The sequence below is a fragment of the Rattus norvegicus genome, chromosome 20 (genome assembly GCF_021556685.1).
Source record: "Rattus norvegicus strain SHRSP/BbbUtx chromosome 20, alternate assembly SHRSP_T2T, whole genome shotgun sequence".
In the NCBI taxonomy this organism is placed as follows: Eukaryota; Metazoa; Chordata; class Mammalia; order Rodentia; family Muridae; genus Rattus; species Rattus norvegicus.
The window spans coordinates 20707629-20768576 of NC_141553.1; the positions used below are offsets into that span (position 1 = coordinate 20707629).

At 41.1% G+C, this 60948-nt stretch overlaps 1 long non-coding RNA gene across 1 annotated transcript; it reads left to right on the forward strand.

The window, feature by feature from the left end:
* Positions 1-20250: 20250 nt before the first annotated feature.
* On the forward strand, positions 20251-60106 carry LOC102546397 (uncharacterized). The gene is made up of 7 exons (XR_015646005.1): positions 20251-20299; positions 35326-35413; positions 39487-39547; positions 39949-40020; positions 42208-42365; positions 44431-44512; positions 59529-60106. It is a non-coding gene; the product is annotated as an uncharacterized LOC102546397 (long non-coding RNA).
* The last annotated feature ends 842 nt before the right edge of the window (positions 60107-60948 follow it).

The following is a 60948-nucleotide window of genomic DNA, read 5'->3' on the forward strand; positions in this document are numbered from 1 at the left end:
GTTTTTTTGTTTGTTTGTTTTATTTGATACTGCATTTTTTAAAATATCATAATTCTGTTATTTTGGCATTTGTAGATAATTGATACGTGTTTCCCTCAAATCAGAATCATAAATCATAACACCGTGTTTTATAGTTCGTCATTTTTGATCACAGGGCACAGGAGAATATATAAGTCGATGCCTGTACATGGGTGTATGTAGCTCACATATTTTTCTATTCAAATTCAGAATAACAAATGGCTACCTGAGCCCAGACGATGGCTCAGTGGGCCAAGAACATACTACGTAAGCAAGAGAACATAGTTCCAAAGTTCCAGAGCCCACATAAAGCTAACACATGCCAGTGCACCTCAAATGTGAGCATCGGGTGTTCTTGGTTCAAGTTCAGACACACATTATGGAAAAGAAACAGGTTAGTTTCTCAGAGGACTTTGGTGAGGTTCATCATCATCTATCCACAGAATTTAGGAAAGATGTGTCTGTTAGCTCAAGTGACTCTGAAGTACCAAGTCACTTACAGCTTACATTAAGCCCAGGATTTATTAGGTTTTCCAAAACCCAGAGGTCTTTGCAAAGCTTCTTCACCTATAGGTGCTAGACATGCCCTTCTGAAATTCTGTGGATGGATGCCGAAGTCTTGGGAGCAACTAACTCATTTCTTTTCTGTTAAACTTTGAGTCTGAACTTGAACAAAGGTTTTTAATGAAGCCCACATGTTAGGCCACCATTTTGAATCTGGGGATTTTCACATTCAGGAAGGCTGGTAAGTTATTAGTCTTGTGCTGCCATAAATCACATCTGAAAGGGCATTTCCTCTTAGTTTTCTTGTTACTCCTACAGCTCTATGATAATCTGGTGGCCACAGTTAATACTCTGTTGTTTTACCTATAGCGCTTTGAAAGTCCTCTGACCCTGTGCCACCATCACCAGCCCAGGTGATTAATGCAGAACTTCCTCCACATATGCTTTGGGGACAGCCTGCTTATTCTTTGGTGAAGAATAAAATTAACTTCCATTGGAACCTTAAATATTAAATATTTTCCTCTGAACTCTTTCCAAAGGATTAATACCTGCATTTCTTTTTCTTTCTTTTTTTTTTTTTTTTTTTTTTTGCATGTGTGGATAACACTTCCCACGTGGATTCTTATGGCATGAAGACAATGCCGGTGATGAACGTGATACTCCTGCTGTTCTGAATCTCCATTTAGCGAATGTCACCTGTGCTGTGAAGGAAATGTCGGCAGAAGAGTGAGAAAGAGAATTGAGAGGCACCCCACGAGCAATAAATTGTTTAGACTCCAGAAATTCCTTCTAGCATAGGATCTTCCAGAAGGGAAAACATAAGCCAAGGGAAACATCTTTTCCTCTAACATATTTATATATCATGTCCTACTTTTGAGTTATTTTGTTTTCTACTTAGTCTTCAAGTGTTGGGCAGAAGTCATTATGTACCAATAACTCAAGAATTTAACAAAAAATGTCCCACTCAAACACGTCACAGACTTTAAAGATAAATTTTATCAACCTCTTGTTCTAGATGAAAGAGACACATTTATGGAATACAAGTGATGTACGGTGTCTTAGTTGGGGTTTCATTGCTGTCAACAGTCGCCGTGACCAAGGCAAGTCTTAATAACGGACAACATTTAATTGGGGCTGACTTACTGGTTCAGAGGTTCAGTCCATTATCATCAAGGCGGAAACATGGCAACAGCCAGGCAGGCATGGTGCAGGAGGAGCTGAGAGTTCAACATCTTCTTCTAAATGCAAACAGGAGTAGACTAGCTCACAAGTGGCTAGGAGGAGCTTCTTAAAGCCCTTCCCCACAGCGACACACTTCCTCTAGCAAGGTCACACCTACTCCAACAAGGCCACACCTCCTAATAGTGCCACTCCATGGGCCAAGTATATAAAAACCACCACATAGGGGAATCAAACTTCTACTGAAAAGCAAAAGGCAAGATTTAAAAAAAAATTAAAATAAAACAAATCTGCCTCTTGGAAGAATCCAGAGTTCTTGTTTGGTTTAAAAGACAGGTTCCACTACAATCAGTCAATCAATCTAGGTCCCGAATTGGTCATATTCAATACAAGATCTTGAGGCATACATTGTCTCAATCAAATCACATCTTGGTTACACAACGGCTTCTGTAGTGGGCAGTATACAGTTGTCATCATTAACATTCTAGCATGTGGTTATAAGGGAAAAAACAGGTAAAAAGGAAATTATCTAAGGTGGGATATAAGGTAGGGAAGACCCAGGGGCAGGACAGGGACCAGCTGGCACAAATGAAGTAAACATGACCACACGCTATAGACCAGCCAGAATCAGTGTTGTTTGAAATTCCATTTGTAGCAACTGCAAATGCGGCTGCCTTTGTGTTTTGGCCTGGCTCGTTTTGCATGGGCACACGTTGCTCCATTGCGGCTGTGTCGTAGGAGAGAGATGGGAAGAGTGGACAGGGTCCAGAGGTCTGAGGAGAAAATAAAGAGTGAGAGCAGAAATCCTTAAGGAAACATGTAGGGATTTAAGTTGTAATGTTTTCTGGGAAAGCAAAGACATGAGCAAGAAAGCCTTAATAACTCCTCGTGTGTGTGTGTGTGTGTGTGTGTGTGTGTGTGTGTGTGTGTGTGTGTGTGTGTGTGAGAGAGAGAGAGAGAGAGAGAGAGAGAGAGAGAGAGAGATCAAATAGTTGTCCCTCCCCCTTTATGGCTAAAGGAGATTAAAAGCATCCATGATCCCCAGAGTGTAATGCCTTAAATAAAATAAGGAGGCTATTATTTATACTGTCCATCAAGAAGCACCTATCTCTCTCTGTCCTTCCTCCCTCCCCCTTCCTTCCTCTCCCTCCCCCTTCCTCCCTTCCCTCCCCCTTCCTCCCACTCACTTCCTCCCCTCTTCATCCTCCTTGCTTCCTCCCCCTCTCTCCCCCTCACTTCCTCCCTCCCTCCTTCCTCACCCCCTCTCTCCCCCTTCATTGAGACAGGTTTGCTGGTCACCCACACAGGCCTTGCACCTCCTTACAGGCTATTTGAATAATGTATGGGCAGATCTTAAGATCATCCTTACCAAAAGGAAGAAGTTGTTCATTAGTTCTAATAACTCCAGCTAAGGACAACTTTGAACGTATCCGATCCTCTAGCCTCAACACCCTCAAGGGCAGGATAGAAACAGCTTCTAAATTTATCTCTTAGAATTTGGAAGTAAGTAGAAACAAAACTTATCTTTCCAAACTTTACCTGGCACACCAGTTATCAAAGGAAATCCATTTGCCAACCAGATCACTGCGCAACACAATTGATGCGCCCTCTACTGGAAAGTTTTATAGCGGTACTAAGGATGTGAGTGAACCTTGGCTCCTATGATGGACAGGTAACATTCGTGAAACTTCTCCTTCCGGCAAATATGTCTGAATTCTACATGCTATCGTGATATATTTGATTTCATAACCAGTTTGGAAAACTGAATTATTTAACAAAATGCAAATGCTCACTTTAGATAATTCATTGCTCTGCCTCTGATTTTAAAACAAAAAACCAGAACATATGACAACCTGAATCTGTTCTTCCTAGATTGGAGGGATAAATTGCCCCCTAGCTAAATGAGCTAACAAATACCCCCTCCAGAACCCCTACCCTCCAGTGCACCCACCCTCCAGTGTACCCACCCTCCAGTCCACCCACCCTCCCGTGCACCCACCCTCCAGTCCACCCACCCTCCAGTCCACCCACCCTCCAGTCCACCCACCCTCCAGTCCACCCACCCTCCAGTCCACCCACCCTCCAGTCCACTCACCCTCCAGTCCACCCACCCTCCAGTCCACCCACCCTCCAGTCCACCCACCCTCCCGTGCACCCACCCTCCAGTCCACCCACCCTCCAGTCCACCCACCCTCCAGTCCACCCACCCTCCAGTGCAGCCACCCTCCAGTCCACCCACCCTCCAGTCCACCCACCCTCCAGTCCACTCACCCTCCAGTCCACCCACCCTCCAGTCCACTCACCCTCCCGTGCACCCACCCTCCAGTGCACCCACCCTCCAGTCCACCCACCCTCCAGTCCACCCACCCTCCAGTGCACCCACTGTCCCATGCACCCACCCTCCAGTGCCCCTCCAGTGTGCATCTCTAGTCTAATTTCACTGATTTCTCATACACTTAAATATCCAACTATTGGCGTAAATTCAAAGGAACATGGAAAACGCTAACCATGGATATCTTAGCTTATAGGTTTCCTTATGAACTTTCATACCTATATTTATTTAATTAAAGGTATCTATCCAAATCTGGGTTACTGCAGTGTCTTTGAGCAGTAGTGTGTAAAGAGACAAAGGAGTCGTTCTCCCATTAGCACCCTAAAATGTTTTAGAGCACAGTTGGGGAACAAGGCTCCAGGAACCACTTCAAATCACAGGGTCTATGGCAGCTGCGTCGTCTTGGAAGGTAAGCTTTACTCAAAGATGATTTGTTCAACGTTTAATTTTCATAATCAAAGGGCACGATGACATAATGCCAGCATGTAGAACTCAGGAACATTTGTCGAAAAGAGACTTTTCGTAGACATTAGCTCTCTCTAAGGGGAGCCAACGTCTACACCCTTGGTACAACTACTGAGCATTTTACCAGAAAAACCTGTGGACTGTTCCCAGACTTTTACTAACTATCCTTGGACCTTCAACCTCTCTCAAATCTCTTCTCAGACTCCCTGGAAACACCAGGCTATTTGATAAGGCATGGGCACACCTTAAGATCATTCCTACCTAAAGGGAGTTGTTTATTAGTTTTAATAACTCCACTGAGTCCCCTCTTTTCGGGGTGTCCTGACCCAGAGCACACCTGTAATGCTCTATCGAGATCCCTTTCAGCATCGTGCCTTGACACACAATGCACCCCCAGATAGGCTGCCTAGATTCCCATGCTGAATAGGCATGCGACCTTGAGTGAGTAGCTTAACCTGTGTAATCTCCTATGTCATCACAAGCCTCTAACAGGATCGTTAAGCCATTTCACAGTGTCCAGCTCTGTAAGGCACCTGCAGTAGCATCGGGACGCTATGAGCCTACTGCGGACACCACCAGGGACCAACAGCTTTCTATCCAGATAGAAGGAATTGGAGTATTCTCATAAGAAACCTCCTATTCTCACCCCTAGTCAATAACCACACAGGACTCAGCTGCTGCCCACCCTCCAGTGATAAACGTTTTCTTTTAAATTATAAGCAAGAACAAAGTACCAGACCTGAGACCTCTGGTTCTGAGTCACCACGGTGTGAACTGACATCTCAGAAAGCAAGAGAGACTAGGATGAGCAGGAACCCTGCCAGACAGCATGTATTTCAGAAGGGAGCAGCCTCGTCTCTATGTTTTATTTGAAGAATACACATTAAATAACAAAACAGATACTTAATGGCCCACGGTATACACTAAATTTAGATTATCTTTCCCATAACCCAGGCAGGCTTCAAATTCACCATGTAGCCAAGGATGACTGTCAACTTTTGATCCCCTGAGCGCTGGCATAACGGGCCTGGGTCACCACACCTGTTTCCTATCGAGCAAGGACAGAATGTAAGGCTTCATTCATGTGAGGCCACTGGTCTTCAGCCTAGAATTTAAGGCAGATTAATTATACATACTTACAGCTGCTTTTTGTCTGAACAAGGCTAAAAGCACAGGTTCTGGTCTAAATAGCTTAACCAACTAGATGACAGAAATCTATTCGAAGAATAAAGAGCCATGATGTACTTTATAATTAAAACGCAGTAAGAAAGCCAGCAACCCTGTATTCATTTTTATCATCGCTAGTTGTTTGCTAAAGGTTTTTCCATTTAAAAGACTTCATTATTTTGTGGTCCTAAAATGGTCAATACTTCTATTAAGTAGAACACATGTTTCCTTGGGCGCTCTGATCTCGGGACTTCTTGACAATCTTGAAAACCATTAAGCACATCAAGGAGCTTTTGTTGCTGTAGATTCTGGTCCCATTTACATAATTAAAAACATTTTAAACCACGAGATTAAAAATACGTTCCCTTTGATGCTGTTAAGATAACATTAAGCCAAGTGCATGCTAAGATAAATCAGATACTTTTATGAAAAAGAATGATGATTTCAGTAAATTGAATCATCGGTGACACAGATGGCCTCGACCCACCGTCTGGAAAGTCCCTGTCATGTCTGAGGCTAAAGAATACAGATGGACTTTACCCTCCCACATTGCATTCCATGTACGACGTACATAGAAGCTGTGGTGTGAGGGCAAGTTGGTCATCCCAGAAACATATCTTGGAAGCATACAAGTTTTTTCCAAAGATTTATTTATTTATTACTTCTACACTGTTCTGCCCACAAGTATGCCTGCATGCCAGAAAAGGGCACCACCACATATCCTTATGGGTGCTTGTTGGGAATTGAATTCAGGACCTCAGGAAGAACAGCCAGTGCTCTTAACCTCTGAGCCATCTCTCCAGCCCACGTGTAAGTTTTTGGTGCATGTTCTTGTCTTTTAGAGACAAGGGCAATTTTACATAGTCTAGCCTGGACTTCAGCATTTTTGTGTGGAAGAAAGTGGTGCTCCATTTTTTATCTTAGTTCCTCCACTTCCCAAGTGCTAGACTGCAGGGACGCAGCACCATGCCCAATCTTTATGGCTCTGGGCATCAAACCCAGGGTTTCGTGTATGCTAAGCAAGCACTCTGAATTTAACTAGATCTCCAGCCTTTATCGAGAATTTTAGGCTAGCTCTGGTATCCTTTGGTCCAACACTCAAACACAACAAATGGCAGTGTTATTTGTTTTTTGGTTTTTTTTTTTTTTTTGGTTAAATTGTGTGTAGATCTAGACACACATTCGGAGAGCCATTTCAGCCATGGTGTTCAGCCATCTATGTGCCCTCTTCCACTTTCAATGGCTTGTCACCCATTAGCGGTCTGGAGTATCTCCAATCGGATATTTTGAAAACCTGATTAAACAATCCAAATAGCGACATGGAGATATCAAAAAGTACATCAATCAACACACCATCAAATTTTGTCAGAGAAGAACCTTTAAGCTGTATGTGGTGACACATGTCCATTATCTCAGCACATGATGGGCTGGTGAATTCTAGGCCAGCCTGGACCACAGACCCTGTCTCAGAAACAAACATAGCAAAACCAGAAAAGCCTTTAAGGATTGAGATGCTGAGCTTGAAAGCTCAGATGTCCTCACGGAGAACCATCACTTGCTTCCTCTGAATGAGATGCACTCGCTCATTTTGAAGAAAGTGTGTAAATACCCAGCTCGGAATAACCAGCCTGTCTGCCATTGTTTCAAGGAAGAAAAGTGTACTGTGGGAAAGAAGGCTACCGGGCCATCGACGGATTTGACTTGGATGCCTTTATGTGGTGTTAGTTGTTGAGGCAAAAATCATGTTTTGTGGGTAGACTTCTGTAAACTCTGGGCGCTCCTGCTGTAGACTCCCAAGTGCTGAGATCACAGCTCCAAACTACAGCTCTTGATTCTAGGGTATTTTATAAGTATTCAACATTTTCCTTCTCTTTTTTTCTCAATTTATCCCTTTCATTCTATTCTATTCTATTCTATTCTATTCTATTCTATTCTATTCTATCCCACCCCATCCCATCCATCCCACCCCATCCCATCCATCCCATCCCATCCCATCCATCCCATCCACCCCATCCCATCCACCCCATCCCATCCACCCCATCCCATCCACCCCATCCCATCAATCCCATCCCATCCATCCCATCCATCCCATCCACCCCATCCCATCAATCCCATCCCATCCATCCCATCCACCCCATCCCATCAATCCCATCCCATCCATCCCATCCCATCCATCCCATCCACCCCATCCCATCCACCCCATCCCATCAATCCCATCCCATCCATCCCATCCATCCCATCCCATCCATCCCATCCACCCCATCCCATCCATCCCATCCCATCCATTCCACTTCATCCATGTCTTTGCTTCCCTAAGTGTGTGGATGCATCATCCAGGGCTGCTTTCTCTACCGTATGATTTCATGGCCTTGCATTGATTCATGCCCAGATTTTCATGTGCATGTCCACACAGGGAAAACAGTACAAATCTTATGAAAACACTTGTCTCTTCCTGGTCCTACAAAAAAAAAAAGTTTCTGGTCAAACCACAGACCATATTCTTGATGATTTCTAAGTTTGCGTTGAAGAGCCCTCTCCCATCTTTATTGTGTGTTTGACATTTGTTCTCTCTACAAGACTTTGGGCTTTCACTTTCCTCAGCATTGACATCCTTCCTCATGCTTGATGTGGCTTCTCCATCGATGGCCTAATGCTTTGTTGATCAGAGCATGGTCTGTGGATGACAGCATCATCCAGGGACTGGTTAACAATACAGGATTTCAGGCTGGAGAGATGTCTGGGCAATTGAGAACACTGGATGTCCTTCCAGAGGACCCAGGTTTGGTTCCCAGAAACTACATGGTGGCTCACAACCATCTGTAACTCAAGCCTCAGGAAATCCAACATGTGTGGTGTGTTCAGGAAAAACACTTGTATACTTAAATTTTAGAATGAAAAAGGTATTTAAAAGTTAAGGATTTCATGCTGATGGGATGGCTGAGTGCATAGAATCATGTACTGTACAAGCCTAATAAAGTGAGTTTAGTTCCTGGACCATGTACAGATGGTAAAAGAGAGCCATTCTGCAGTGTTGTCCTCTGACCTCCACACGAGTACTGTGGTATGCCACATACTGCCACATGTTACAGCACACACACACACACACACACACACACACACACACACACACACACACAACAAGCCTGTAAATCAATCGATAAAAAACACAGGATTTGAGTCTCACCCCAGTATAGTGTACCCCACAGGCCTCTTTAACAAGATCCCCAGATGGTGTGGATGCTAGTGTCTTAGAGACCTGAAATAGTTCAGAAAATCTATTATGTCTCCATTTCAGAAAATGCCCCATGTCTAAAACATGAGGACTGATATGAGGGGTAGGGGGCAGTTGCAAAATGGGAGAGAGAGAGAGAGAGAGAGAGAGAGAGAGAGAGAGAGATCTGAAGATAAATGTAAAATTTGTATTTTATAAAGATCTATTTTTAAAATGTCTGTGTATGTATCTGTTTGGGGTTTGGTACAGAAATATGGTTGATTTCACAAATTATATTAAGATTAATTGCGCCATCATCTAACCTATGGCCTACTTTTCTTATTGCGGTGACACGGCATCTATCTGAAGCAACTTAAGCAGAGGAGGATTTCCTTTGGCTCACTGTTAGGAGGGATACAGACCATCACTGTGGGAAGCCATGCTGACAGGAGCATGAGGAAGCTAGTCAAGTTGCATCTCCAGGGAAGAAGCAGAGAGAGATGAATGTGGGTGTTCAGTTCACTGTTCCCTCTTTATTCAGACTAGGACCAGAGACAATGGGATGGCGTCGCACACATTTGAGATGGGTCCCGCCTCCTTGGAAATGCCCTCACAAGGCTATGCAAGGGTAGGGCTTCTAGTTGATTCAAAGTCCAGGTATCATAACAATGAAGATTACCCATTGTAGTTTTATAGTGGATTTAAAATATCTTTCATCCTCATGTGCCCAGATTAAATATTTTGCTATGCCTTCTTGGATGTCAGCTAAAGCTAACAATAGTAGAAACTCACATTTCCAGCCATTGGCCTTCTCATTACCAGTAATTGTTCAACTATTTACACTACAAAGACACTGCCCTCCTTCATCTATAAATGAGGATAGCTGAGGCCTGGGAGGTGGATCTATGATTAAGAGGCCTTGTCACCTTTCAGAAGATCGGAACTCAGCTCCCAGCCACCACAAGGGAACTCACAACCATCTATGACATTGAAGGATCCCATGCCCCTTTCTGACCTCCACGGGCTCTGCAGATTCATGGTGCATAGACATGTGTTGACTGATGCTTAGACACATAAAATGAAAGTGAACCTTTCAAGCTAACACAGGAACCCTTGATTAATGTATGTCCTAAGCTAAGAAAGCAGGAATAAAAGCACACTTGCCTGACTCAGAGTTGTGTGACGCTGACTCACTGCAAGCCATGTTGTGTTACATGGCAAGGGAACTTGAGGGCAGAATGGAGTTTTCAGATGTGGATATGATAAGATGGCGCTAGGTGACTGGGGTGAGCCTAATCTAATCAAGTGAGCCTTTGAGAGGAGGGATGAGCTAACACCTGAAAGGACTTGACCTTTCACGTCTAGCTTACAGATAGAGACAGAGGAGGTGGTTCGTCAACAGATGCAGGTACCCTGTACTCGTTGAGGAAAGACATCTATGTAATTCCCAGCAAGAAAGCAGAGAGCACAGCCCTACAGCCATGTGGAATGGGGCTCTGATAACCACGTAAAAGGGCTCAGAGTTGAACCCAGCCCCAGAGCCCCCTGAAAGCAATTACACCCTGTACAGCTTTGACTTCAGCGGCTAAGCTAGATCTGCAAGCCTGCTCAGCCGAGCTGAGCCCAGAACTGTAACACGAAAGATAGTTATGGTTTTTTTTAAACCACCGTGATTTTTTTTTTTTTGGTAATTAGCCTAGGAAAATGAATACATATGTAATGTAGCACTTATAAATGAAAAATGTCAGGTAAATATGCACTCCCGTAATTTGATACCGTGATCTAATGGAGACTTTGTGTCGTAGAATGGGCTGAGCTAATGTCGCATCTATTATAGGAATGATAAGACTGACAGGGGAAGGAAGCAAGGCTTAGCTCATGAATTTAGTTTGCTTTTCAAATGTTTAACGTTCGGGCTGTCTCCCGGTCCGGGGAGATTTGGCCTCCCTGAATACAGAAAGGTTTGATTAAAGCTCAAGTCCTTCTAAAAGCTTTTAATAGCTTTCTTTTTTATATATAAAAAAAATCCTGACTCTCTTTTCTGTACCATTTCTCCTAAATGCAAGAAAGCACAAAGATAGTAAAGAAACAAAGGAGATAAAATTGAATCAGGGCCCTCCAAGCTTCTCCATTAATCAAAGCACTTAGTGAGTTATAAATGATTTAAGGATGATCCAGCCAGGATCCTTTGAGGAAATAGTCTTCATCTTCATGATTACTAAGCAGAAGAGAGAAGAGCCCATGTTCCCATTAGCCAAGGCTTGGAATTATCTTTTGCCCAAAAATATGAGGACCTTTTTCTTTCTATCTAGTCTATATTTTTTTAATATGGAGGCAAATCAAGAGAATAATTCACAACTTTATCACCATTTTTATTGGACAGTTATGCGATGCAAGTAAGTGGCCAAGCTGTCCACAGAATACAGAAACAAGGTCCCGAGTACACGAACCATGACGGAAGTGAAGCTGGTCAGCGCCAGATACCAGGAGGTTCAAATCCAAGCCTTAGTGTTTGCTCTAAACTGCACTGCGCATGAGGGGAGTCCAGACCCACAATGAGCCTTATAAACATTTTGATCATGCTAGGTTGGAATTTGACTCCTCCAGTAAAGAGAACATGCATAAGTCAATGGGCGAGCCAGCCATAACCCAAGGCTCACTCCAGCTCAGGAAAAAGAGAATGAGATGATAATAATACACTGTAATAGTTGACCCTTGTCATCTTTGAGACAACATATAAGTGTTTATTAGTCAACCACCCCGCCATGCTGTGGGGAACACAGACACTGTTTTCCTCCAGAAGAGCCTAATATATTATGACTTCGAGTGCAATCATTTTGCCTGGAAAATTTCAACTGGAAAGTAGATAATTAGAGTCCTCTGAAGACTGAGAATGTTCCCAGCAAATCTGAGAGTGGGGAAAATACAAGAGGTTGGAGGGAGACATGATAATGAGGGCTCTCTGAGGAGATGGATAGAGGGTACAGTGGGTGGATCGGATCGAAATACAGTGCACACATGTATGAACTTCTCCCCCCCCCCAAAAAAAAACCCACGTTTGGACGAATGCAGAAAAGATGATTCAGTTAAGAGCACTTCCTGCCCCTGCAGAGGACCCAGGTTTGCTTCTCAGCGCTGACGTAGCAGATCACAACAGCTTGAAACCAGTTCTAGGGGATCCAGTACCCTCCTCTATAACCACCGGACACACATGTGGTACACACACACACACACACACACACACACACACACACACACACGCAAAACACTCATCCACATAAAATACCTAAATGAGTGATGAAAGGGGTTAACAGCACCCTAAGTGAGCTCGACCAGTCAGGAGTTTCCTTTAACCACTGTACGCATATTCTGTTATTCTGGAACATTCCTTCCTCAGATAGTCAACAAAACACCCGCAAAGAGCTCACAGATAACAGCATTCTGGTTATATTGGTCATATTTAGGATGCAGCTGGTCTACACTCGGTCAGATAGGATGCAAGGTGCCAGGCATCATTGGTTATTAAACATGAAGTCCATCATGAAGGGATTCTTTCTTACACCCAGAAGGAGCAATGCTGGGAGCACGACTCGGCCCATGAGAGGTGGGATGGGAAAGCATTGTGATATCTTGGCTTCCGGCTTCAGCAGCGCGCTCCTCCATTTTCCTTCTCAGCTATTCTGCTTCCTGCCCTGCCCGCCCACTTCCTGCCTTCATATCTGCCGTTCCCATTCAGAACGCCGAGCACTCAGGCTTGTTATCGGCTCTGGGAATGTTCTTGTCATTACCAGGACAAGGTGAGTCTTCACTTCCAGAGCCACGCGGGACACTAATGTCCCCCACAGAGGTATCCGAAGAAATGTCCCCGGCACCTCACACTGACCCCTCCATCTGCTTTACACTTCTTCAGGGCAATCATTGATCGTAAAATGACTTTTAGTGTTTATTTAGTTTTTAATTCGAGGGTCTGACTGCTAAAAGGTCGAATTCAGAACCCGATACCTAAGAAATATTTAGAAGATGAATTAAAAACTTGGAGTATATTTTCACGTATTTTATAAGCTACCTTACCTTAATAACTATAATATTCCACTAAGATCCGAATGTACTAAACACAATTTTTATTAGTTTGGGGAATTGAGGTTTCCATTTTTTTTCCTTTAAACTTGCATTACAGGTTGGTGAAAAGTATATAGAAAGGAAGAAATATTGGGGGTTTAAAAAAAATCATCCTGTATGCTCCTTACAGCGATGCTGGCTTCTGGTGACAGCACTTTGAAGCCTGGGTGTTTGTCACAGCCTTCCTGGACCTCCCTTTCACAATTTAGTTCCCAAGTATGGTTATCTGGGCTCTGGTCCTGCTTAGAGCTGGTGAGATGCAGAACCAACTTCAGGAAGCGTATTCTCTTTACATGTTAAGCCCTCCCCACCCCTACTGATGAAAAAAAAAGAAAGTTTGAGCTTCCTTCACCCTGGCCTCACCCCATGCTGTCCCTCTGGGAAGCTAATCATGGCTACAGTAATTGAATTACACTAATTTTGGACAACCGGTGTATCCATCGATTTTGAGCAACCACGTACATCTGCTGATCTCCGAGCCTTCGAGCCTTCGGGGGAGATTAAAGAACACTGAGATTTAAAAACAGCTCTCGGGGGAGGTGGAGAGGTTCAGGGGCAAAAGGAGGGTGTTCATGACTATTCTCAAATGAGTCAAATTATCTAGCAAATTTAAAGTGATGGGTTCTCCGAGCCATCCAGGGCTGTGCACCTCTACCCCCACCGCCGCCCCCTCCCTCTCACAAGATGAAGATTTCACCATGAGAATATGTCCAGCCTGTCCTAAATTCTGCCCTCCCGTTCCCTGATAGCAGCCCAGCATGGGAGCGAGTGATGGACAGATCGTGACCAGCCTGCTTGCAGACTTGGCTAAGAATAGATTCTGATTTTCCATTGCTAACAGTCCTGCCCGTTCCACAGTGCATACTAAAATATAGATTTTTTTCCCTTTATAATTATAACATGCAAGATAGCTAGGTCTACTTCTCAGAGACGGGCAGTGTTAATCTGCATACCTGAATGCTATTTCCATACCCATCCTTTAAAAGGAATCTATCATTTTTTCCCCATAAACACAGAACATTTAAGAGAACGAAATTAATTACATTGTGCCTTATTAGTGAAAACACACACAGCAAACTGTACCTGAATTGCACACTTTGTCTGTCTTGCTGAGGGCATAGACAGATGAAAGGAAAATGTATGGTTCAGTATCCATTTAATACTGTGGCAGGTGCGGGGGTAACCTGTGGGGATGAAAAATGAAGTCTATAGTCATATCTGTTTGAAATAAATGAAACAGGTTTTGTGTCTGAAACACAAGCAATATCTCAGGAACTGCCATAGCAAATATCAGCATTAATAATGTACTTCTGGAGGCTCACAAAAATATAATCAATTTTTCAGTTCATAAAATTTCAAAAAATTGAATTTACATTTGCTAAACCAATTAACAAATTCTAATTTACGCAGCGTTGATGCCTCTAATTGGCAGCCGTGCATTTTTTATGAGACTTCTTGTTAATCTCTTATGGTAATCAAACTCAGAAATTTAAAATTCACTGGTGTTCTTGATACACGGAACTAGTTAAAATTCTTAATTAAATTAGGGTGACTGAAAGAGAAGCCATTTTAAAAGTAAAATCATAAAGTGTTATGACTAACGTTGTACAAATTAGCATAAAGTAGTTTTGGGGAGAATCACTTGGAAGATTTTGTAATTTGGAACACCTGCCATTATGGCATTTGTTAAACTTTTATCAATTAATCATTACTCCCTCAAATAGCAGGAAAAAATTGAATATTGAGAATATGAAGAGGGTGTCTAATTGCAAGTGGCAAATTGCTGACTGGCTCCATTATTACCTGTGCTTTAAGAATTTTGAGAAATAAATGTCTATTATGCATTGTAGGAATACATAAATTACCCTAATGCACTCCATATTGGGTGGCTTTCCGTCTTACTCATCTTGTAATACATGTTTTCTTGAGGTAGGAAAGATGACTTGGGAAACACAGATTCTGTAATGGGATATGATTATGGCTTCATTAAAAACATATAATGATCACGTTATTTTATCTTATTCTCCAAATCCACGCCGGCCATATATGTTATATTTGAAAGGGCACGAGTAGAGGGAGCAGTTGTTTTTGCCATAGTGGAGAAATCAATCCCCATTTGAAGTACAATTTAGGATTAAGCAATACAGCACCATGGCTTCGAAATGTTAATTAATTCTCAATTTGGCCTGTGGTTCTCAAGCCTAAGCATTTAGATTGTAAAGGGCACTTCAGCCAAGACTCATTTTATTACAAGTTAAAATCTCGGGGAAAAAAATTGATTTAGAAATGTGTTTCTAAATCAATGCAGCAAGAGCAGAGTACCTAAAAAAAAAAATCTTTGCCGAAATGTACTTTTCATTATTCGAAGATTCACAGAGGGATCTCTAATGGTCCCTGAAAATTCAGAGATTATCAAGAAATGTGACTTTAAGTACCTTGAAATTGCTACAGCTATTTATCTTAGCCAACCCTAGACAAAGCTATATGCCTATTAGATAGAAAGTGCTTCAGATGTGAGAACCACTTCAGTGGTGTTTTATAGTTCAGAAAGCTAGAGGACATGGGGCTAAATTAGCAAGAAGTAGAGAGGGTTCCGGTGAGGAGATGACCTAACCAGTCAAACTCTACAAGTTCCAAATGTGATTAAAAGTATCCCAAAGAGGATACAACTCTTACTTTCTAGGGGAAAAAAATAAAAGAAGCTTTCTAAAATGCATCTTAAATGATAACGGTGGGACCACCACGGTTCAGTGGTGTTTCCTAAGCTTGCCTTAGGCTCTGTGTCATTCACTGTTTTCATAGTTATAATAAAATTATCAGACACAACTGAAGGACGTAAAAATGTCTTTTGGTTTAAGGGTTGTAAGGTGGTGCTGGTCACATAGCATCCCTGGGTGGGAAGCAAAGAGGGATGAAGGAGAGCTTTCTTTTACTTGTCCGCCCCGTGAGATATTGCAACTCACATCCCTGGTCTTCCCTCCTCAGTTAAACTTGCCTGAAAATACCCTCAAACACACATCAAAAAAGTGAGACTTGTGAATCCAGTCAACTGTACAGAAGATTAAACATGGCTACCTCTTAGGGTGTGTGTCTTCGTGACTACCCTAGCCACAAGGGGGACCTGATCTAAAACAGAACTGTCTTGGCATAGGAAGAGAGGTGCAGATTCTATGGTGATTCGAGTCTAGGTCATTCTGTTAGGGAAGGGACTTCTTTTTAATGGAGCCTCTTAAGCAGTAACCCCGAGGCTCTCTCCACCGGATCCCACTGCATTCCCACAGGTGTGACAACTGCAAATGTCCACAGAGAGTGTCAGGTATCACTGACATCAAAACCATGGACAACTACTACACAGGGTGGCTTTCAGTTTCAAGGTATCATCCATGCAGTAGATAACTAAGTTTGCTTCCTAGTCAAGACATCCCTTTCCTGTGGTGGCTGCTACACTGCCTACACTCAGTTACTAGTGTGTGATTTCCTGGCTACCTCTATGATTTCCATCTTCTCTAAAACTGTAGCCTACTCATCTGCGAGATGATACATTTTGTCATTATGTTATTGTTGGGGGGAATGAGAGAAATGATACCTTTATAAGTATCACACAGTGATAATTAGCAAATATCTATGCATTATTTATTGTTTTGCATTGGTGGTTGGGTCAGTATAGTTTCACTGGGTAAAATTAAGTACCTAAACACATTCTCAAATTGCAACAAAGACTTAAACAGAGGTGACAGTTTACCTGGAGAGGCTCTAAGCCAGTGGTTTCCAACCTTCCTAATGTTGTGACCCTTTAATACACCCTCGTGAGGTGATGACCCCACACACACACACACACCATAAAATTATTTTTGTTTCTACTTCAGAACTGTAATTTTGCTACTGTTGCGTATCATGATATAAACATCTGTGTTTTCCAATGGTCTAAAACGACCCCTGTGAAAAGGTCATTTGACCCCCAAATGAGTCACGCCCCACAGGTTGAGAAACGCCACTCTAAGCCTTATTGTAGAGATTATTTTCTGCTCTTCTGAAGTACAAAGAGGTAAAAGTCTAACTTAAAACTTCAAAGAACTTAGGACAAGAACTTCAGTAATGGTTCTCTACACAAATAGCCATTCTTGGACATAGATGGCCCCAGCTTTATACACATTTGCTAGATCATGCACTCACAGAGAATGGCATTACTGTCCTATAAGCTGCTACAATTCCCACCACACTGGTACTTTACATGTATCCGGGACTTCGCAAATATTGTTCCTACAGAGGAATGGGGAAAAGGAACTTCTTCCAGCTTGCCCCTAACACATTATGGAGGCTGCTGAAGTCAGTTCCCTGTAAATGAGTCCCTCAACAAACAGAGAAGGTAATAGTGATGTCCAATGCCTGGCATATATATGGCCCAAAACAGTTTGCAAAACATTTTCATTTACATTACCCTACCTCATGGAAATATATCATCAGTGCTCTTGTCCTCTGGGACCCCAGCAATTTAATTGTAGCAGCTATAGGGCTATATGGGTCTTAGCCCTGGAGTCTTCTCAGCCTAGGATGTGACCGTGTCACTAAATGAGCTTGACCTGACAAGAATCTGCTTTAATAACACCAGATTGCTTTTAGGATGTCTAAGATTAAGTTCTAAATATGAAACCCCTTAGACTCGGTGGCGTAGTTACAGACCTAGATAGTGCTCCAAGATTCTATTGAACGTTGGTCTTTCTTCCACAAAGGGGTACAGTCCAATGGGGTGAGAAATTTTTACCAGGTTCTTGTTAGATGAGTCACTGACCAAGTGAGAATTCGATGCTGATGACTTGGACTATCTCCTGGGAGTAATCCTCACAAAGATAGAACCAAAGCCTCACCTAGATTGGTCATGGTTTCTCCGAGTCTCTGTGAAAATACTGCATTTTTTTTTTAGCTTCTCATTAATTAACCCCATTCACAAATGAGCACATCATTTAGCTTATCCAACATGGAAAGAGGTAACACGACCCAGTAGACATGTCTACCCTGGCCATTTCTCTGCTTCTGAACTTCAAGTGGAACTTTCTTTCTTCAACTGTGACTTTAGCATCTAATGTATCCTGGGACACTCATTTCCTATAGAGAGATCCTGCCACTGTTATGAGTAAGAACAAATTGCATACTTTAGAGCAATATATGCATCTACCATAATCTTTTTATTTCTGGTTTATTTTCCCTTGATTGCATCAAAATGCAATGTATTAAAGCTGCCTGGGTGATATACCGCTTCACAGACATGCACAATGCGACCAATATTCTGTTTGCCCATGGGCACTTGAGAAGTGGTTGGCAAATATTGAGAATGGTGGCTGCCTGCTGGGACTTTCAAAAGCCACCAACTCTCCTCATTTGCACTGGATCTTATGATCCATATCTGTATAACCTGAGCACTTGCAGAGCCCTTCATACAGAGAAGCTTTAGTCATTGCTATCTATGTACAATGAACCATGCATAGGCCAATAGGTCCTGTGGTCCAGGAAGACTAAGGATCCAAGTTGATGATGTGATCAGGAGTGAGCTACAAGCCGAAAGAACACTTCCTCAAACCTGAGGTGCAAGTTTGAGAAACTCAGGATCAAGTTTTGATAGAAACAGATCGTGGCCATTTGTCAGCTACCAAAGGACAAAGATTATGCTTTCTCCATTTCTGTTCATCGTAGCATGCAGTAGGAAATCCACAAATGTTTCGTTAAGCTGAACCAACAGTCTTTAAGAAAATACCAACTCGGGGTTGGGGATTTAGCTCAGTGGTAGAGCGCTTGCCTAGGAAGCGCAAGGCCCTGGGTTCGGTCCCCAGCTCCGAAAAAAAGAACCAAAAAAAAAAAAAAAAGAAAAGAAAAGAAAGAAAGAAAATACCAACTCATCTGCTCAATGTGCATTAAAATCTAGGGAGGACTGGCTTCCAAGGGATCCTCTGTTGCCTTTCCCCACCCCAGGAGTAGCTTAGTTTAACCACTTAGGTTACATAGCCATGGGTGCTAACTGGTTGCGGAATTTACTTCCGAAGCTTCTGGATGTCACGTTTGCTAATTGTTGCATTGCCTTGGAGCCTCCCTACCATTAAGCCAAAGAAAGCACAGCCTTATATATAAGAGAGTAAATCCCACACCTTAAAACAGTGCTTACTCTAAGTAGTAAGGCTCAAATGCAGGGAAACCCTGTACTTAGCATTTCCTGGGCACTCAGTAAGAGTTAAGGAGAAGTTGGACGGAAGAAAAAGCTAGAAATTTTTCTTTCTCGTTTCTGCAATTGTATTAGTTGAGAATATTATTCACTGTCTTTTGAATGTATTCACCTGTCTAACAGCTCCCAGCTCCGTCCCTCTTTCTCTACCTACCTGAGATGGTGCCTCCTATTCCCCTTTTCTCCTCTTTAACTCGCTGAGTTCAACTAGTGCTGCCCGTATGTGTCTGGATGGGTTGCCTCCCACTGGAGTGTGGTCGATCCACCAGAAATCGTACTCTTAACGAAGACGGACTTTCAGTCTCCCAGCAGTTAGGAGTTGCCAGTAACTCCTAAGCTAGGAGCCCACCTTGTATCCTTGTAAATGAGATAACCTGTGGAGGTCTTCTTGGTCTGTCAGAGGCTCCAAAAGGTCACCATCATTATATAAGGAGAAGAGAATGGAGAGAAGGGAGCCCTAGGGACAAAAGGCTCACTTCTTTCAATAAAAGGAGATGGCCATGATCATGGTGAGAATTCTACAACCAGCTGCCCACATGCCTATGTGATAAGAAGTCAATGACCAGGGGTTGGGGATTTAGCTCAGTGGTAGAGCGCTTGCCTGGCAAGCGGAAGGCCCTGGGTTCGGTCCCCAGCTCTGAAAAAAAGAAAAAAGAAAAAAAAAGAAGTCAATGACCAACATAAATTGCATTCTCAAGAGGAGACCTAACATTTGAAGACTCTGCCACAACTATGGTCCTCATTTTAGACACTTTTATCCCTTGTTGCTTTAAGAGTCGCCTATAACAGCCTAGCCCTCTAAGAAACCCTTCCAGGTTCACTGACAACATTCCTGATGTTCTCTCTCTCAGACAGGCATACAGGTAAGTCGCTACTGTGCTCTAAAGCTTCACAAACACTCAACATGGAAATCCCCACTTAGAAATGTCCCCCCTAAACCAAATGAGACCAGACTGGAACGTGTCTAAGGTTCTAGATTGGAACCTCTCACCACAAACTGCTAGAAGGTTCTGAGTTCTCTATTCTCTACATGAGCTCCCAACAGTGTACTGCTTCACAGCCATTGACCTTACTGGTAGATATCCCTGGAAAGGTAGGGCTGTACATTCTGTCTCATGACCAAAGAACTTCATCAGTTGACCTCTGTGATCACTAACGTGTTCTGTACCACAGATGTGTATGTGAGAAAATGGGCAATCATTTTCTCTAGACTTGCGATACTCGATTCGTCATTTGTTGGGGGAGGAACTACTTCTAGAATGCTCTACATTCCTTCTCCTGATGTCAGAGGGTTTAGCAGTGGCAAGAAAGAGTCCCTGGCAAAATTGGGGACAGCAGTCTGAGAGAGAAAGGCCACCTCTGAGCTACATCTCATGCAGGCAGAGAATCCGCTTAGTCTGTGGATTTATCAGTGGTAGTCAGTGAAGCCTGTCCATTTTCGTAGGAGACTCATCTACCTGTGTGAATATTTCCAGGCTTAGCCATGTCTTTGAAGATGCACTGACAGCAGTGATTAGGCTCAACTGAAGATATTCTTATGTAAATGAACAGGAACAATATAAATCCATGATTATCGTCATTTTTCCCCTTATCCCAGGTGAGTCGAATAGGATCCCAGAATCATGAATTGGTGGTGAGATTTATCACTGCACTGATGATCTTTTGAATTTATTTATCTTTATAACCCTCTACAGAGGTAATCTTCCCTGGAGGGTTGAAAGGTAATATTGATGAGGAACCCAGTATTACCCTACCCAGAGCTATCTGGGAATGGATTGGCCATCACTTTGCACCAGGCCTCTATTTTAGGTATAGAAAAATTAATGTAAAAGGGACATTTATCATCAAGTGTGTTCGGAGTAAACCTGGTGCTGCCAAATGGTGGATATAAATCCAGAGAAAATACGCTTGTCCTTAGATCAAATATCCTCACTCACCATTCATCATCGGGAGACACTTTTAGAAGGTTGCCTCAGTGACTTAGGCAAAGGTTCTGCACCCTTCTTGCCTTCTCGTAACAGGGGAGTGAGGACTTCAACCTTGTCTGCTCCTGACCCATAGGTTTTGATTCCACAGGATAGGAGTGTCACCTGACTGAATCCCTGACTAGGTTAATATGAAAGATATAAAATAAAAAAATAAAGGCTGAATAGGATCTGCACAAATTTCACATCTTTCTACAATACAGAATGCTGGTTCTGCTAAGTTGGAGTAGGCACATCCCTTCATTCTTATTCTTATTCTTCCTCCTCTTCTTCCTCCTCTTCCTCCTCCTCCTCTTCCACCTCCTACTCCTTGTCCTCCCCTTCCTTCTCTTCTACCTCCTCCTCCTCTTCATTCTCCTCTTCCTCCCTTTTCTTTTACCCAATGAAATATATTGAACACCAGGGACAAGCAAGCATAAAAATGATCAGAAAAAAAGGAGTAACGAAAGCTGGCTACAACTTTTAACATGGGACTGCAGTCCGTGGGTCTCCTTCTTGCCACTGACAAATATCCAAGGTAGATCAATGAAGAGGCCTTCAAACCCAAAATGCCAACAAGCGCAGACCAAATATGATCCAGGAGAAGCCTGCTAATCCCAAACCGGAAGACCAGGAAATCTGAGCCTAACATTAGAAACCAGTCTTGACCTTGTTGGCCCCACTGTAGGCAGACACTGAAAGAAAAGAGACTCACTTTGGACCCACTGAAGAGGAATTGATTTTAAACTCTATCTGGTATCCAGATGAAGTAGACCAATAGTCCTTTGATTCCACTCCATGACCCTGATGTCAATAGGAGTGGAAAGAGATATGATAGTCCACTCCCAGCCTGGTAAATGTAGTGAGTACTCCAGATACTGTCAGAGTAAACTCACTGGATCACCATGATTGCCACATGAGAAATCCGGGAGGCAAGAGTGAGACTGGTGCACACTGGCTTGCTTCCCCTCTACCTAACTTCAGGATGCAATTGAGCTCTGAACTTCCACATCCACAGAGCATCGGGAGGTGAGGTGAAGTGAAGCTGTAAGAAATGAGGCATGCACATGTACACACACATGCATTTGCACATGCACACACACATGCACATGCATGTGCACACACACACACATATACACACATAATTAAAACAAATAAATATTTGTGAAGTGACAGAGTTTCCAAAGTTGGCAAGAAAAAAAAAAAACAAGCAACAATGTTACAAATTCAAGAAACTAAGTAAACTTTAAACTGAACAGACCTGAGGAAATCATGCCAAAATACATAAAAATTAAACTTCTGAAAATTAAGAACAAAAAAGAAAAATCCTTCAAAGCCGACAGAAAAAAAATAACACATTACTGATAAAAAAAAAATACCAACTTCACATCTAAAACCAGAGTCCAGAAAAGAAATAACACATTTATCAAGTGCTGGAAGAAAAAACTTAAACTGCAAATTCTATATGTGGTGAAAAATAGTCTTTAAGAATAAGGGAAAATGGGAGTATTCTCAGAGGAAAAGCAAAAAAATTAATTGTTGCAAATGAAGCTCTGGAAAATGGTTAAGGGAACCCAAACAGAACAGAAGAGAAAATAACAGCGGAAAGGGTAGGAGTGGACACTCCCAATTCTCAGGAGTTACTTGAAGCAATTGATGTATACGCAGAAACCATAACATCATCTAATGTTGGAAATAAACTATTTAACACAACTGCAGGGACCTGGGGCTATAGAGATGGCTCAGCAGCCGAGACCACTCATTGCTCTTGCAGAGGAGCAGAGGTGAGGTCCCAGCACCCACGTTAGGCAGTTCATAAGCGCCTGAAACTTCAGTTTCAGAGGATCTAGTGCCCTCTTCTGGCCTTCTCAGTACATACACCCACATGCACATACCCTCACGTAACATAAATGAATAGAAACTTTTTTCTACAAATGAAAGACCTAAATGCAGTCAAACATTTAAAACTTCACTTAAAATAGTCAGAATTAAAATTAGTATAAATAAATGTAGCATCTTATTTTTATCCATTTGACTCTGCCAAATCCCAAAGAGTGTTCACATCACCTAAAGAAATATAGAAAGAAAAAAGAACCCCAGGGACATGAAATAATCAAACTGGAAAGAAATATTTTATTTCATACACACACACACACACACACACACACACACACACACACACACACACACACACACACACACACACACATATATATACCTGAATTCAGCACAAAGCTCTAATTATGGGGAAGAACCTCAGATTTAGGGTGTGGATTCACACACAGCGAGCGAGTAAATTACTGTTTTGAAGCTGAAGTTAAATCAAGCTCTCCACAGGTTGCTTTCTGGCTGCAGCCTGAGGATATTTATTTTAGTCTACTTTCGATTGTTCATATAATTGATAGTACACTGTGATCATCTGTGCCGCTCAACAAAAATGAGATAGTTGCCAGTTTTAAAGAGCCACCCTTTGCTCTTTCAATATTATATAATTAGTAGCTATTAGAGTCTCTTATATGAAAGTATTTCATAATATTCTTAATACAAAGGAAAATCTGAATGCATTAACTCAAAAGCCAGCTCTCTCAGGCTGAGTCTCCTGAATACAGATGTTTAAGGCTCACTTATTTTTAATTTTTATTGTATGTTAATTATACATAATAATGGTTTAATTTAGACATTTTCATAATGCATACAATATATTTTAAGCATATCCACTCCACCCATTATCCTCTCTTGTCCTCATCTCGGTCCCCCTAATCCATTCTTGTTTCCAACTGGCCTTCCATGTCTTCTCATTTGTGTGTGAACGTGTGTGTGCTTGCGCGCACTTGTGTGTGCTCATGTGCATGTACATGTGCCCATGTATGCATGTGTGCATGAGTGCATGAGTGTATGCGTGCGTGCCTGTGTTTGTGTGCATGCATGTGTGGATACATGCATGCAAGTGATATGTGCATGTGTGTGTGCCTGTATATGTGTGAATCTGTGTGCGTGTGTATACCTGTATGTGTGCATGAGTATTGACACATGCATGTGCGTGTGCATGTGCATATGTGTCTGTTTATGCATGCACACATGTATGCACATGTGTGTGCAGTGATATGTGCACATGTATGTGCGAGTGTGTATGTGTGTAAAAGTGTGGCACACACACGTGTGTGTGTGTGTGTGTGTGTGTGTGTGTGTGTGAGCTTTTGTTCTCAGAAGCAGGGACTCCTTATATATCTACACCAATGACAAACTGTCTCCACCAACTTTGATGGATATAAATCCTCAGGGAAGCGGGTCGTGGTCATTTGTGGTCAAGCCCAATCTTTTTTTTTTAATTCTTTTTTTTCGGAGCTGGGGACCGAACCCAGGGCCTTGCCCTTGCTAGGCAAGTGCTCTACCACTGAGATAAATCCCCAACCCCAAGCCCAATCTTAACTTTATCTCTATGGTGTTATTTCTATGGTGTCAATCAATATTATATTTTGAGGATCCTATGGTGTGTGGATTATTTTTTACTGCCAACATTTTTTTAAAAAATAAAGTTTATAAATTAATTAATTAATTAATAGGTAACATCTATAAAATAGTGAGAGTCTGGGCTTTTTTATTTCCTACATTACTTAATTTTATTTTTTCTTTGCATTCATCTGACCCTCATAAGCATTCAGATGCTTCTGATCAGACAAAATTCCATGTTTTTGTCATATAATGCCTCTAGCAAATTCTAATTTTTACACACACACTTACTCAGGCTCAGATGATTAAAACCTTTACTGAGGACAGAAGAAAATCATGTGTATTGTTTTTATGAAGAGAGCATGACATTGGAACTAAAAAGTTATCATTTCAAATAATACTGTAGACAATTTAAGCTATGAATATAAACATAAAAAAATCAGATAAAATATTAGTAAGCAAAACCGAACATGTATCATAGTCAAATATTTATTGGAACCGTGAAAGACTAGTTCAATATTTTCTCAGAACTATTAATATAAATCAGACTATAATAGATTTATGGAAACAAAAGTTCATACATCTTTTGAGACATTTTAAAGGCATTGGAAAATTTGACAGCAAATTCTTATTTAAAAAAGAAAGCCCTGTGAAACAAAATTTAATGAATTAATCTTTAAAGGGAAATGTGTGTGCATGTACATTCATATATGTATATGTATGTATGCATGTGTGTATATATGGTGTATGTATGTTCCTGTGTGTACATGTATAAGAGAATGTGTGTTAAATTTGGGAGCATTTGTGTGTGTGTGTGTGTACATATGTATGGTCATGGGTGAGTTCATGTATGAGTGTGTGTATGTATGTCTGTGTACTTTGGATGTTCACATTCAACTCAATAGCATCCTTTTCTATGAATAGGAGAGGAATATGCACTCACGGACATTAAAATCAGGAATCTAACAACTGTGAAGTGTATCTGTATGTATCCATTGTGAGAGCGTACTAGAAAAAGGTATCAATGAAAATATAATTAGGGATGGTAAATAGAAGACATAAAAATAGAAGACAAGTTATTCCGTGCGTATATTTTTGTAGATGCGAAAGTGTGTTTCTAAGCATGTAAAACACACTAGAGATAGAGAAGGTAGCACTAGATACCTTTCATCTAAATACATTTTTTAAGATACAATTCATCTAAAAACGATGTGAGTTGGATTTGTCACGTCCCTTCATGTCAAGATACGAAGCCATCTTCTAACCCACTTATCTCGTTATTATAGAACGGAAACCCGAAATCAAGACACATAAATCTTCCAAACAGACCTTTCTGTTTGTAGATTCCTCACATTCCCATTGCATAAACAATTTTCACTTGCATTGATAATTTCTCCAATAGAGTCTACCAGTTTTTGATTAGATTACGTCAAGTGTATAAATAAATTCAGAGAGGATCAACATCCAAACTCTATCCCGTTTTCCAATTCATAGATACTATTTCGCCCAAATCATTTGTCTTTTTAACTTCATTCTGCATTCTTTTCTGGTTTGCAATGCGTAAGTATTTCTAAAGCTAATGAAATTATTCCTAAATGTATTGTGGTTCTTAATGTCACTATGACTTCCCATCGCATGTGTCTACTAGCGGTGTTTTATCATAGTGGAATTGTGAGTTATGGGGCATGTCCTCCGGTAATGATCAATGGTGTCTTGTGCTAGACTACTTAGGAGTCTCTGTGTATGGGCTAACAACATCTAAAGTGTAAAATTAGATCACAGGTAACAAAAAAAATTGTTTTATGCTTTCTTTGGCCTGTGTGTGTGTGTGTGTGTGTGTGTGTGTGTGTGTGTGTGTGTGTGTGTGTGTGTGTGTGGTGTGTGGTGTTGCTTTTTCCATGTTTTACCCCACAAGCTACGGCTTCAGTTGCAATGTGGAAAATATTAGCTGGGAGAAAAATGTTCTGGCCTTTTCCTCAGCATCTGTAGGAAATTTTCTGGTTTATCATTTTCCACAGGTTTCCTTCTCCTGCTTTAGTATTTACATTATGTTGAGCAGTTTTAAAGTAACTGACACAGTTTATAAACTGTTCATACTGTGACCATTGAGGTTATTATGTTATTTCCTACTTAAAAAAAAACCTACATACACTAAGATTGGGAGTGTACATCAAGCTGTAATCTGGAATATCGCTCCTTCATTCTCATGCACTATCTGGGTTTTTGATTGATATAATCTTTCAATGTCTACTTTTGAGTTTTTGTGCCCAGTTTCATGAGATAATACCCTTCAACTTTGCTTTCTTACAATGTCTGCTTCTGGAGCTGGAGAGATGGCTCAGTGGTTAAGAGCACTGTCTGCTCTTCCAGAGGTCCTGAGTTCAAATCCCAGGAACCACATGGTGGCTCACAACCATCTGTAATGGTATCCGATGCTCTCTTCTGGTGTGTCTGAAGACAGCAAAAGTGTACTTATAATAAATAAATCTTTAAAAAAAAACCAAAACAATGTCTGCTTCTGTATATGGTTGGATTAATGCTGAGCTCAAAATGCTTCTGTAAATCTCACTTCCTTCTACGTCCTCTGAAGTAGTTTATGTAATGTTGGCATTTCCTCTTCATCAATAAATTTTCTGTAAACCATCAAGGTCTAGAGTTTCCTTTGGGGCTAGTTTTTAATTAGTTATCCATTTCCTAACAGATACAGAGTTGTTCAAGTGTCCTTTCTACGACACAACTTCAGGATGTGGAATTTCGCCTTTCCCAGTCCATTCAGGGTCTCAAAGTTGTCAGACCACATTTGCTTACAGTGTTCTTTTATTCTCTTTAGAGCGGCTCGCTGATCACAAGTGGCATCGCTTATTGCACGCTTCATCGTGGTAACTTGGTGATGTCTTCTCCCTTATTTCTTGAGCCATTTCCTAGATGTTTTCAAGTGTTTGAGTCTCAACTTTTTAAAATCCGTTTTCTATTTTCCTAAAACTTGTTTTTGACTGACTTGAACTCACTGGGTTTCTATTATCTGCCTTGCTCTGCTTCTTGACTGAAAGCTTAGCTTATTAATAATTTACTTTTCTATTTTGCTACTCTGAGAATTAAAAGATAATAAATTTCTGTATATACATCAGTCCCTACCCCAAACACACATGTTGAAATGTTGTTTCCCTTACATGGAGTGCTTAATCTTTTTTGTTTTTTAATTCACATTTTTTTTATTAACTTGAGTATTTCTTATATACATTTTGAATGTTATTCCCTTTCCCAGTTTCCGGGCCAACATCCCCCTAACCCCTCCCCCTCCCCTTCTTTATGGATGTTCCCTCCCCATCCTCCCCCCATTACCACCCTCCCGCCAACAATCACATTCACTGGGGGTTCAGTCTTAGCAGGACCCAGGGCTTCCCCTTACACTGATGATCTTACTAGGGTATTCAATGCTACCTATGAGGTTGGAGCCCAGGGTCAGTCTATGTATAGTCTTTGGGTAGTGGCTTAGTCCCTGGAAGCTCTGGTTGGTTGGCATTGTTGTTCATATGGGGTCTCGAGCCCCTTCAAGCTCTTCCAGTCCTTTCTCTGATTCCTTCAATGGGGGTCCCGTTCTCAGTTCAGTGGTTTGCTGCTGTGCCTAATCTTTTTAAATTTTCTTTGTGATTTTTTTGGGCGGATATTATTTACAAATACATTGAATTTCCTAAGTACTTGAGACTTTTCTCTGATTTTCCTCTATGCTCTATGTTTCCTCTATGTTCACGTGATCAGAGAAAATACTTTCTGATTTCAGTCCACTCAAGTTCATTGCCAAGTGACAGATTCTTCTGTGGTCCTGAATGGGAGTCAGAAAGCATACTCCACCTTCAAGAGGTCTATAACCCATTCCTTACAACCAAAGGAACCTTGCCGATATGATTGAATTATTGATCTTGACATGAGGTGACCTGGGGTTATTTGTCAATCTGTCCAGAGAGTATTCATCTTGCTAATTACTGGATATCTTGCTCATAAAACATTAGATGGTTTGCACAGTCTCCAGTCAATGTCTTTATGCCACCCCACCCCCTGAGGCTTGCCGACAGAGTATGCTACCAAACATGGATCCCTATTACTGTGATAAGCCAAAGTGTGTCCATCAGTAAGCTTCAGTGCCCCTTTGAGCTGTGATTTACTGTAAACTGAACTATTTTCATGTGTTTAGGGCTATTTGTATTTCCCTACCAGCATCTTCTCTCCATCCATTTCTGTTAAATTTTATAGCCTAGGTTTTATTGCTGGACATCAGACCTCAATACTAACCCTCTGCCTATGATTAAGAACGAAAATCATCTTCCGATTCTCACTAGTCTTTTTTTTTTCTCCTGATTGTTTGGTTGCTCTGACTTTCTGGCCAGGAAAATATTTAAATGACTTTTAGCTCTATATGGTCATTGTGACTCTCTAGTAAAAATCACTCCAGAATGGGGAACAAAAAGAGTAGGAGCAGGGGTTGGGGATTTAGCTCAGTGGTAGAGCGCTTGCCTAGCAAACGCAAGGCCCTGAGTTCGGTCCCCAGCTCCGAAAAAAAAAAAAGAAAGAAAGAAAAAAAAGAAAAAGAAAAAGAAAAGAGTAGGAGCAAAAATTTTAAAGCCTCAGTGGAAGCTGAGAATCCCTTGGGGTCATTTTAATTTTGGAAACAGTTTACACATATCTTAACACAAAGCAAAAATGCCAGTTGACTGAAAAGTTTCAGGATGTAAAGCACACAATGGGAATGCAGAGTCAAAGGGAAAAAAACTGCAATGTTAAATGTGAAGTGGAAATACCAACATAAACACATTATCATAGCATAAAAATGTCAGTGTCAACTCAGCTCTCATGGGGAGCTGAGTACATCTACGATACACTGCTATACCTAAGGCCCAGGGAATATTGTAGGAAAAGCGAGCAGAAAGATTACAAACGCCCAATGACCTGGAATTCTGCTGTGAGCTTGTGTCTGCTCTAGGTGACAGGGAAGCGATGTCCAGGAAATCTCAACAGAATGGCTGTCTGAGCAAGACGTAAGCAGTGACAACAAACATGGCCATTCCAAGGTGGACAGAGGTCATCTGATGGAGACCCACTCCTAGTAGAAGCGATGCAGGCTGAGAGAGAGGAAATCAGACTTTCCCAGGGATGAGCCATATGAATGGTCAGCCAAAATCAAGATGTCGGCTCTTTAAACATATACACAGAAGCTACACCTAATGGACTCAGAAAGTTACATATATATATGCACATACCGACAATAACCAAGTGGAGGCCATGAATCTGAGAAGGAGGGGATATGGAAGGGGATGGAAGGCAGAGAGGGATAAAGAAAATGATGTAAATACAGTGCATATATATATATATAAATATATATATGAAATAAAATTAAATTTAATTTAAAAAAGTAAGTGTATTTATACTTAACTGTCTTCTACCCTAGTCCACTCAAAGGTCTAGAAACCACAATACACAGTAAAGCTGAGTGACATTTAGATTTCCTTTGTTAAACCACCCAAGGAAATCAATCAGAAAAAGTTGAGGGAATAGCACGGGACATTTCACACGACGCAATAACACCGTGCTAATCCTAAAGCAAAGACTTAGTCAAAGACCACCTCAGTCATTTGAGAAGTACACCAAGACATGAAACAAAATCGTTTATTGCATTTTACGTGTATGAGTGAGTGCCTGCATGTATGTGCGTAAAACACGTGTCTACCTCATGTCCACTTAGGCCGGAAGAGGACACTGAATCTTCTGGAAATGAAGTTACTAAGGGCACTGTGGGTCTCATGCATGCTGGGATGCAACCAGGTCCCCTGCAAAAGCAAGGGGACCTTAACTGTCCTCAACTGTGGAGGCAACTCTCCAGCCCCATAAACAAAGGAAGTGTTAAAGACTTACAATACCCAAGTTCAAGACCCGGGTATTGATGTTTGAATATTCAAAGAGGTTATTTCCTTAATGATCTGAATATAGAAATTTGATTCTCAGCAGCCATAAAGTCTTTACAAAAGACTCAGTGGGTAAGCTTAGGAGTCTATAGTGCTTCTCAAAATGAAGTGAAGGGAAGAGAGACCGGAAAATAATGTAAAAACATGATTCTGTAATATGTAGCCAGTCTGATCATTCGTGTGACAGAATGGAGGCAAAAAACACTAATGCTTGGGAAAAGTCATAACTGGGACTGCTGGGCCAACCATCCATCCTGGTATGACTCCATTCCTTTACCCTGACAGCTGGTAATTACAGAGAAGGAGTCTAGCCAAATTGCAAAGGAAACCCAATCTTCTCACAAAATACATTAGTTGATAAACTTGGAGGGAAACGTCCAAACAGTAACAGCATTACAACCTCGAGAATGTCTTATCTCCCTTCCGTCCCGTGAAATAAGCAGTTTGGACAAAGATCATTTGTAGAGGTTAAAAGAATGGGGCCAGACGTCATCACTGGGGTCCAAGAATCCACACCCGTACCCTAAGAAAACATGCCTTTCATTGCTAAGTTCTACAGCTCAACTGACCAAAAGTCATCAAGCGGCATCGGAAATTCTGGGGTTGCCCATTGGGCTGCATTTTGATTTGGGAAAAAAAATGAGTACCAAATACTATGAAATACTGACCTTAATGTTGACTGAGAAGCTAGATAATAAATCCTGAGGCCAATGCGCTAACAATGGAGAATAAAGAAAAACATGAATCTCAATATGCAATAATCAGATTCCAAATGGAATGCAGAACAATCAATGAGAAAACAGACTTAGAAGTTTTTGAAACTCAGTATATGAGATGAGGATACAGGTGAGTAGCTCCCAGTGTGTAGAGAACAAGAAGAGACAGGAAGTTATAAAGAGCATCCAAGGAAGGTCCTAATCGGGAGAACTGTTCTGTACTGGATTAGATCAAAGTCACCTTTCTAATTACTATACTGAACTATTAGGGAAAGCTTGCTCAAGTGCGCTAAGAATATTGACATGTCTTAACAAATCAAGCAGATGCAGAATTTTCACAGAATAAAGTGTTTGATTTAAAATTTAAGTGGAATAGAAGCCCATATGTAAATAGAAAGCTATGGAGGGGTTGAAGAAATCGCTTAGTAGTTAAGAGCATTTACTGCTCTGACAGAGTCCCAGCGTCCATATAGGGCAGCTCTCAGCCACCTCTAACTCTAGCTCCAGCAGAATCTGACTGGTTTCTGCATTCAGCTGCCCTCGTGTGAACATACCCGGACATGTACATGTAATTAAAATTAAAACAAGTCCTTGGTAAACCACTAGGGGGCCTCACTGCAGGGTCAATACTGGAGAGGAGAAAAGTGAACTTGGGCATGCCATTTTCACGTTGATGAATCTGAACCTTGGGGACTCATTTCTGCTCATTTTACTCTGAATGTTTGAAAAGTTTCATATTAAGATGATCCTAATGAGATACTTTTATTATTTTTTGTTCATGAGGGGGCGTGTGGGTAGATGCAGACCACACTCTGTGGCAAGCACGCGTGGAGCAGGGGACAGTGAAGCTAGGTACCACGGTTCTAACGCAGGTTGACAGACTTGGTAGCAAGCTCCGTGACCCACTGAACCATTTTGAAGTCTGTTTATTAGACACTTCCTTTTTTTAAAAAAAAATAAAAAGAGTGCTTTGACTGGGAATTGATCAAATCAGTAAAGACAGCCGAAAGGACAGTATGTCAGTTTTACCTGTGAATGTTTTCCCATTTGTGACCAGTTGATCCATTAACAGAACCCACAGCTTTCCGGGGTTGCCTTCATCATTCTGAGACATTCAGAAAGTACAGTCATGATCATAGTTGATAACAACGTTCCTCTTGACAGAAGTCCCTGCTTGGATTACTGCGCAGACAGTGGCCTGTTTTTATCTTTATCAGCGTTGAAAAGAAGGGCGAGCCGGGTAAGACTGTCAAGTCTCTTACTCGGTTTTGCGTGTGGCGTGCACCGTTTGAAAGCCAGCTGGCGTGCTGAACTCAGAACTAAAGGAGCGAAAGCGACCACACGGTAACGCCCCATTTGCCTTCGCAGCGAGCACTCTGCGTCTCTCCTGGAGCTTGTCTGTGGCTCTCAAGAAAAGACTGCTGAAGTGGATTCACTCTCTTTGCTCTCTAAAAATCCAAAATGGTGTCGTTTAACGTAGTTTTTGCATAATTTCCTGGTAACCAAGGTCCTTCATAATGTATTCTGAGATAGGGCCTTGTCAGGCAGATCACGCTGGTCTAGAACCTAGGCTCTTCCTGCCTCTGCCGTCTAAGTGTTGGATTTCCTTGAAGATTTCTTTTTACTCATCAAAACTTTCAGTGCTTTGCAGGGACGGAAATGGGGAGGAACCTGAGGAAAAGCTGGTCCAGCGACAGTCCCAAAGTGGGATCCAGCTTGAGGGGAGTCCCCAAGGTCTGACACCATTACTAAGGCTGTGGAGTGCTGACAAGAAAGGGACCTATCATGACTGCCCTCTGAAAGACCCAGCAAGAACTGAGAAATGCAGATATTTTCACTCAACCAATGGACAGAAGCTGCTGACCACTGTGGTTGAATTAGGGAAAAACTGGAGAAAGGTGAGGAGGAGGACCACCCCGTAGGAGGACCAGCAGTTCTGAACTCTCGAGAGACCCCTGAGATCGCTCATATACTGGACCACCAACCAGGCATCATATGCCAGCTGGTATGAGGCCCTCAACACATATACAGCAGAGGACTGCCAGGGTCTGTTTATGTGAGTCCATAGATGTGTAAGCCCTAGACTTAAAGGTGTTCTCATGTTCTTTGTACTCTTCTGAAGCCTTGAACATCTAGAAATGACTCATTCCTTTAATCAGTTGCTCATTGAATATGAATGTGACACAGACCTCATTATGAACTGTCTGACCTCACTGGGCCTCTGTGTGTGTGGTCATTGGCCAGTCACTGTCTCAACAAGAACTACAATATCTTTTTTTTTGAGACAGCTCTACATAGCTCCCTGGATGGCCTTGAACTCACTGTGTAGACCAGGCTGGCCTCAGACTCAGAGAGATCTGTATGAATCTGCCTCTCAAGTGCTAAGATTAAACGTATGCACCTCCATGCTGTGTAAGAACGAGAACATCATGAGTGGTCTTTCCTATGGCTGTATGTAAGTACATCTGAGTGCAGGACACTGTAGGAAATGCTCTAAACCCGTCTTGTTCTCATTACCAACCGCAAGCTCATCTTCCCCGCTAATGAAGCAACTTTAACGTTTGCGCGCATTAGCCCGGAGGCCAAACATGTCGCCTGCCGCTGAGTTTCACATTACTCAAAGGCTCTTTTCTATTTCAAACAATGCTGCAATCAAACTGTATCCGCTAAGTGTTTACAGCCCGCTAAGGCTCTGTTATTTTCAGGAACACATTGCTGGAGAAAAACAAGTTCTCTGTAAGGGTTCTGAAAACAACATGGGTCTTGAAGCTTCTGGGGTCTCTTGGGAGGGGCCGTGTGGTTTGTCCCTTGCAAAGGTGTGAAGGTAAGAATTGCCGAGGTCTCCTGTCTGCTCCACAAAACACTTGACCTTCGCTACCTCGGTAGTGGAGCCGCGTTTCATCCTCAAAATAATTTGTATTTATCTCATTGCTAGCGAATGTGTGGGAACTTTTTCTACGTGTTGGCTGATTTATTTGTACATTTGTTACCCGTCGCCTTGGTCATTTATTTCTCTTATAAAGGTCCGTCTCGCGTCCATACGTTTCATCAATGCACTGTCGTTAACCCTTAGTTATACATAGCTTACATATTTACCAGTTCGTTAAATGGAGTTTGGTTAACTCTCATGTATTCTCAAGTGCTGCCCTGAGAGCACAACCAAGTCCATTCTCAGCCTGGGTTATGGCTTCGGTTTGATTTTCCTCATTAAAATGCTTGGCAGGATATATAATCCCCAAAGATGTATGTTAAACTCAGAGAGAAACTGTGTTATTTAGAGATGGGACTTCAGGAAAGGCATTTAGATGCTGAAAGAGACCATAAGGGCAGGGAGCGGGCGGGGGACAGAGGGGGGAGCTAATCCAACAGGTGCTAAGGCTATAGAAAAACCATCTAAGATAGACCTGGGCTTGGAGATTTAATGCCTCTCTCAATCTGTTTTCATGCACTACTTGTCTTAGGATATCACACATTCCAATTAGTAAGAAAGCGCTCCTTGAAAATTTGCTTCTCCGACCTTGAACCCTCAAGCCTTCTTAATCACCAACCCAACATTTCCACTGTTGTCTGTTGGCATTCAAATACTGCAATAAAAATGGTCTAAGGCAGTTAGATGAACATTTATCAATAATTCATGTTGCTTTTATGATCTTACTATTAGTATTTAACTGAAAAGTCGATATGGGGTTAATTTTGATAAATATGAATAAGGACGCAATAAATCCGATCCTTTCCCAGATGGATTTTCAGTTTGAACGTTCCAAAGGCCATCCATCCTCAGGTCACTGTTATGGCCTTTCAATTCTGTTCTATGAAAAAATAAAGTTCTATTCAAGGCTGAGTACAAGAGAAAAGACACCTCGACGGGGAGCTGGGCGTAAGAGGAAGATCCCTCAGCAGGGTCTGCATGTGCAATGTTTCTAAAACTCTGAGCATTAGGCGATGCCGATATAATTACTAAAGGCTTAGATTAAAAAAATGAAATTAAACCATAAAATAAATTTACAGGCTTCCTTCTTATCTCCGCTCTAGTTTCCAGCTCTCAGTTTACTTGAAATGACTTTCATGAAGCAGAGAAAATTGATTGGGAAGAAAATTTGCCAGCGTTCAGCTTGAACAGGTAATTGAGTTTCTGACTTAAATCATATCTTATTAACTTCCTTGAAATATTAATCAAGAAAAGTTGAACATCAAAAAAAATCTTCTGGGATAAAGGAATTCCCATTGTCACTATTAGTAGCTACACAAATTTGAATTAATGGAAACATTTTAACTTTTTATTACAGAAAATGTTCACCATAATCACAAGTGTAAAGAATAACACAGTGTACCTACCAACCCGTTTCCGCGGTCCCGGTTAAACATCGAGCATAAAACATCACCATCAAAAAGAATGTCCTAAATTCTTCAACCTTTTCTCTACTGATGCCCATAAATCTTCAAGCTGTTTTATTTTCTCTCTAAAATGCTGATTAGGGAGGTTCCATAGGTCCCCAAAATAATACAGACCATTGTCATAGCCCCCCATTCCTAGGTTGTAATGAAAGACCTGTTGCTCAAGTCTCCACTCACTTTCTGTGAAGGACATAGAGAATTCAAGCTGGAGGTGACCTGAAAAACCTCCTTCCTGCTAGCTAGCTGTCAAGGTATCACGTTATTTTTTATGCCGCTGCGGCGGGCGGGGGGGAGGGAATCCATCAATGATGTTACCCAGTGATTAGCACTGAATGTTACAATATAGATCTCTGGGCAAGATGTCCCCATTGTTGCAATAGTGGTATGAAGGTTATAGGGCCAACCAAGCATTTTATGATTGGATATAAGGCCTGCTCCATAGAAGGAAATTCATTCCTGGTAAAGTAGACTTAGTAAGAGAGCCAATAGCTTAGGAGGTCCAAGGCTCTGGGGTTGGAGAAATATTACTGTTGTTCTGCTAAGCTGACATGCTGTCAAACTGCCTTCTAAACATTTATGGTCACATCCACAGAGTCATTTTTAAAATGCGTACATGGCTTGTGATTCAAAGAAAGTGCATGCACTAGATTCATTAACATTTTGTTTTTCAATTTCCTGAAAATACATCTTTGTTTATGATCAGTTTGCTGTGTTGAATTCTCTCAAAGAACTCTGTTATTTGTCACTTTATGAGATAAAGTAGACTGACGAGATTAAGGTTACTCTGTGTGTGTGTGTGCGTGTGTGTGTCTGTGTCTGTGTATGTCTATGTGTCTATGTCTGTGTATGTGTCTGTGTCTGTGTGCGTATGTGTATATGTGCGCCTGTGTCTGTGTCTCTCTGTGTGTAGATGTGTGTGTGTGCTTGTGTTTGTCTGTATGTGTATATGTGTATGTGTGTCTATATGTGTCTTTGTGTGTATGTGTCTGTGAGTGTGCCTGTCTGTATGTGTGTATGTGTATGTATGTCTATGTGTGTCTTTGTGTGTATATGTCTCTGTGTGTGTGTGTCTATGTGTATGTCTTAGTGTATGTGTCTGTGTGTCTGTGTGTTTATGTCTGTGTGTGCCTTTGTGTGTCTGTGTATATGTGTGTATATGTGTTTATGTATGTGTGGGTATGTGTCTCTGTCTGTGTCTGTGTGTATGTGTGAATGTGTGAGTATATGTATGTCTGTGTGTATGTCTGTGTGTGTCTCCATGTGTATGTGTTCTGTGTGTGTATATGTATCTATGTATGTGTGTATGTCTGTGTATGTGTGTATGTGTGTGTATATATGTGTGTTATATGTGTATGTATCTGTGTATCTCTTTGTGTGTATATGTGTATGTATGTATGTGTGTATGTGTGTATGTATATGTGTGTTATATGTGTATGTATCTGTGTATCTCTTTGTGTGTATATGTATATGTTTGTGTGTATAAACTGATCCTTGGTGGCTTTCTGTGTTTCCAAAATGAGAAGAATACTTCCACCGTCTACACTAGATAGTAATGGACACCACGAAGCACTAATTCAATGCTGGCAATTTCTAATTGCATCGTTTATTTTATATCCATGAGCTGAGGTACATAAAGAAGAGTGTGGCCCTATCAATTGCTTGGATTTGTAACATGCAGCTCACACAAGACTCCAGGAGAAATCTAAGCTCTTTCACATTTTTCATTCTTCTGATAAAAAAAAATACTTCCTTGTGTTCAAAAATTATCATGAATTCTGATTTATGGATATTTGGTATTTTAGGTGTGACAATTCCAATGTGCTCATCCTCTGCAATGGGATAACAGGAAACTCATGGTACCCTTTGGGACAGAACCTTTCTATCTGGTAAAAGATAAACAAGCTCCTTCTTGCACATTTCTTTTGGCAAGATCCAGGATTCGCTTCTTTCTCTAACATTCTGTTTTTCTTTGTTGAAAATGCCAACTCAAGGGCCTAATGAAATGACTCCATGGGCAAGGTGATTGCTGCCAGAAAACACAAGCCTGAAGACCTGAGTTCAACTCCCAGAAATCACACAGAGGCAGAGGACTAGCTTCCCAGAATTGTGCATTAACTTCCACATATGCCCTGCTATACCTGACTGAATTTCTATGTACCTGTCTGGGCACACATGTTAATGAACACTAAACCACACTTCAAAATGTTTTAAAGAAAATGGTGTTTTCGTTGAGAATTTATTAATAATTTATTGAGAATTACAGTGTGCTTTAATAAAATCCCCCCTCATTTTCTTCTCTACCCCAATCATTTCTCCCTCCCAAGTTCATGTTCTCTGTCCCTCTGTCTTTCTGTCTCTCTCTGTCCTGTGTGTGTCTTTATCTGGGTCCATTTAATGCTGCATGTTTGCGCAAGAGTATAGCATCATTGTGAATAGAGCCCCTACGAAGTGGGGGAAAGATGTTTACCAATTACACACCTAGCAGAAGGTTAATATCCAGTGCAAATTTCCAGTATGTATCTGTTTTCTCCCATGCTGAGACACTTCCCTTTCAGTGAGACTTTGTATTTATTTGCTTGTTCTAATCCCACACAGAGCACTGTCTAGTTACATAACTAACGAGTATATAGTTTTTATATATTATAGTTGTTAACAACAGCATTATGGTTATCTAGGAGTCTGTGGCTCTTTTATGAGGGTACAGCATACTAACAACGTGGATTCAAAACACTGAGTTTGATTAGAGCTACCTGGCATCTTTGATCTACAAGATTGACTCCAGAGACTGCGGAATGAGTTTCCTGTGCTCCTCTTCACGGGGTTGCTTTTTAAATTTTATTCTATAATGATGCAAAAACCAACCTCTAAGATCCCCAAAATACAATCTTCCAAAGAAAATAAATGTCAAAAGATTTCAAAAGTAGGGTGTCCCCTCCCTACCGCTCCCTGGCTGGTCATTCTCATGTCATTGCTTGGCTACTAAATGTCCTCGTCCCCATGACTAGACTGGCATTGGCATCCATTCACACCTTCGTCTTTTCTTCGAAAACTTTCATAGAAGTCTCTCATTGTATCCTACTGCAGGCATTGTCTGCTTCCTTGTGACTAAGGTCACCTATAGTTGCTATTCCTTTTAATGATAAAATTCAGTCTTATCCATAATAGATTCCCAGGAATGGTAATTCCTGGATCAAAGGATAAATGCTTTTGTAATTTTGCTAAATATTGGAGATTCTCTCTCCCTAGATTCATGCGATTTAGTTCTTAACATCACCATATAAATGTGTCTATTTACCCATAGCCTTTTAAGCCAAGTATGCTGTCAGACTGGATTTTTGCCCATCCGATGGAGAGAGCACTTCTAGCAGAACATTTAATTTGCATTTATCCTGTTATAAATGAGGCTAGGCATCATTTCAGATAGTTAGCAGCCATCTTTATTTCTATTTTTGTGGACTGTTCATATTGCTAGCATATTTTTTCACAGGTCGTTTTTTTTTCTATCTGTTTGTAGAAGCTTCTTAATATTTTGGGCAGTATTACACCCCATGTGTTATAAAATGCAAATATATTTTTTCAAGCTTTAAGTTAATGCTTTAATGAGTTTAACTGGCTAATAGAACTTCTTCAACTTATAGAACTAAATGTATTGTCTTAATTGATCATCTAGATATTTAGATAAATTAGGAAATTTTGCATTTTATGTCAGAGATTCATCCGTTTTCTTCTAATAGTAAATGTTATTAAAATATAACTCTTTCCTTCCATATTTTATTAATGTACATTTCTAATTTGTAGGAAAACTGCTGTGGTGTATGACAAAGGTACTGGAGAAATAGCATATAAGGGAAGGATGAAAGTAAGATTTTAATTTTCATTTTTTAAAATTCTCTCTCTCTCTCTCTCTCTCTTTCTGTGTGTGTGTGTGTGTGTGTGTGTGTGTGTGTGTGTGTGTGTGTGTGTAAGGTATCCAGGAATTTAAGGAGAAGAACTTGGACCTCTTGGAGTTGGTATGACAGGCAGTTGGGAGCCGCCCAATGAGGGCATTGGGAACAGAACAGGATCCTTTGCAAGAACAGTATGTGCTCTGAATGGCCAAATCATCTCTCCAGCACCCACGTCCAGATCCACAATTTTAAAGCTCTCTTGACTTTATCCACTTATGCCTTATGTTTTCCTATAGGAAGATGAAAATTCCTTGTTTTAATAATATCATAGTATGAGTTTGCATCATCGCTAATTTCACTATAAACTTTACAGCTAAACCAGGAATGGATGAACTTCTGTGGCTACAGGGCTACAGGGAATGGAAAAACAAGATACCCTACATAGGTAAGAATGTCTCATTATTTTTAAACGAAGTCCCACACTCTGTGCCAAATATCAGCACACTCTCGTTTTAGCTTTTGCCTGGAATTCTCTAATAGCACAATGACAAACTTAAGTCAAATTCTAACCACCGAAATGTCCTGGAGCAAACCTGATGGGAACATCACTAACTGTCCTTTTAGATGGGAGGTGGGTAGGATGGCCTCGATCCTGCAAGTTGGTGAAAGGCATGCACAGCAAAGCCAAAACTGATTTAGATGGAGAATCTTAGAGTTGTCACTATGTAAGCAGAGAAAGAACTTCTGTATGCAAGCTGAGAAAGTGACATCACTGAATGAAGGAAAATATTCACATATGTAGCAAGAAGTCAATGATATCATCTTATCAAGTCAGTATCAAGCTACTTTCTTTACAGTGACTTTCATATGTTTTACAGTCTGAGAGAGGCCAACCAAGTGCACAAGACATGTTTGTCCTCAATTGCACCTGGGCAGATATAAATCTTCACGGCAGAAGAGTTTAAGATTCACTATGGTGAAAGGCTAGAAGAATAGCTCAGTGGTTAAGAGCATTGGCTGTTTCTGTTGTAGACCCAGGCTTGATTCTCTGCATTCACAATCATCTGTAACTCCAGTTCTGGGGCATCCAATGATCTTTTACGGCCCCTACAAACAGCGAAAACATGTTGTGTGCTAATATGTGCACGTGAGACGCTCAAACAAACAATTGTTTTAATTCAACAGAATTTATAGAAGCCGAGATTTTATTATGCTGTTCTGTGTTCGTAATTTCGAAGACTGTTGAAAGGAGGGCGTGATTATGCACCTTAGACAAAAATAATGCACTCCCTTCTCCAAGCTGTCCTCTAATTCCCTGCGATGTGTGAATAGGTCGTGATGCATCGCAAAGAGTAATTACAGTTTCAGCCATGACTGTGGCTATTATAATTGTTAATTGGCTGATTTAGGACGGGGAGAAATAATCTTACATTATCCATGGGGCCTCATGTCAACACATGATCCTCACCGGTAAAGGGTGGAGACAGGAGAGTTCCTGCTAGTGTGGCTTTGAAGGCAGAAAGGAACCCAAATTGAGGGAATGTGGAAATTTCCTAAGAACTGAGAAAAAGCAAGGACATTCTTTACAGCCTTGGGAAAGATGATTGAACTGCTGGCAGCCCAGCAAGCACCACATTCAGAACTGTAAACCAATAAAGGTGTGTTGTTTAAGCCAGTACATTTGTGATTTGTTGCTATGGCAACCTAATACACCCTGGAACTCTTTTCATTATTTTTAAACATCCCACAGATACAGTGGGAAATAATTGTGTTAGATCAAGTTTTGAATTTGCATTGAGTCGAGCTGCTTTCTCTTTTATTAAAAGAGGTCCTAGAATCAAGGCAAGATGCTAGATTGACCAAGGCAAAATTAAGTGGCAGCTGGATATTTAAAAGCTCTTTCCTATTTAACAATTTCTGTAAAAAGCCTACCCTGTGAAGAACACGATTATCTCGTGTAGGCATGTGTGTGAGCATGTGCACACATACACATAAATGTTAGGTTTTATAGATTCCCAGTAATCCTTCTTTATCTCTTATTGTAGATGTTGGTGCACTGATTCTATCTTTAACCACGTTGGGCTACCAAGTTTACCTTTATTAAACCATGTGTTCACTCAATGGAGTCTCATCCAGTCTTAAATAGAGATGAAGTTATGTCATATACAGAAAAGTGGGTACAGCTCACAGTCACCTTATTGGTAGGGTTCAGCTAGCACAAATATACTGTTTTCTATCATTTGTGAATTGTAGGTTTTAAGTAAAAATCATGTTCATGTATATGATCTGAAAGGAAAAGTGAAACTCTCCAGATAAATGAAAAAGACTGATATGGGAAGACAGATTCAATGTCTATTTTATAAGTTCTATGCACATATCCTTATGGAACCCAGGACTATGTATTACACAATGAATGCATGGCAGCATTTTTATGTAAAGGTAAAACAGCATATCACTCATGATGTCCTTCATTGGTCCCTCAGATGTTGACTGAAACCTATGGTGTTCCAGGAATGTCTTCCTGGTTTAGGAAAGGCAGTCGTCTCCCACTTTCTCCTTAGACAGAGGATGAGATCATAAAATCGACTGTCTCCCTTGCTATTATTAATGGATATGCATCATGATTCTTCAGTAGCAGGGAGAAGCATTTGCAAGCCACTTCAAGGGCAACTGTGTGGAAGAGTTTCAGCACAATATTGATGTGGTCAAGACACTTGAGGTCATGTGCAGAGAATGGATCAGAGGATGGCAAGTCTGAATGTTTGGAGACTGGTTCTTAAGCCATGAGATGTAAGTAAATGAAAGATGCCTAGAATTGAGGCATCAGGGCTGAGCACAAACCAACTTAAGTGTCCAACAAAGGAGGAATGAATAAAGAAAAGGATACATTAATATATAGACATACACAATGGGAGGGCACTGCTTAGGGGTAGAACATTGAACTGCACACATATACACACGTTCACACACACACATTCACACATACACACACATGCACACACATACACATGCATGCACACACATGCACATACACATAGATGCATACACATACATATACATACACACTCATACACATACGGACACATGCACACATAAACACGCACATACACACACATGCACATGTACACACACATACACAGACATGCACACACATCCATGCACACATGGATATGTAACACACACTCAGACACATAAACACACAGACACAAACACACATACATATGTATGTGCACATGCTTGCATACACAGTGGGATTTTTCTCAGGCACAAAAGAACGTTACATTGTTTGCAAGAAAGAAAATACAACTGGAGGTAATCCTATACAAGGAAACAGACCAGCCTCAGAAAGACGACTACATTTTATCTCTCATTTGCAACTCCTAGATTTTATATAATGCATACAATCATGAATGTATATGAGACACCATACAGATATGACGGCTAGTAATGGTAAGTATTAAAAAAAGAAGAAAAGATGTGGTGAACTGGGCTCTGAATGAGTCAAGAGCACCAAGTTCTGAGAAAACAGTGAGCTGCAATAGTGGACTAAAGAACTCTGGCCAAAAGCATCAGAGAAAGAAAAAGGCAGGAAGCATAGGGGGAATAAAACTTGTGCAGATGAAAAACACAGACAAAAACATACGGACAGTGGAAGGATCCCATGGAGATTTATAAAGATGCAATGAGACAGACAGTAAGGCTAAGGCAGTGAGATTGCCCAGTGCTGGGAGAGCTGAAAGGGGAGGATGGTGTCACACAGAAACCCACAGAAAAGACTTTACATCTAGACACCTTGTGATGAAATTTAATAAGGACAAAAACAGAGAAGAGTCCTGAAGCTTCCAAAACAAGAACACACATATTAAAAAGAAACAAGAATCATGCTGTAAAGAATGAAACCATGGGGCAACAAGGTATTAGTTCTAATTGTCAGAAGGACAGTAGGACATTAACACTGTTTAACTACTAAATAAATAAGACTGAATCACATTAATCACTAATTTTAATGCCTTGAATCAAATCGGATGCTAAATGATGTCCTCGGTCTTAGAAAATTTTGACAAAAAGATCCCAGCGTTTTGAGGAGCCTCTCCTTCAAATCTGTATCAACCACTTGCTGCTCTTTACTCATCCCTGGTCTTGTCTGATAGAGTCACTGGATGCTGCTCTACGAGTCCTCAAAGGAAGCCACCACCCAGTTCCTCTATTGATAAACACCTACAGAGTTAACAATGCAAGAAGATGAATCCAAGCATAGATTAGAAAATGCTATCTTCTTTAAAAACGGTGATATGCAATTTTCATAAGGAACTAACTGTGGGGCATTAGAGGGATCAGAAGAAATGAGCAAGAATAAAAGCCACACACAGGGATATATCTACATGGAGCAAAGGCAGAGCAGTGGATTGATAGACCTTCTAGCTAATGCTGTAGGAATCTGAAGATGCCCGTGAAGGATAAATCTGGGGACAATATTCACCTTTCATGTAAACTAAATACAATCTTACCACAAAACTCAGCAATCACATTCTGACATTTACTTAAATGAGTTAAAAACTTGTATCTATACAAAAATCCAACACGTCAATGTTTATAACAATCTTATTCATTGCCCCAAATGGAAGCAACCATGAGGATACTTCTCTAGGTTTATGAGCAAATAAATTACATGCATCCATGAAATGATATATTATTCAATGATTAAAAAATAAATTAACAAGCCACAAAAGAAATCAATAATGTGTCTTGCTGAATGAAAGATCATAAGAAGAATTCAAATTCCCACAATCCCAAATATGACATTCTGTAAAAGCCAAAATTATGAACTGAGTTTTTGTTTTTTTTTAATTATCAGTTTCTACGTCTTGGTGGAGAGAGTAAGAAATGATGTGAGCAGGAAGTCTATAAATCTTTGGGTGGTGATTCTAAAACTGTAGGTAAGTGGCTATAGTATTTTATTTCTACAATGAGTATATGTGTGGTGCTTCTCCCACAAGCTCATATATCCAAATGTTTGGTCCCCAGTTGATGGAGCTGTTTGGGAAGGATTTGGAGGTGTGGACTTGTTGGCGGAGGTGTGTCACTGGGGCTGCGTTTTGGGATTTCAAAAGTACAAGCCAAGCCAAGTTTCTTTCACTGCTGCCTACTTGCAACATAGATGTAAGCTCTCAGATACTGTTCCAGTGTTTGTCTGCTGCTCTGCTCCCTGTCATGATGTCATGCATTAACCCATTAAAATTATAAGCAAGCCCTCAATTAAATGCTTTAGTTTTATTGGGTGCCCTGGTCATGGTGTCCCTTCACAGAACTATGAAAATATCTAAGACAGCATGTCATTTCACATGTATCAAAACCCACAAAATACACAGCACACAGAATAAATACCAATGCATGGCCATGATATAGTTAAAAGCAGTATCGATACTGGCTCATTAGTTTATGTTATGTTATATGTATGAGATATGTGATGGCTTGTGCGATAAAAATACACATGCACATCTGCAAATTGATTTGTGAAAAGCAGACATCATTTTCCATCTAGTCTCTTTTTTTCTAAGTGTATTTATTTTGGCGTGTGTGTGTGTGTGTGTGTGTGTGTGTGTGTGTGTGTTTGTGTGTGTGTTTGTGTGTGTACAGGCATTTGCATACCACAATACATTGAAATGTCAGAGAACAACTCTGTGGAGTTGATTCTCATGTTGTACCTTCGTATGGGTTCTGGGAGTTGAACTTGGGTTTCCAACCTTCCCTAGCAAGCATCTTTACAAACTGATCAACTTTGAATGACTATGTACATTTGGTGTTTTTTAGACAGATTCTCTCAATGAACCCAAAATGTGTTGATTTGGTTAGAATGCCCGGTCAAAGAACTTTAAGGATCCTTCTGTCTCTCCCCCTGGTGCAAGGATTATAGCCACTTACCTTAGTGCTGAGATTTTTTTACCTGGGTTCTGGTGATCTAAACTCAAGTCCTCAAGCTTGAATAGCAGGCACTTTACCCACTGAGCCTTCTGCCCGGCCCCTGGTTCATAACTGTTAATGACATGCGTTAACACAATTCGCTAGTGCAAGATACCAATGATAGAACGTGCTGGAGGAGGTATAGAGAGTTGGGCATATGGGACACCGTTGTCTGCTAAGGTTTTCTATAAATCTGAGGCTGTGCTTAAAAATAAATCTGCTGGTTGATTTTTGACTAAATTAAATAAGGAAGAGGTGAGAGGGCAAGACTTCAAAATATAATCTGACTGCATATTACAGCTGAATGAATGGTGATGGAGAAAGAAGAGAGCACAACCGTGAGCTACTTGATCACGCTAGTGGTGGCCATAGCCACCACTTTCACAATGGGGAATCCAAAAAACGAGTGATAAGTCTCTCTGGACCTTGCTACCCAGGATTCTCATAAAGAAAGAAAGAGCATAAATGCCCATTTTTGTTTTTGTAAAGAAGTTTAGTTAAAAAAAGATAATCTCGGGGCTGGGGATTTAGCTCAGTGGTAGAGCGCTTACCTAGGAAGCGCAAGGCCCTGGGTTCGGTCCCCAGCTCCGAAAAAAAGAACCAAAAAAAAAAAAAAAAAGATAATCTCACCATCATCCTGATTTCAAGTAATTAGAATTAACTTCACATTTTAAACTTTATTTCCTAAGAACAACTAGAAATTGCCATCAACCTAACAGCTAATAATCTGCACCCCTGGTACCTAAATTATGGCTTGGATATAATTGCGTTTTGCTCTAAAAAGAATCAGGGATCCTTGGAGAAATGACTGATTCAAATTTAGGGCAAGAAATGTACAAGCTGAGCATGAAATATTACATCAAAAGGAAAGAAGTTATCAAAATTTACTATAATTGTGTCAAAATGATTTAGGAGCCAAATAGACATGTCTAAAGATGGAGAGAAAAATCTGAGCTGTAACAATGAAGCTAATTCCAGTGGCTGGAGCCCCATCCAGTGCATGCAAATGCAGACATTCCGGCGGGTTTTTAGAAAGAGAAAGGAGAACAGCAACAAGAAAGGATAACCTGTTGTTTGAAGATGCCAAGGAACCACCTGTGTGTTTGAAAAACCCTGAGTGTCTTCACATTAACCAAGCACGGGTGCTGTCTTTGCCCTAAAAGCAAACAGCAGATGACAGGCTTGTATTTGTGGAAGAATTTCAGCTAGAATGAAAACAAGCTTCCATCGAATCAAAATGTCATCATCCTGAAAGCCACTATTGAGTTACTGGACCTAGGAACCGACCCTTGAAGGGGATGAGGGCAGAAACATACAGTACATCTCACGGTAGGGGGGAAAATCACTTCTGAGTAAACTTAACCCAAATAACACTTTAAAGTGGATACACAGGGAATTGCCTTTAATAACGTCCAAGGCAGAGAGTCTATAAAACGCAAGCCATGAAAATATCTGAGAATAGCCAAATGGCTCAATCAGCAAATCCAAATAAAAACACATAGGTACGAAACAGAAACTAGGGGTTACAAATAGGATGTTTTAAGAGAGTGGTAATATGACAATCATGGGGTTAATGGTGAGAATTATAAGTGGGGCGCCAGCTACATTTTTTTTTTCTGTGTGCTTTGAAATTGTTTCAAAGTTTGCATGGTTTTGGATCTGTGTTCACGTTACTAATACATAATGAAATCTCTGAGTGATTTATTAAAGTAAATCAATAACATTTCCCAATGGCTTTTTAAATATCTGCCTTCAGAGAGGGTGATGGGAAGATTAGAAAAGACAAGAATAGGAGCCAAACTTTTTAGGTTTATAGGCTTAATATTAGAACCATAAAAATATTTTACATGGTTATTAAGTAACATTCAATTGAAAAGCAATCATTAAAAACTCTACAAGTGAAACACACAAAACTAATTCTGCTTTCATTTGATGCATTATAAGTGAGGATATATACTCCAGATGGCTTTAAGACATAGTAATTTGATTTAATACTCTCAGGGGTATAGAATCTAAAACATCAATGTTTCTTATGAGCAGATATTTGATGATTATTAGGGTATTATCCTTCCAGTGCTTGTGGATGATAGAATAAGAAAGGAAAATTTGTCTTGTCACCAAGGACTGCGAATTTCAGGATAGGAGAAGTAAAAGAAGACTATAATTGTAGACATAATGAAAGTAAATAATTGTGAACTTGACCTAGAAATAATGGCACAAGTACACACTGTGGCTTTAAACATACAACATACACATCATGCATGTGCACATTCGCATATGCATATACACGTACACAGCATATATGCACTTGTATTCTAGCCCGAAAAATGCTCAAACTGAAGCACACATGTGCTTCCTGGTGATCGATCTCCTTTAGAAATGTTGGGTTCTAAATGGTACAGATCTGATCTTTTCATCTTAAGATCAGAAATCCAAAACCAGCTTTCCTGGGCTAGGCCCACAGAGTTGGCACGGCTAGCTGCTTCTAGGTAGAAAGAGAAACTCTCTCTGGTCTTTCTGTCTCTAGAACCAGCATAAACGGGACTATGCTCCAACCTTTCAGCTCCACAACATACTTGCAATTCACTTTGTATAAAAGTCCTCTTGACGATAGCCCAGCTGTATAGTGCACATGAATTTGGCTATCTCAGTTCTCTTTCCTGAGCCGCATCTGTGAAGTCTCCCTTGTATCACACTGGCACACAGATATGTCTAAGGGAAAAAAATCATTCAACAATTAGACCTGCCCTTTAGACCTGGTGGTGGTCAGTGTTCCATCACTTAGACAAAATACCTGAAACAAAGAATATTTTAAAAGGAGAGGTTGTGTAGGGGGTGGTTCTAATGTTTTGATCACAAATCTTATTGTGAACACCTAAGACTCTCTTCCCCAGTTGGTTCTTTATCGATCAATAAAGAAGCTAGCAGCCAATGAGCTGGGCAGAATAGGCAGGACTTCCAGTTTCCCCTGCAGGCAGGCTAGCAGACACAGGGGAGGAGAAGCGTATTTGCCATATTTGGGGTAAGGGGAGAGGAGTAGAAGCCATCAGCCATTTGAGATCTTGAGCGGAGTAGCCAACAGTCGCTTCCCTGATTGGACCTGGGATAGCAAGTGGGGTATTAGAAACATAATTGAGCTGAGGACAGATTTAAGATGCTGAACAAGGAGAAGATAGCTGAACAAGTAAGTCAAAGGCAGATTTAGGGTGCTGAGTTCGGAGTGAAAAGAAAGGCGAGAGCTAACCGAGGAAGGCTTAGAAGAGCCTGACCATTGAGCTAAAGTATATCAAAAATAGACTATTGTGTGTGAATGCAAACCTGGATGGGGCTAGCAGTGCCATCCACCTGGAGCTTAAAGCGGGGTAGCAAAAACTACACTCTACGAGATTGGTCTTGGATCATGGTTTCAGAAGCTTTCAACTCACGTTTGTCTGAGTCTACTGCTTCGGTGTGAAGTGGAGAGAGCATAACTTGGTGTGGAACACCGTGGTTGAGGCTGCTCTTATCACATTAGCTAGAGAGGAGAAAGATGTGAGAGCTGAGGGGCTGACAGATACCCCCTGAAAGGACTTACAGACACAAAAGTACCTTGGCCACTGGGAGTCAGAGAATATCATGAGGTCATTCCACACAACCAATTGGTGAGAACCATAGAACGTGGCTGCCACTGGGCAGGCGCAGAGAGACAGCAGTGGACTGAGTGGAAGGGTGGGCTTTTCTAGGGTCTTTGGAACATGTGCAGCGAGATAGTAGTAAAGAACAGCTTGGCCAGAAGTATTGCTTGGCCTATAACCCTGAGCTATGGGAGTTGGGATTCTCAAGGCCTAATATGGGGACGAGTCAGAAGCAGGGTGATTTTCCACTGGCCTATTACCAACCAAGCATCGCGTCCTATGGGCAGATTCAGGTGGAGCAACCTTAATGGCTGAAACTCTTGATGAAGTTAGCATTCATACGGTAAAATCATCTCTCAAGAATTCCACTATCTGGGACCCAAGTTTTGAATATATATTGTTCATATGTCTAAAGGGACCCTTTCCATCCAAACTGTAACCAACTCCAATAATTCACCAGTGCTAATATACTCAGCCCATCCCAAATTCACATCCATAACACTAACTCCAGACTATGCATTGCATCAGCTCAAAAGCAAAATACATCACCTGTGTCTCCTGGGTCTAGACATGATCTATCCCGTGGAAAGCATCTGTCCATCTGTGAACCTGAGAAACTTAAAACAGAAGCACTCCTCTCCCCAAATCTAATTGGGGTACACACATTGGAAAACAGTTTCAGGTCTTGTCACTCAGAAATGTAAGGAATTAAAGGCCATAAAAGGGTGCCACTTGTTCCAAGCAGTTTTGAAATTCAGCTAGGCATCCATCAGGAGGTCACAGGCACTAAGAACAATCCCCTGGGGCTCACAGATGAGCCTTAGAGCCCCACCTCCTCCTGTGCTCACACACAATGCTTCCTGTGTGTATTATGCTTGTGCAGTTTGGGTTGGGTAGTTCAGCTTTCCTTTGATGTGTTTTCTTTTCTTTCCTCTTCTTTTTCTATCCAAATTGGCCTCTAGAGGTGTCTTATTCTTCTAAGCTGTGTGACATTGTCTTGTGCTTCCTAGAAACCCACTGATTAGGTAATAACAATGTAAGGGAATCTCTCTAATGCTCAAACTATGGTCTTGAAAAATGGGCGGTACAGAGAGAACCAACTTCTCCTATAGGCGGATGATTGACATAAATGAGTGCAGTGGTCTGAATTAAAATGGCCCCCATAGATCCATAGGGATTGACAATACCAGGAGGGGTGTCCTTGTTGGAGGAAGTGTGTACTAGCAATGTTGCTCTCTCTTCCCGACACCTGTGGATCAAATCCAGATGTACAACTCTTGGCTCCTCCAATACCATGTCTGCCTGGACGCTGCCATGCTTCCTACCCTGACGATAATGGACTCAACCTATGAGCTGTATGCCGGCCCCAACTTGAATGGTTTCCTATGTAAGAGTTGCTGTGGTGGTCATGGTCTCTTCACAGCAACAGAAGACACCGAGACATTATTATATAGGAAAATGGAGAATTAATGCTGCATTGATGCTAAAAAAAAAAAAAAAAAAAAAAAAAAGTTTAGGATTTGGGAAACACTTTGGGGATTTTAGATTTTCCAATTAGGAAAACTTAACCTGTGATAGCAATGTGTCGTTGACAGTTAAGGTAGGAAGATTTTTATTATGTGATTCATTAAATTGTTTTCTATAATAATAAATTACATTGTTGTCTATGTTTTAATGTGATAGAAAATGGACAAGATGGAAATACTCTTCCAGCATCCCTAGAGAAACCATTCTCAGGTTAAACACACTCATAAATGATCAGACACAAGCATATTTAAATTTTAAGCCCATAAGACAGTTTATTCTGGGGTTGGGGATTTAGCTCAGTGGTAGAGCGCTTGCCTAGCAAGCGCAAGGCCCTGGGTTCAGTCCCCAGCTCCGAAAAAAAAAAAGACAGTTTATTCTAATCCATTCTCTGTAACATAGTTTGATGGAAATAAGATGCTCAGCAGGAGGGACGGGGGGAGCAGCAAAATGTAAGGATGGAAATGTGTCAAAGGGCATAGTCAGTGTAAAGAAACACCACAGTGACAGCTCCTGGTTTGGATAATGAATGTATGCAAATGAAAGGTTTTAAGAAAAGACCATAAAAAATCTAACTTGCAAATTAAGCAGGGGAGTAGAAAATAATACCAAAATGAGAACAAATGGAAATGATTCATAATTAAGCTGAAACAAATCTTAATATAACAATAATTAGAGTAATCTAATCAAAATCATCAATTTGAAGTCACTGAGAGTGGGGGGAAATGATCATTTAACTCCTATAGCAGATGCATTTAAAGAAGAAGGCTGATCCTCATGGTACTTTCTCCAAAATTGACCATATAATCGGTCAAAAAACGGGCCTCAACAGGTACAGAAAGATAGAAATAATCCCATGCGTGCTATCGGACCACCACGGCCTAAAACTGGTCTTCAATAACAATAAGGGAAGAATGCCCACATATACGTGGAAATTAAACAATGCTCTACTCAATGATAACCTGGTCAAGGAAGAAATAAAGAAAGAAATTAAAAACTTTTTAGAATTTAATGAAAATGAAGATACAACATACTCAAACTTATGGGACACAATGAAAGCTGTGCTAAGAGGAAAACTCATAGCGCTGAGTGCCTGCAGAAAGAAACAGGAAAGAGCATATGTCAGCAGCTTGACAGCACACCTAAAAGCTCTAGAACAAAAAGAAGCAAATACACCCAGGAGGAGTAGAAGGCAGGAAATAATCAAACTCAGAGCTGAAATCAACCAAGTAGAAACAAAAAGGACCATAGAAAGAATCAACAGGACCAAAAGTTGGTTCTTTGAGAAAATCAACAAGATAGATAAACCCTTAGCCAGACTAACGAGAGGACACAGAGAGTGCGTCCAAATTAACAAAATCAGAAATGAAAAGGGAGACATAACTACAGATTCAGAGGAAATTCAAAAAATCATCAGATCTTACTATAAAAACCTATATTCAACAAAATTTGAAAATCTTCAGGAAATGGACAATTTCCTAGACAGATACCAGGTATCAAAGTTAAATCAGGAACAGATAAACCAGTTAAACAACCCCATAACTCCTAAGGAAATAGAAGCAGTCATTAAAGGTCTCCCAACCAAAAAGAGCCCAGGTCCAGATGGGTTTAGTGCAGAATTCTATCAAACCTTCATAGAAGACCTCATACCAATATTATCCAAACTATTCCACAAAATTGAAACAGATGGAGCCCTACCGAATTCCTTCTACGAATCTACAATTACTCTTATACCTAAACCACACAAAGACACAACAAAGAAAGAGAACTTCAGACCAATTTCCCTTATGAATATCGACGCAAAAATACTCAATAAAATTCTGGCAAACCGAATTCAAGAGCACATCAAAACAATCATCCACCATGATCAAGTAGGCTTCATCCCAGGCATGCAGGGATGGTTTAATATACGGAAAACCATCAACGTGATCCATTATATAAACAAACTGAAAGAACAGAACCACATGATCATTTCATTAGATGCTGAGAAAGCATTTGACAAAATTCAACACCCCTTCATGATAAAAGTCCTGGAAAGAATAGGAATTCAAGGCCCATACCTAAACATAGTAAAAGCCATATACAGCAAACCAGTTGCTAACATTAAACTAAATGGAGAGAAACTTGAAGCAATCCCACTAAAATCAGGGACTAGACAAGGCTGCCCACTCTCTCCCTACTTATTCAATATAGTTCTTGAAGTTCTAGCCAGAGCAATCAGACAACAAAAGGAGATCAAAGGGATACAGATCGGAAAAGAAGAGGTCAAAATATCACTATTTGCAGATGATATGATAGTATATTTAAGTGATCCCAAAAGTTCCACCAGAGAACTACTAAAGCTGATAAACAACTTCAGCAAAGTGGCTGGGTATAAAATTAACTCAAATAAATCAGTTGCCTTCCTCTATACAAAAGAGAAACAAGCCGAGAAAGAAATTAGGGAAACGACACCCTTCATAATAGACCCAAATAATATAAAGTACCTCGGTGTGACTTTAACCAAGCAAGTAAAAGATCTGTACAATAAGAACTTCAAGACACTGAAGAAAGAAATTGAAGAAGACCTCAGAAGATGGAAAGATCTCCCATGCTCATGGATTGGCAGGATTAATATAGTAAAAATGGCCATTTTACCAAAAGCAATCTACAGATTCAATGCAATCCCCATCAAAATACCAATCCAATTCTTCAAAGAGTTAGACAGAACAATTTGCAAATTCATCTGGAATAACAAAAAACCCAGGATAGCTAAAGCTATCCTCAACAATAAAAGGACTTCAGGGGGAATCACTATCCCTGAACTCAAGCAGTATTACAGAGCAATAGTGATAAAAACTGCATGGTATTGGTACAGAGACAGACAGATAGACCAATGGAATAGAATTGAAGACCCAGAAATGAACCCACACACCTATGGTCACTTGATTTTTGACAAAGGAGCCAAAACCATCCAATGGAAAAAAGATAGCATTTTCAGCAAATGGTGCTGGTTCAACTGGAGGGCAACATGTAGAAGAATGCAGATCGATCCATGCTTATCACCCTGTACAAAGCTTAAGTCGAAGTGGATCAAGGACCTCCACATCAAACCAGACACACTCAAACTAATAGAAGAAAAACTAGGGAAGCATCTGGAACACATGGGCACTGGAAAAAATTTCCTGAACAAAACACCAATGGCTTATGCTCTAAGATCAAGAATTGACAAATGGGATCTCATAAAACTGCAAAGCTTCTGTAAGGCAAAGGACACTGTGGTTAGGACAAAACGGCAACCAACAGATTGGGAAAAGATCTTTACCAACCCTACAACAGATAGAGGCCTTATATCCAAAATATACAAAGAACTCAAGAAGTTAGACCGCAGGGAAACAAATAACCCTATTAAAAAATGGGGCTCAGAGCTAAACAAAGAATTCACAGCTGAGGAATGCCGAATGGCTGAGAAACACCTAAAGAAATGTTCAACATCTTTAGTCATAAGGGAAATGCAAATCAAAACAACCCTGAGATTTCACCTCACACCAGTGCGATTGGCTAAGATCAAAAACTCAGGTGACAGCAGATGCTGGCGAGGTTGTGGAGAAAGAGGAACACTCCTCCATTGTTGGTGGGATTGCAGACTGGTAAAACCATTCTGGAAATCAGTCTGGAGGTTCCTCAGAAAATTGGACATTGAACTGCCTGATGATCCAGCTATACCTCTCTTGGGCATATACCCAAAAGATGCCTCAACATATAAAAGAGACACGTGCTCCACTATGTTCATCGCAGCCTTATTTATAATAGCCAGAAAATGGAAAGAACCCAGATGCCCTTCAACAGAGGAATGGATACAGAAAATGTGGTACATCTACACAATGGAATACTACTCAGCTATCAAAAACAACGAGTTTATGAAATTCGTAGGCAAATGGTTGGAACTGGAAAATATCATCCTGAGTGAACTAACCCAATCACAGAAAGACATACATGGTATGCACTCATTGATAAGTGGCTATTAGCCCAAATGCTTGAATTACCCTAGATCCCTAGAACAAACGAAACTCAAGACGGATGATCAAAATGTGAATGCTTCACTCCTTCTTTAAATGAGGAAAAAGAATACCCTTGGCAGGGAAGGGAGACGCAAAGATTAAAACAGAGACTGAAGGAACACCCATTCAGAGCCTGCCCCACATTTGGCCCATACATATACAGCCACCCAATTGGACTAGATGGATGAAGCAAAGAAGTGCAGACCGACAGGAGCCGGATGTAGATCGCTCCTGAGAGACACAGCCAGAATACAGCAAATACAGAGGCGAATGCCAGCAGCAAACCACTGAACTGAGAATAGGTCCCCTATTGAAGGAATCAGAGAAAGAACTGGAAGAGCTTGAAGGGGCTCGAGACCCCAAAAGTACAACAATGCCAAGCAACCAGAGCTTCCAGGGAATAAGCCACTACCTAAAGACTATACGTGGACTGACCCTGGACTCTGACCCCATAGGTAGCAATGAATATCCTAGTAAGAGCACCAGTGGAAGGGGAAGCCCTGGGTCCTGCTAAGACTGAACCCCCAGTGAACTAGTCTATGGGGGGAGGGCGGCAATGGTGGGAGGGTTGGGAGGGGAACACCCATAGGGAAGGGGAGGGGGGAGGGGGATGTTTGCCCGGAAACCGGGAAAGGGAATAACACTCGAAATGTATATAAGAAATACTCAAGTTAATAAAAAAAAAAAAAAAAAAAAAAAAAAAAGAAGAAGGCTGAAAACGAATTAAAATCTAAAGAGTTGCAAAGTTACATACAAGATGGACGATCCCAAAGTTGTGATAACTTCTTAACTTTTGTCAAAATAAGACTGAAGGCAGAGATTGGGATAACCCAGGCTAGCGCAGTGATTTGGTGTTGTGTTGTTTTGAGAATGAAGAGTCGTGGATATCCTCCTCACATGTGGGGCTGGAGTCTTAGGAAGTAAAACCTGAGGGAACTGGGGATTATGTTTTTTAAAAGCACATCTCTTTCAGAAATTAAACAGATGAAAATAGAGAATGGTGAAGAGCTCTTGATACTCCTGTGAATTCTCTGAGAGAATAAGGCAGACTAGTGCTTGAATGGTTTCTTAGTCAAAAGAATCTATTGTTAGACGATTGGGAGGGAATTCTAGTCCCCGGGAGGGAGTCTGAACGCTGACGTATAATGTCTCAAAAAACTCAGTATTACCCATACTACTGATTATGATCACAACATGATAACAGACCATATTAAGATGTGCTTCCAAAAGAATCAAGTTTCTGAAAGCAATCCACTGAGTCCAACCCATAGGATGATTATCGATATTACAGAATCGCAAAGTGAATTTGTGGTATGTCTGGCCCAGAGAGGGACATCCACACATATGTACGTGGAGAGGCTAGAACTGCGTTTCTGACATGGAATAGAAATGTGTTTCTGACATCTACATAAGTCTGAGAGTAAAGAAAGACGGTTCAAGGTCTTACTAGTGACTTTTTATAGTGCTCTAACAAAACATCGTGACCTAAGCGATTTATAGAAATGATGGTTTATTGGGGCTTACAGTTCTAGGGGGTAGAGTCCGTCATGGAGGGAAGCACGGTAACAGGCAGGCATGGAGGCTGGAGCCGAGAACTCTCATCTTCAACAGCAAAGAGGAGGTTAAGAGGCAGAACTGGGGGTGGTAGGAGGTGTGGAACCTCAAAGCCTGCCCCCAGTTGACACACTTTCTCGATCAAGGACACACGTCCGAAGCCTCCTCCGAGTGTTCAAATACTGGAGACTATGAAAAACATCTTTCTTATTCAAACCATCCCAAAGACAAAACGTGTCGGCATCCCTTTAATAAATGAGGAGAGGAATGGATTTTACACACAAGAAGGGAACCATCCTAATAGTGGCAGACTCGCCCTCTGTTAAGAGACAGAGAGGAGGTCAGAAAGAATGGGAACGCAATTACACAATGAGAAATAAAATACGATTTTCTTTAAAACTTCAGACACCTGAAAAGTCATATGTAACTGATAAGTTTCTGAAAACTCAATTGGCAGAATAAAAGAAGAGAGGCAGAGTTAAGTGTTAAAATTGAATTTCTAGTTAAAGGCATTCCTTCCTAAAATTCTCCGGACTCACAGTGATACATGGAGATTCTAACAAGCTTGCTGCAAGCCAGAAAGTATCACATGTTCCCTCACATATGGGCCTCCTGTCTCCACTATCACCTTCGGTATAACCTTTATTAAACACGTTGCATGAATCTGACAGAGACTGGGATAAATCTCACACAGATAATACTTCTGTCTTTTGTTATTTCTGAGGCATCTCTACACATGTGTAATTTGAAGTATGAATAAATAAAGAACTCAAGTATGAATTAACCTGTAATAGGGCTCCAGAATATTTCAAAACATCTCCACATTAAAGCTGCCCAGGAAACTGAAGCCTACACTGGGAACTTTGGGGAAATTGGGAAGTATTTTTTTCTGAGCTACTGAGCCAGTTCCCTATCTTCTGCATGAGCTTTCAGAAGCTTCTCAGCTTTTACGGAGCTTCTCAACAAATAGAGCAAATTCAATAGCAGATTGGCAAGCCCCGGGGTTTTCTGAGAAGAATGCAGGGGCTGAACTCAATCCGTGTATCAGTGACTAAGGCAAAACCCCCTGATGGGGTCACTTTGTACAAGGAGAAGTTTATCTTGACTTGTGGTCTCTGCGGCTCTCCGTAATTCGTGGCGGCAGCAGAAGTAGACACTTCTCACATCATGGTAGGTCATGCGTCGGTATTCAGAACTGAAGGCAGGACTACAAGTTGCTAATTACTGTCTCTAAGAACCTACTTCCTCTAGGCAGGTCCCACTTCCTAAAGGTCCCAAACAATGGCGCCAACTGTGCAATGAAGTACCCAAACTCTGAACATGTGGGGATATTTCCGCTCTCCCTGAGAGAAGCACCTGTCAATTTTCTCTCGGGTCTTCCTCAACAAGAAGCTCATTTCTCTGTTACTCAACTACCGGGGATGGCCAAAATGTAACAGCTGAGTATAAAATTGTTGCCATATGTTCTTTCTGCATCTAGGACAGTTGTCACACTTTTAATCCAAACTAATAGACAGCCAGAGCACTCCTTGGATACCAGAACAATCTCCAGTAATGGCAATAGAGTAGGCCTTGCACCAGAGAGACCCCAGGAACCAGAGCACCACCCTCTGACCATTTGATAACCATTCATGGCTTTTCTCTCAGTTGGTGTTGGGATTCTGAATACAGCTTTTGAAGAAAAACATTTCTAGCATTTTGATTTTTTTTAAGAGCACAAAGGAAGGCTAGTGAGACAGTGAGGGCTATGTAGCCTTCCTATGGACACCTAGGGACTCTGCTGGGGTGAGTTCATTCATGGCAGAAGGACAGCTTTCAAAGAGTGCTTCAGACCAAGCAATGTGAGCAGAGGCATCAGTCCATCCAGCAATGAATGCTCTCAAGATTTTATTTGTGCAAGTCACTCTTAAGAGTTACTAAATGCCTTTGCAAATGTAAATCTTCCATATGGCTGTGTGTACATACACATACATGCGTGTGTGGACACACACACATACACACACACACACACACACACTCACGCACAGAGACCCACATAATACACATATACATATCCACATACACACATGCAGGCACACATACATACATACCCATGCATATATACATATACATGTATACACGCATATGTACTCATACATACATACATACAAACATAATGTACACACATACACACTCACATGCACATATACGTACCCACACATATGCACAATACACACATATACACGCACATGCACACATGCATGCATTCACACATAGTCATTATCCCCCCTACCAGTGTTAATCATAAACATTATCTCCCAGGAGCATGAGAGAGCTGTAACTGTGGCAGATTGCATTTTTCTTCCTTTTCATTTTAAAACCTCTCTTTGTGCTTACTTGTTACCACTCCCTGTGGTGAGCCAAGAAAACTTTAAAACACAGGTTGGAGTCCCTAAGCAAAGAACACCATCAGGGGATGCTTTTATTTATAATGAGAAGTCTTCAGATCCACAATCTTCGAGGAATTCAGGTATCTAGCTCACTGATGTGCTAAATTTACTCGTAGAATACGGCAGTAAACACGGGGCTTTCAATACAAACAATGGCCGCCTTCCAGTCTCTTTCTCCAATTCAAAACATTCTTCCTAACCAAATTCCTTTGGTTTCCTTTTGTACTGTTTCAACTTAATACACATCAATTAAGATTTAAAGCTTGTAGATAATTTAATAAACATTTAATATGGAATGTTTGTCTTTTGGAAAAATAGATGTGTGTCATTTTACAAAGGGCACTGTATTTAGACAGAACACCAGCCAGAAATATTGTTTTAATTTCTTCAAATGTTCAAGCCAGAGCAGTCTATTAGTGAAAGCAATGCTGGGTCTTGTTCAAGTGAGAGATAGGCACGTAGGAAGGAAGAGAGAGATGTAATGAGAAGACAGGAAGAGGGGAAGGAAGAAGGGGGTGGGGGTTGCCATGTTGGATTCCAATTCAAACCAGGACTTCAGTTGAGAGTATTTTTTGAAGTCCCCACTGGGCTTTAGGGAAGGGACAATCACAATATTTAGGCTACAGTATCTGCTGAAAGCACATTAGTGATCAGTAAACTCGAAGCCATTGGTTGATGGTGGTCATGCTTAGGGTAGATTTCAGGTGGACACCTCCGTCATCCTGAGGACGGCTGTCCGCCTTGGTGTGGAGGCAAGCTTGGGATTGGGGAGTGGCTATGTACTACAAAGGCAGAGCCAGGCAGTATTCAGGATACACTTTTCTCACACAGGGTGAAAAGCCAACTTGTCTCTCAGGCGTGAGGGATGGCACAGAGGTTAGGACGTTGCACTGCTCCTACTGAAGACCCGGGTTCGGTCCCGACCACGCATGCCATTCAGATCACAACCCCCTCTAACTCCAAGAAAAGACATTTCCTTCTTCTGGCCACCATGGGCAAAGAACAGAACTTATGTGCACAGACCAACAACCACCTACAAATGGACATGATTGGAAAATAACAATCAGTCTTAGAAAGAACCAGAAACTCTCCACTCTCCATCATCATCTAGTCTTAGTCCTGACAGATGGATCCTCTAGGTGGACACCATTTCTATGTGAACGCACCCATCTACATTAAGGAATGCTCAAAACTCAGTCTTTTTTTTAAAGTTGACTTGAAATATTTTGTAACACTTTGGATCTAGAGAAACACTAGACCAAGCTATGAATCTTCTCTTTTCTTCCACACACGAAAATAAAAAGCTACTAAAATCTAAAATGCCCAATGACCAATTCCACAACACATATCTACTTTACCCGAGAAAACTGAATTATTGTATTAAGAAGAATAAATGCATCGCAGAGAAATGGCCTTGTGGTTCTTTTTTTTTTTTTTTTTTTTTTTTGGTTCTTTTTTTCGGAGCTGGGGACCGAACCCAGGGCCTTGCGCTTCCTAGGCAAGCGCTCTACCACTGAGCTAAATCCCCAGCCCCCTTGTGGTTCATTTTAAGTCGCTTTTTCAATGCACATGTGTCGCTCGGCATGCGAATCTATAAGATATGTCCCTGGTTTAGTTTTGGTGTCCCTGGTGGGATTAGGAGAAGGCAGAAATGTCTTCTGCAATACTGAAGCTCAACTGTAGGAATGATCTGTCTGGAAGAATTGATAGCTGACATATCTGAAATGTTAATGAGTTAATAACTTATGACGTCATTCTGGGAAGTTCTGGATACCATTTATAATCCCTTAGATAACATTTTCAAATGAACTTCTCAGGGGCTTCTTAATAAGAAGCAACTGATCCTGGAGATGTGATGTGATGCTACATGCCCCAAATTATGAAGCGGCTGTCAGGAGATCACATGTAGCCCACAGATCATCCAATAAGACCGGAGCTCACATATGTCAAGGGAGAGAGACTGAAACAGAACACAGCCCATGCTCAAGGGTTCTCTAACAAGGTGGCATCAGTCAGCCCTGAAGGAAAGCAGGAGAGAGGAGATGCAGAATTGTGGGAAAGGTTGAGCCCAGGCTTACCCGGAATGTATCACAGACAGGGAAGACCTAAGGAGAGGCAGTGTGGAAAGATAAGCCAGGGGAAAGGACTTGGACTAAGGGCACTGGCATTCCCATACCCTGACAGGCCAAGGCAGGGTGTGGCTTGTTGTTGCTGGACTCTGGCCAGGATTGCTTCAAGTCGTTACTGTCTG